This window comes from Ostrea edulis, chromosome 7 (genome assembly GCF_947568905.1).
Source record: "Ostrea edulis chromosome 7, xbOstEdul1.1, whole genome shotgun sequence".
In the NCBI taxonomy this organism is placed as follows: domain Eukaryota; kingdom Metazoa; phylum Mollusca; class Bivalvia; order Ostreida; family Ostreidae; genus Ostrea; species Ostrea edulis.
In genome coordinates this window covers 6,578,289-6,629,961 of record NC_079170.1, presented here as the reverse complement: position 1 = coordinate 6,629,961, position 51,673 = coordinate 6,578,289, and the positions used below count along the sequence as shown (strand labels likewise).

The 51,673-nt window shown below is 34.9% G+C and overlaps 1 protein-coding gene and 1 long non-coding RNA gene across 2 annotated transcripts; both read left to right on the top strand.

The window, feature by feature from the left end:
• The first annotated feature begins 9,554 nt into the window (after positions 1 to 9,554).
• On the top strand, positions 9,555 to 40,989 carry LOC125656766 (fibropellin-1-like). Its single transcript, XM_056143148.1, has 11 exons — positions 9,555 to 9,664; positions 15,400 to 15,545; positions 15,637 to 15,760; positions 15,883 to 16,058; positions 16,191 to 16,309; positions 29,356 to 29,660; positions 30,216 to 30,372; positions 30,820 to 31,068; positions 31,339 to 34,179; positions 38,483 to 38,636; positions 39,828 to 40,989. Exons 1-11 carry the CDS (start codon positions 9,611 to 9,613, stop codon positions 39,871 to 39,873), a joined length of 4,371 nt encoding a protein of 1,456 aa, XP_055999123.1. The 5' UTR covers positions 9,555 to 9,610; the 3' UTR covers positions 39,874 to 40,989.
• LOC130047760 (uncharacterized) lies at positions 24,431 to 26,529 on the top strand. The gene is made up of 2 exons (XR_008796569.1): positions 24,431 to 24,708; positions 26,312 to 26,529. It is a non-coding gene; the product is annotated as an uncharacterized LOC130047760 (long non-coding RNA).
• Positions 40,990 to 51,673: the final 10,684 nt, after the last annotated feature.

Below are 51,673 nucleotides of genomic sequence, written 5' to 3'. Positions count from 1 at the left end.
ACCAAATCCTGCCTATTCGCCTGACCGAGCTCCTAGCGACTTCTTCCTATACCCAAACTTGAAATAGGATATCCGTTGATGTAATTTCCGGCCTGACATAGAAGTCGTGATAGCAGTTTAGGAGTGGGTCAATGAAAATGACCCTGAGCTTTTCAGTTCTAGGCTGATGGCACCTAAACAGTTTTGATTTAAATACATCACACTAGAGGGCAATTACATCGAAATAGAAGAGGTGGATATCAACCAGAAATATGTTAGTCTGGTTACGTATTGACTCGCCCTCGTAGATAGAATCTGCGAAATGCTGAATTTAAACGAGACTATTAAAATCCCTCTAACATCAGCTTGTTTGTCAGTAGCGTGCTTCGATTTAAAAACCGATGATACGTAGAACAAGGTCTTGCGTATCGAATCTGTTGAGAGCCATAAACACCATCAGCAGGTGACAATGGAATATTACCACATACAGGTATATTAAATAAGGACTTGAAGTCCGATAGTTTGTGGTTTCCTATTGGATGCTATGGAAATGAAATCGAGGATTTCTACACGTACACCTTCAAGTATGAAGTAAATGTGAGGACCAAAATTTCATAATCAATATTCCTTTTCGAAGTCAATTGTGTTTTCATTCGAAAACATTCCGAGAACCTCATACATATCATAAACATTGTAATCAGATTTCAAGTGTACTTATTTGATCTTTGCTTTTCATTTTATGGAAACCCCATTTCTTTGCAACAGAATGCAGTTTTCTGTAAATACTCTGAGAGTTAGCTAATTTCTCAGAAATCATTTGTTTTGAGGTTGTCAAAATTTGATACACATTTGCAGATGTCGGCTGTGAAACGATATACTCTAGGATGTTTAATCTTTTTCATTCAAAACCTTCAATTTCAAGCGACAAGTTATTCATTTTATTTTATTCAGGTATAAAATATCACAGAATATCATGATTGTAAATTTAAAATAACAAATTGAAACCTGGCATAATCTATAGCACTATGCAGTTGTAACAGCTAAAGAATAAGTGACTGTATGAATAACATGACAAATGATGATATCTTAACCTAAGGATAAACCATAAAAGCTTAAATTAGCTTATTTCCAATGGGGTCCTTATACAATGGAGTTTCGGTAATCCGGACGCCATTAATCCGGACGCTTCACCTTCCGGACGATTTTTCTAGGGAACGGAATTTTTATACATTATTTTGCATCATTAATCCGGAAATTCGTGTTCCGGATCCGGACGGTCACTTTTTACTGCAAAACGTTATTGGCTTGGATAATTATAGAATAAGAAATATAAACTCTGGCAGATTGAATTTTGTATTTATACAATATATATGATCAACAGACAAAAAGAATAAACATTACATGATTAACAATTGGAATTTTGGCAGGTTGTGATTAATAGGGATAATGCATTGAAAAATGTCAAGCTTCAGACATATTTTATACTAGAATACTAAAGTGATAAAAAAAATACTAGTTATAAAAAACCCACTAGTAAGTATTGAACAAAATTGGACATGTTATCCGGTTATTCCCCTTGCCTTGTTGGCTAATAAGGACTTCACAGCTTATCGTTGCTAGTTACGACCAATTGTCCATTTTCACAATCGTGATTGACAGATAGCCTGTCGCTTATAACGAGACGAGATCCTAACTGACGTTGATTAGATAGTTTTCCGCGTCGAAATAATTTTATCTCTTTATTTTTCAGCGCTACATGTAATTCCGTCTTAGTTAAATTGTTCCTCGTCTGCCTAATATCAAGCCTCTTTCTTTTCTCAAGAATAAAGTAGGATGTTTGATGGAGAAAGAAAGGCCTGTTATACGGAGCATTTAGTTACAGGTTTGTTGGGCAGATCAAGTTTTGTTTAACGTAGAAAGGTGATAAGCAAGAATTGTTCAAAGAGAGAACAAGATTTGTCTAATGGACCAAAGTGAGAGATTTGGTAATCGAACGAGATTTGTTTAACGTAACAAAGTGAGATGTTTGATAGATAAATCAAGGATTTATCGGAGTATGGTGTTTCAAAAATGGAGTGTTTTATTTTCTTTATTTTACTCAGACTGCATCGTTTCTTGACAATGATCATAACGCAAACATTTGAATGTTACCATCATGGTGGTATTTTGATCACCAATTATAATTGTCAACATTCAATGGCAGTATTTTCATAGTTCATAGAATGTTAGATTTAATTTTATATGTTATGTCGATATGAAAAAGTGTTAAACAGAAAAACTCCTTACACGGTCCATGCTCTTTCAGAGAGAATAACTTTGTGTATTTACGTAGTTTGAAACAACACTGTAAAAAGAACAGCATAACAAGCATATCTTGTCATGGTTTCTGCAAAAATACAATAAAAAAGTGCATTGAAAACTTGTCAACATTAAGACTGACCAGAAATCGGTTTCCGGTAGTATCATTATGATGAACATATTTTCATGAATCATTTCTGTTACGCGTGTCGGTTTTCATAAGCTACAGAATGTACTACAAGCACCTGCCATATGGACCACATTCCATTTAATGAGTTGTCTGTAATATATGTACATGTATACACGGCATGATAGCGTCAATCGTATCAAACCTGAACCCGCAGTTACCTCTCTTTGTACGCCACTGTCCACAATGGAATGAACTCTGGTAAGCATGGTGACGTACAAGTCATATGCGGTGGAAGGGACGGCATCTACCGAAAACTAATAGCAATACACCATTAGTGCGGATCTAGGATTTCTTTTCAATCTTTCTTTTTTTAACAAATACAACATTTAATCACTGGATATAAAGTGAACCCATTCTAAAGGTAGTGTAATTACAGTGTTTGTAATAAAATTCCTTGCTTTAGTATACATTTTTAGACGCAATGGTAAAAGGGGCAGTCTTGTTGCTAGATCCCAATCGTTTTACTCTATGTATGGCAGAATGTCTCTATACAAGCATGTTTTGGCAGAATTTTCTGAAAACAAAATGTGGATGAAAGTGTGTCAAACTTCAAACTTGTGATTAGATTTGTGAAACTTACAATTGGAAATAAACTAACAGCGAGAATCATTGAACTTATCTAATATGAACAAAATGTAAAATAATATCAACAAAGCATACATTTTCGTTATTTGTGTGGACATCTAAGAATAAGCCAATGGGTCATGCTAAATCCTCCCATACATGATAAAGGAAATGAAGGTTTTTTTTATGTCTGTAGCAATATTTCGGATTACTATGGGATACCATTCTCTAAACCAGAAATAAAGTACTTGATAATCTACTCAGTATCTTAAAGTCGTGATATGTTTGTTCTCCATCATACTTATCTATAGAAAAAAGTTTATTTGAAATTCATTAAACATTGAGATGGTGTTCAATTGTTGGTGCAAACGTAGTACCACCTTTAACGTATATTTTAGATTTCCAAACAATTCCATTAATCCCATTTTCATTTCACAGCCACATACAGTAACATCAAAATGATCCCTTCATTGATCAAAGACGATGTATCAAAACAAATGAAAACATGGAACTTTGTGAGTGTAGCCTGGTAAACCGATACATAAGATTGAAGTAAATTATCTTTAAAAATAAATTCCAAATGCTGACGAATACATAAAAATCGCATTAAATTGAAATAATGCATTCATGGATGAAAACATGTACATTCAATAACAGGTATTGACTCCGGATAAATGAAGAAATGTAAATAAAGGACACCACAGAGTCGTCCACTTCTGCTTCATACTTAGATATTTTATTGAAAGTAGACATTAACGGCAAACTGACAACTCAACTGTATGACAAACGGGATGATTTCAGCTTCTCCATCGTCAACTTCCCATATTTGTGTAGCAATATTCCATTATCACCTGCATATGGTGTTTATATATCTCAACTGATTCGATATGCAAGAGCTTGTTCTGGGTATAGTCAGTTTTTAAATCGAGGTAAGCTACTGACAAACAAGTTGATGGTACAGGGATTTCAACAGTCTCGATTGAAGTCAGCATTTCGCAAATTCTATGGTCGTTATAACGATCTAGTTCGTCAATACAACCTCGCATTGGATCAAATGCTGTCTGACGTGTTTCATACCGATTGTTAAGCCGTTCTTGGCACACTGATTTCAACTGCGGATAACTCTGTTTACCTGATCAGGATATGGGGCTCACGGTGGGTGTGACCGGTCAGCAGGGGATGCTTGCTCCTCCTGGGCACCTGATCCCACCTCTGGTGTGTCCAGGAGTCCGTGTTTGCCCAGCTATCTATTTTGTATTGCTTGTAGGAGTTATGAGATTGATCACTGTTCGTTATCTTCACCTTGCATACAAAGTTGACATTCTTGCACGATTGTTAATCTGCAATATAAGTTTGATTTTGTGCATTGAAGAAATCAGCCTACAAGGTACAAATACCTTGCAAGCTCATGATAACATATATCACTGAATTTTAACGGAACCACAAAGGATATACGAAGGAAGAATTGTACAGTGTAAGAATGACTAAAACTAACTTCCTGTCATGAATTAAAGGACACAACGCATGTTTCTAAACTTTTTCATTTTTTCAGCAAAATTAACTCTTTGTATGCCTAAAACTACTTTAAATGTGTTTTAAATGAAATATTTTGCGTAGTTTTCGAGTTTGAAAGCGATGAAATTCAAATCTTGCGATATGCATATTTTCTTTCGCTAGTTTACGCGCCATTTCATGAGACGTCATATGCGCCCTCGGGTTTGAAAACATCTATTAGCCATTTCATAAACAGATTAGATTTAATCGACAAAAAAAAACCAATTGTCACGTTAACGGCTTGTAAATAATAATGCATTAAGATGTTTTGTGCCGTGCTCGGGTGTACTAGTTGTTGATAGAAAGGATTTAGACTGAGTATTTTTCAATTTTTCGAAGGAAGGTACGAGAAAAAAGACGTGGATAATTTTTTTGTTGGAGCAAGAACTTTACCTTAAAAAACACACCCAATCACCTTTTCAAAAACCGCTCGGACAGAGACCCTGATAAACTGCGAGAAAATGGATATATCGAAGCTATAAGCACTGGTAGGCCTATCACATACATTCTGTTTTGCTCTTCAAATTCAATACACACTCGGATCAACTGACCTTCACCTTGTAACAACATATATCGACGATACAATGTAACTTCTACCAACTGGTAGATTTACAACAACAAAAAATAAAGATACAAAATAATTGAACTTTTAATTATACAAATAATAGAATATTGTATTTCCTAACTTTAAATTGAATTATAAAATTATTTCTTTATTGAACTCGTAGCATCTTGAGTGCGTCAGTAGGCTATTGACGCCGTGCTCCCACTTCGTACTTCCTAATGACGTGCAGATCACAATTCAAAAATAGTAATAAGATTGCTTTATCAAAATAAAATAATGTTATTAACACTTTAAATTTGAATATTTTTATTGATTTGTGTGTGTGTTGTCTTTTTCTTTCTTTCCGAAATGCACGCGTGACAATAGCTTGGCATAGGGCCTAGTTGTCAACAATTTAACGTATCATAATTTGTCTAATCCAAAAATAAATAATGATTGCACCGTTTATTTTAGAAAAACAGCGCCAATTACAGATGTATAAAGGAATAACATCCCCAAACAGTTTGTAGACAGCGGCCCATATAAACATTATTTACTCACAATTTTGCCGATTTCATACACGCTTTACTCGCTATATTTGGGTATTTACATCGTTATATGTGTGCACTGCTGGCGAACACATATAAAACTCGGACAATTTATCAACATCGATTTAAATGTTGCCCATGGTAAATTAATTAGGCCCCTAAAAGTTGAGTTTTTAATAATATCTCGCAGTACTTTCACAATCCGAAGGGCGCATGTGACGTCACTGTACCACGTGACTACCTACCTAATTAACTTGACTTTTTGAAATCGGGGCTTAGATTTAAGTCTGTATTGTGGTTAAATATCGCAAAATTTCGGCGAACGAACTATTAGAATTAATTACTATAAGCATAAAGAAGACAAAATGCATGTAATATTGTATACTTTGAAAACATGAGATGTGTCCTTTAAGGGAAATATCAGTATCAGGGTTGACTTGAATGCTATCCCCATGGAAATACCATCATTCCAGCAATTTTCCGAAAAGTTTTACATAAGCAAATCCCACGCTCTTTTTTTTTTACATTTGAATATAAATCATGGGGGATGTTTATTCAGTTATACAATGTAGTATGGAAGAATTTGTGGTTTATCGATTCTTATTCAATCTTTACGCATATGTTTCTAATAAAGATAACAACCACGTGACACGTTTTTATCTCTTCATTTGAATCACAAATGTAATCATGACCTCCATATACTCTTATATTTTCGTGAAATGTACACATCAGGTATGACAAGACAGAACAAACGCATGTGATCCGTAAGAAGGGATTCAATGTTTATGTAATCATGCATGAAATACTTCGTTCCACTTTTGAGTTTCTGTCTCAAAAATATTCCGACAGATTAATATCTTCCTTTTCCTATAAAGATGGAACAAAGACATATTTATATTTTGTTATTAGTCATCCAAAAATTATTGTACGCACAAGTACTCTGAAGTTGATATCAAAAAGATTCTGGAGTTCCTCAATGACAGTTTTCATGAAGTCAGGTCTTCCAGCAGTTTTGGAATTCCTATGGTCACGAATCGTGCTTCATTGTTACCTGACCTGTTTTGATACTCTTACAAGGTAGACTTTATGCAAAAGTTTCTCTATGAGAAGAAAACATTTCTTGCTAATGTGGCTTTCAACTCAACATTTAGATATATCGACGACGATTTATCAATTTAAATACTAATTTTCATTCATACATTGATTTCATACTCGTATACTAGTGAACTCGAAATAAAATACACCACAGAGCATTCCACATTTCCTTCGTACTTAGATATTTCATTAAGATAGATTGTAATGGCAAATTAACAACTCAACTTTATGACAAATGAGATGACTTAAGCATCTCCATCGTCAACTTTCAATATCTGTGTAGCAATATTCCAGGGGTCCATGTTTTCCCAACTCTTTATTTTTCAATTCCTTATAGGAGTTATGAGGTGGGTCACTTTCCCTTATCTTAAATTTTCACTATCACCTGCAGGAACAAGTCAAGATAACGAATAATGATCAATCTTTCAATTCTTACAAAATATGGTCTTTATATCTCTCAACTGATTTGATACGCAAGATAATATTGCACCATATGAAGCTCATCTCGACATTAGTTTAGGGAAACCACTAGTACATGAAATACTATTTTACTCTGATACCAATACGTTCCTTAGTGATTTCGCCCATATTCGCTCAGACTCTGCAGCATGCATTGTACCTAATTCTCGTTTTAATTCAGAGGCTTCTCCTGGGTGGACAAAAGAGGGAAATGACATTCACGCAAACAAAAGTAACAATGCCATTTTTGGATATCAGAATCAGATCTTCCAACAGTCTGTTCACCGCCGCGATGGAGTAGAGGGTAGAGCGTTCACCCCGCATGGGGAAGGCCGGGGTTCGAATCACGGCTGCAACAGATCTAAGTCGTTAAAAAAGGTAGTGACAGTTCCATCGCCAAACGCTCGGCATCAGGTATGAATGTCACGGGTCCTCGGAGATGACCTTAAAAATGGACGTCCCGTGTCACAGTAGGTGTGGCACGCTAAAGAACCCTCACTGCTTAATAACCGTAAGCGTCGAACATAGGCCTAAATTTGAAACCCTTCGTCGGTCTTTGTGACGTCTCTATATGAGTGAAAAATTCTCGAGTGAGACGTTAAACAAAATACAATCAATCAATCAATCCAAAAGTCTATAGGAATTCCCATAGACACGAATCGTGTTTCTTTGCTAGCTGATCTGTTTTTATATTCATATGAAGCATAATTTATTCAGAAACTTCTGCGAGAGAAGAAAAAATCTCTTGCTGCGACCTTCAATATGACATTTAGATATATTGACAACATTTTATCCATTAACAATAATAACTTTCATTCATATGTTGATTTGATATATCCCTGTGAGCTCGAAATAAAAGACACCACAGAGTCATCCACGTTTGCTTCATACTTAGATATTTTATTGAAGGTAGATATTAAAGGTATATTACCAACTCAACTTTATGAGAAACGGAATGATGTCAGCTTTTCGATCGTCAACTTCCCAGATTTATATACACTATAGCTATATTCCATTATCAACTGCATATGGTGATTATATCTCTCAACTGATTCGATGCGCAAGATCTTGTTCTGCATATGGTCAGTTTTTAAATCGAGGCAAGCTACTGACACACATGTTGATGGTGCGGGAGTTTCAACAGTTTCGTTTAAAGTCAGCATTTCGCAAAATCAATACCCTTTATATCGATCTAGTTTGCCAATACAACATATCATTGGGTCAAATGCTCTCTGGGGTGTTTCAAACCGATTGGTAGACTGTTCTTGGCACACTGATTTTGACCACGGATAACTCCACATACCTGATCAAGACATAGGGGCTCACGGGGTGTGTGACCGGTCGACAGGGGATGCTTATTCCTCCTAGGCACTTAATCTCACCTCTAGTGTGTCTAGGGGTCCGTGTGTTCCCAAGTATCGATTTTGTTTTGCTTCTATGACTTATGAGATTGATAACTGTTCGTTATCCTCACCTTTCATAGGAACCTGTAAAAACAACTGTTTACATTGTTACAGTACTACAAATAAATTCAATTCTTAGAATATACGGTTTAAGTTTATTTTCAAAAACATCTAATGAACTTTCAAATCGAAGATTCAGAGGGAGGCAGCTGCATAAAATTGATTGCTGGGGACACATCGAATCGTGTTTCTTCATACCGTTCAGTACGAGTGTGTGGGTTTAGAAGGGATAACGGATCCACAGTGTTCGCTGAGGAGGTAGTCTTGAACCAGTTCCTGGATGTATGCTGGAGCTAATCCATGTAAAACCTTGACAGTATTTAACAGGATTTTATATTTCTACCAATATGTAACAGGTAACCAGTGATATATGCCCCTAAATATTATGTGTAATTGTTTAAATCGTCATTTATTTCCTAATAGATACCTTTTGTAGACCAAATGTGTAATTCGATATTTTGTCAGATTACCTTCTTACTGTACTAGGTATCCATAAATGCTTCCATCCTCATTTATCATGTGAAAGAGTAGTAATTAATAGTTATAACACTGATTGTACTTTAATTACAGCATGTTTGTAGTCTATATTGGACTATGTTGGTCTATGTTGGACTACAGTACACATGCACTTCTGCACATCGATCAATCCTTCAAGGAACATAAAACTAAGATACACAAGAGGCGGGACCATGTGCCCAGGATGAGCAAGCATAGCCCGTCGACCAGTCACACCCGCCGTGAGCTCTGTATAGTTATACATTAGACAGTATACTAGTGGTTATGTGCCCCTATATTTGCTGATTATATTGATACTGTGTTGGTCTAAGGCGTTATCAAAATAAACATATGATTTATCATTCACTTTGATAGCAATAGTTGACATTAAAACATCTGCTAGTATCAATGTGGCAAAATAATGGAGGAACCAAAATATTTACTGTTGTTGTTGCTATGGATATTCACTGTCCAGGTAGGCCAATCAGATAATCCATCTTTCTTCTAAAAATTTACTTCAATACATGTTGACATACAACATACTAGAAAAACCGATAAAGAAGGTTGAGAAGTTGCAAAGGTAATGATAGAAAGGGGATGAATTATTTTGCCTGATAATATTTCTACATTTTATATATTCATCAATTGGATGGATTTCAGATCGCCGTCTTAGAATCTTGGAATAAGAATTATTAAGCTTGCAAATTGTATACGTTAAACAAAGTAAGGTTCTCAACGTAATATAGACCTTTGTTAACCTCATGCTTCTTGGTAGCGTGTTTATGCATGACAGGGACTTTATTTTTGCCTTCACGGGGGTGCCTTAATTCTAATATTTCTCATTGGTTTCAATACCACTAGACCGTTTAATAACCCCTGTTAGCGCAATGATATCAACCAGAAATTCACCATTGGATATTATAGTTTATCTCATATATTTTAGTTATCATTGGAAATCTTATCCATTTTATAGATTTATGATTGATGTCATTTAGTGAAGCGAATATTTAGTAACTTCCTGGTATAATGCTCATATGTTTTATCCAAGCTATACGTACTGAAAAATATCAAGTGTAGAATTACTCTGATATTGATGTCATTGATGTCATTAATTTTCATGTTATAGATCAGATTTGATACCCAGGTGGGACAGTCAAAATTTAATCCTTTGTAATAGTGATAAAATATCCCCTTTCACTTCTTGATTTTCTCGGTCCCCATATGACCCAATATTATACATGTTATTATGTAACTACGTCAACAATAAACCAAACAACAACACCCCCCCCAAAAAAAAAAACCCCAACAGTAATACACGACTACGAAGGGTGGCGACATTAATCTTGGAGATATTGGAAACAAGTTTATGTTTCTACAGATTTTGGTTTGAACATGTTTTATTGGTATACAACCAAAGAGATCGGACACAAGTTCAGACAATTTATCGGTTCCTTTCCTTAGCTAAATCACATAACTGTTGAGTGAAATAATATTACCCAATTGTTGTCCAAGTGAAATCATTATATAAACTAAATCTGCAAGATTTAGCTTTTAACTTGTGTATAGCAGGAAAAATATCTAGAGTCAGCTTTAAAGACATTTCTTACTGCCTTAGAGTTAAAATAAAAGATTCATATATTGTATATTTGAATAAGTCTAAATAGACGGTTGAAAAGATTGTTTCGAACTATTTGAGTATTTTTCATATACATTAAAGCAATGATATGATTTTTACAAGAATAGAAAGAACACCAATGCCACATGTATTTTGTCCTAATCAATTATAACAAAGTACACAATGCTTTCCTTGAGTATATATGTTTATTATAATTATATTTATATAGCATTATTCCATTATCACCTGTGTATGGTGTTTATATATCTCAACTAACTTTCTTATGAATAATAAAAGCGTTAGAAAGTTTACACTGTAGGTATATGATACAAATGTCTGTTGAATGGTGTCAAGAAAAGTGCTGAGTCACACTTATGTTCACATACTTACTCCTCCTAGGCACCTGATCCCACCTCTGGTGTGTCCAGGGGTTCGTGTTTGCCCGACTATCTATTTTGTATTGCTTGTAGGAGTTATGAGATTGATCACTGTTCGTTATCTTCACCTTTCATGTATGTACGGATATTTTTCCTTCCATTGTTGATGCTAGAATAACAACTTTCAATAAAAGTCTGAAATATATTAAATGTTGTACTTCAAGTTTATGGTATGAATGACTAAAGGATTCAGTAAATGTAATGAAATTCCAATGCATAAGTAAAATCTGATAAAGACTGATTTGTGACACTGATAAAAAAAATCTAGTAAGCAAAAAGGGAAATCGAATAACTCGTATCAATAAATCCGTGTGTGACAGCTGATATCTTTGTGCCCAAAACTGTAACAGTGCAGATGTTGTCAGATTATATGTTATGTAAAGATGTTAAATACATACATATTTAAGGTTTTCTTCTGGGTATATTCCATTATATTCTCTGCTTCAACTAATTCTTTGTGTAGATGTAGTTTAGGGGAAGTCAACTTACCTACTTCCTTGCAAACTGAAATATATTTGTGTACTGTTTAACTTCATCCATCACTCAGTACATCTTAGTATGTGAAAGGATGAACTACAGATATTATATTTATATACACTTTATAAGCTTACGTATATGGTAATAATATTTGTCATACGACATAAAAGCTTCAATCATCACTAAAATAATTGCGATTACGAAACTGCAAACAATATAAGAGTTGCTTTATCAAAAATATAGAAGAAAGAGAGAGAGAGGGGGGGGGTGTATAATATATTAAATTGGTCACTATGTAATCTAATATAATACCAGTATATTTGCTTTAGGGTGTAAATATGCAAGAATGAAATATGATTTTTTTTAAACATTTGCTAAATCAAACAGAAAACCAAGACCTGATATGTTTCATCGGGTCGTGCTAAAATAAGAGATAGTTAGATACAAATGTTTTTGTTAGAGAAATGACATTTTTCCGCCACAGAATTTAATGTCGTTAACATTTAAGGGAAAGCATGGTCAAACACGAACCATAATTCAAATGGCATTGAACAGGAATCCTTTCATTTGAATGAAAATTGTCGATGGTATTAAAAGAATAAATTTCATTTAAATGGAATTTCAGTTTTAATATTAGTAAACAGTCCAATGATACATATGAACAAACTTGCAGTCTATAGAAATATATTTCCACACTTCCCGTCTCATTTGTACAAACTCCGCTAAAATCTTGGATTGGTGTTGTGAATTCGAAAACGATTTACTCAGATATCCCTGATATCATCGTGTCATTGTAATCAATTTCGTAACCCCTATAAGGATATATAAAATAGAGAGTTGGGCGAACTCAGACCCCTGGATATGCCAGAGGTGGGATCAAGTGCCTAGGAGGAATTAACACCCCCTGAGGACTGGTCACATCCGCCGTGAGCATTACATATTGATCAGGTAAACGGGATAATCCGTAATCATAATCAGTGTGCCAAGAACGGCCTAAGAATCAGTATGCAAGGTGAAGATAACGAACAGTGATCAATCTCATAACTCCTACAAGCAATACAAAATAGATAGTTGGGCAAACACGGACCCCTGGACACACCAGAGGTGGGATCAGGTGCCTAGGAGGAGTAAGCATCCCCTGTTGATCGGTCACATCCGCCGTGAGCCCCATATCCTGATCAGGTAAACGGAGTTATCCGCAGTCAAAATCAGTATGCCAAGAACGGCTTAACAATCGGTATAAAACACGTCAGACAGCTTTTGACCTCTTGAGATCTACTACGTATTATTGTATAAGAGTGAACAAGCAGTGGATATAATGTACCATATCGCAGCATTAACAGTCAATACTTACACTGACATGAATCCTCATGAGCTATATTTCATTTAATCCTGTCCGCCATACTTCTTTTTACATATCCCGTTTATCTTTACCGGGATTTATCTAACATATGTTTCACACCAAAGTGATTTTCCAGCATCTCGTATATTTATCAATTCAAATCAGCTTTAAAGCTGTACGATCCGATGTCCGTCTTTTATTTTTGTACATAATTACTTTACAGCAGATTAATTACTTTTCACAGTTATTAACTCTCCTTAGTTACATGCTTGAAAACATTTTCATATAAAAGAAAACATTGAGAAGATAGTAGCAGGTACACATAGATTATACATTGTTTGTTAGCCGTCTATAAATAGCCATTTACAAAACACGGACAAGTCACGGATGTACGGAAATAGAAAAAATAGTACGTGATTGATTGATTGAATATTGTTTAACGTAGTTCCACACTCCTGTGACGTCATAAGATTTTGCAAAGTCAATAATTTAATGACTGGAACATAAATTTTGTTGGAGTCTTTTCCAATAGTTATTGTAAAAAATCTTGTTAGCCATAAAAATATTTCTAAAGTCTTAGTTATATTTGAATAGTCAATGATGTGTTTCAAAATATTGAATCCAAGGACAATAACTCTGTTTTCATTAAATTATTTATCAAGTCCATTATGCAATAGATTTCCTATATTTTTCACAAACATTTTACCAAGGTGATAAAGAATTATTATCTGTGTCTTTTCATGAAATTACATAAAATTTTAATCCATGAGTGGTTTTCAATAGCTCAGTTGTATGGTGCCAGACTTAGGTTTTTTATGGGGGTATACATACTCTGGAAGCTATAGATTTGAAATTATTAAGGACAGGTATGGATTTTTTTCATAAATAACTATAACAGATGTACATCTACTAATATAAACAGAAAAAATGATATGTAAACCATGCTATAAGGAAATTGTGTCCATATTTGTTTTGTTTTTTTTTAACATTTTGGAGAATAAGGCTAATTCAATAATTTTGCACTTATTATACTAAAACTTGATGAACATATTGAAAATGACATGTGTTTTAGTTATTGACATGTTTCCTGATAAATAAATGTAATTTAAATTTTTTCTTTTGTTTTTATTTTAAAATAACAACAGATAACTGTTTCCAATGAATTTCATAAAAATCTACATAGGGGTACATTACTTCAGTAGTGTCTGTAATGAAAATGAATATGGAAATCCTTAACTAATTTGCCTTTTCTCATTACTCTGAATGTTAATCTACTGATTCCAAACAAAAAAAATACTACCTAAACCCCAAAAATCCAGGACTGAGGACCCACCTTAAATAGCCCCACGCGGGTCAGAGGAATCCCAACATGAGGCATGTAAATCAAACGCAACAGCCTGACTTTAAGACTGCGAGAGCGTAAAACAACGAGTTACTAAGAGGTGTTTGATATCTATATTTCTCTTAAACTTCTGACACGGTACTGTTGTAACAAAATATACAGCTTTACAGCCCAGTAGCTAAGTACTTCGTTATTAGCTTGAAAATACGGATGTATATTTAATTGCTGTGATAAAGTTTAGAAATTTATTTCAAAATTAAGGATTATCTCCCTCGTGCATAGCTCTTATCCTTAGATGAATTTAACTCCATTTTTTGGCACTCAATTTCCCCCTAAAATAGCTCTTATGGCCTACAAGTTTACTGTTATTTCGGATTTCAAACATTTCGGTTGAGCATCACTGAAGAGACATTATTTGTCGAAATGCGCATCTGGTGCATCAAAATTGATACCGTATAAGTTCTACAATAAGATCACTGAAAGTCTGAACTGAACACGTAACTGTTACTTGAAATTGCCGAGTGCCGATTGTTTGTAAACAACGATTTAAGGAGGTACTCTACATCGTCATAATGGCTAAGTTCAAACATGGATGGAAATATGAATATCAGTAATATTTGCCTATTCATTTAAACAATCATCGCCTAGCTGAGTAGCTTAGTAGGTTAGCACGTGGACTACTGAACTGTAAATTGCTGGATCTAGTCCAGCAGGGGTTTTAAATTTTTTCCAGATGAAATAATGTATCCCATGTCGTACAGCCTCATAAATACGAACGTCTATATACTTTTGTTTATGCTGAAAAAAAAAAAACCGGGAAAGTTTAATAATGATTTCATACTGAAATAGAATAAAATAGAAAGAAATGAGTCCGAACTGACCTCATGTTGTCAAATATTACTAATCAATATCAGTTCAAAGGGTGTTTACAAAATAATACATGCATACAGTAATTCAAACAATGAAAGAAAACTTCTTTATTTCATTTCATTGTAAGGTTGCACTTGGGAAGATTACTTTCTTCATACACGTAGACCTAGTGAAAAGTACAGGAAATAAACTCCATGGCGGTGGGTGTTGTCAGGGTGTAACAGACACTCACTGTACCAAGTTATGTAAGCCTGTCCTCACCGTGTGTCTCAAGTAAGTGTTTATTCTGAATCCATTGCTGTGGTTACCTTACAAACAATAACTTTATAGTAAGCATGGTGTTCTTATTCAACTTTTATCACAGAGACAAAACTCATACCTGTATCACTAGTTTTACCACCACGTTGGACATGCGTCAACAGACTGTCACATATGGTTCCAAAGTTGGCAATACCACAAATCCACAGTTTTTGGAAGTGGACAACTGGGTGAAACATTGTTTTGATATTAAAGATATTTATAACACGATTAAATAATTAAATAGCATTTTCACTTTTAATTCATGTCAAATACATTTTACCTTTATCTTTTTTCTATCATTTCTAATTAGGCAAAATACCTTGACAAGATATCAGTGAACGTGAATGATATGGGACCCTCTACACCACTCATCTACCAGACCGAGTTTTCTGATTACAGTCTTAAAATTGGGAACAACATTTTGTCCCAAAACTGGAGACAGAAGAAATTAACAACCAGTTATTTTTCGGATCACAATGCTTTCTCGTAATGAGTTTTCATAATCACATAATACAATATCAACTTTTCAGTTTAAACGTATCCAATGTTGATATAAATTTTTCCATATTAGTTTCTTTAAGTCTCTTAACAAATGATTGATAAAATTGCTACATTTAGATTACAGTTAACTTACAAAGCGTACTGTTCTGAGGGCTACTATGGATCAGACTGTACCGCTCACTGTCCTGGTAATCCAAGGAAGTGTGTAGTCAACGGGCATACCTACTGTAAAATGGGTGAGTTGGAATAAGGTATGGGGTGATCTAGAAATCATTTGCATATACCACGTAAACTTCGATATCTCGAACTTGTTAGGACAGAAGAAAAACTTCGAGATATCCGAGGGTTCGAGAAATCAAAGTTAATTATTTTGACACAAATACTGTGTAATGTTTTATGTTGCATGTTTTATTTGACAGGTAAATAAGCACACCTTTTAAAAGCGGTAAAATTTACCTCGGTATAGTTTGAAGTTTGAAATTTTTTAAATACGGTTGCATTTGCATATATATATATATATATATATATATATATATATATCCAAATTGTGTTTTTAAAAAAAATCACAGTGTCCGGTATAAAATATTAAAAGAAATAGAATAAACAGTACACAAAGTTAAAAATTTAACGCAAGCGCTTTCATTTTATAATCCTCAGGCGTTACATTTTAAAATAGTTTTGAAATGGTTTGACGTCATAAAGGCGTCCTAACATTTCACGTACATAACGACGTCATAAACGAATGAAGGGAAAAGGATTTTACGTTAAGCATATTATGACGTCGTAGATAATAACAGTAAACATATTTTACAGTAAGCTATTGAGAGCCGGTTTTAAAGTCTTAATAAAGTGTCTTTCTTTTTCTCGTCGGGAAATAGTATTTTCTGTATACAGTTTATAAAACGGAAATACATTGAATTGTCCGTGGCCACACACATCTATATGTTCACTAACTTTAATTTTTCTGTATTCGGGTGCTGAAATGTGTTGTTTATGAACTCGTATACGAGTTCGCAGAGTAGTTCCAGTTTCACCGATATAATGTTTTCCACAGCCAGCACATGTTATAACATAAATTAAATTTTTGGTGGAGCACGTCATATCTGAATTTACCGTAAATTCCTTGTTGTTAAATTCGAACGAACTTCCTTCCCTTAAGTATGGGCACGTTCCGCATCGCCGATCGTCACATTTGGTAACGGTGAAAATTTTTTTGTTGGACTTTTCCTGAAAATTAGATTTACATAACAGTCTCCTAAGATTTTTCGGTTGTCTCTTGCTGTTGATAAAAGTATATTTCTTCATAATTTTCCCCATTTTTTCATCTGTTTTTAGTAGGTCGTTGAGTTGCCGAACGATAGGTGTAACATTAGAGTTCCTTGGGTTGTATGTTGTAACAAACGGTAAAATGTGTGAATTTGTTGTGGGATTGATTTTGGATTTATTGATAAGATTTTCTCTATTGAGTTCTCTGGCTTTCTTGATTCCGTCGTTTATAAGTTTGATTGGATAATTCTGTTTTTGTAAATAACTATTTAATTCCCCTAAACGTTGTTCTCTGGTAGGTTCTTCGCTAACGATGGTACATATTCTTCTGGCGAGGTTGTAAGGTATTTTACTTTATTTTAGAGGCAACAGCACTTGTACTACAAAACAATGTTTTCACATTCAACAACAAACACTATCTTCAAGATAAAGGTACCGCAATGGGAACCAAAATGGCTCCAACATATGCCACACTTACACTCGGCTATTTAGAGGAATTATTATACCAAAAAGTTAAAAAATCATTTGATGAACAATTCGGTCTATATATAAGACAAAACTGGAAAAGATACTTGGATGATTGCTTCATTATTTGGAACAAAGACATTACGGATTTGAATAAATTTAAGAACATTCTAAACGAATTTAAAATTCACAATGGATTACAGTACATCTTGTATACCATTCCTGGATGTTTCTGTTATCAAAAAGGAGGATAAAATAATTACAGATATTTTTTACAAACACACGGACACTCACCAGTATTTACACTTTTCGTCCTCGCATCCAAGACACACAAAACGTGCCATACCTTACAACCTCGCCAGAAGAATATGTACCATCGTTAGCGAAGAACCTACCAGAGAACAACGTTTAGGGGAATTAAATAGTTATTTACAAAAACAGAATTATCCAATCAAACTTATAAACGACGGAATCAAGAAAGCCAGAGAACTCAATAGAGAAAATCTTATCAATAAATCCAAAATCAATCCCACAACAAATTCACACATTTTACCGTTTGTTACAACATACAACCCAAGGAACTCTAATGTTACACCTATCGTTCGGCAACTCAACGACCTACTAAAAACAGATGAAAAAATGGGGAAAATTATGAAGAAATATACTTTTATCAACAGCAAGAGACAACCGAAAAATCTTAGGAGACTGTTATGTAAATCTAATTTTCAGGAAAAGTCCAACAAAAAAATTTTCACCGTTACCAAATGTGACGATCGGCGATGCGGAACGTGCCCATACTTAAGGGAAGGAAGTTCGTTCGAATTTAACAACAAGGAATTTACGGTAAATTCAGATATGACGTGCTCCACCAAAAATTTAATTTATGTTATAACATGTGCTGGCTGTGGAAAACATTATATCGGTGAAACTGGAACTACTCTGCGAACTCGTATACGAGTTCATAAACAACACATTTCAGCACCCGAATACAGAAAAATTAAAGTTAGTGAACATATAGATGTGTGTGGCCACGGACAATTCAATGTATTTCCGTTTTATAAACTGTATACAGAAAATACTATTTCCCGACGAGAAAAAGAAAGACACTTTATTAAGACTTTAAAACCGGCTCTCAATAGCTTACTGTAAAATATGTTTACTGTTATTATCTACGACGTCATAATATGCTTAACGTAAAATCCTTTTCCCTTCATTCGTTTATGACGTCGTTATGTACGTGAAATGTTAGGACGCCTTTATGACGTCAAACCATTTCAAAACTATTTTAAAATGTAACGCCTGAGGATTATAAAATGAAAGCGCTTGCGTTAAATTTTTAACTTTGTGTACTGTTTATTCTATTTCTTTTAATATATATATATATATATATATATATATATATATATATATATATTACTTTATTTGATACTGCAACACTTACATTTTACGAATTTCGGTCGTTTACCATAGCGATAATCAGTTATCACGTTTGGTTCAGAATTTCTGATACCCGGATTTGTGTTACGCTTTATAAATGATAAACCGATCACTGTAATAATGACGAAGACGTGAAACGAGAAATATCGCCGCCTTGGATTCTGTGGGTTTTTTTTTTTTTTCGAATTCTGTTATAGCCTGGAACTTTGCTTCGATTGTATGAACTTTAGAATTCCTTTTTATACCACTGCCAAATAATCCAACTACCCCCGTTTAATATACCGGGTCTTTCGTTACATGTAGATCGCTTATCAGATTGAGCATCACTGAAGAGACATTATTTGTCGAAATGCGCATCTGGTGCATCAAAATTGGTACCGTATAAGTTTTACATACTGAAGATTTTGACTTTTGGTGCTGATATTTATGCTAAACAATAAACTCTTGTATTGTTTAATTCTTGATTTCTATATCACTTTGATTTGTTTAGTGTTACTTTGACTTGTAACAGCAAGTGTAAACGTTTATTATGACAAAATTAAATTCCTATTTCAGTACTCGTCCGCAAGCTGTTTGTTGAATTATCGTTTTATCTTATATATAAGTGTGCATTTTATGATCACCTCCAAACACCAAATCTCCATCAATAGATAAAGCTCCCAAATCAACAGCTTGGGACTAATAAGGAGTGATTATCGGCAATGGCTCCATGAAGTCCGTACTAGACCTAACAGAAACGTCCAACAGGCCGTAACATTAGAATAACGGGATGATTGTGTACTTCAGGTGTGAAGTCAACGGAGCGGGAAACTTATTAATATTGGACTTCGAGATAATGCATGTCTTTATAGCACTTGGGGACAATAAATCTACTTCGAGATAAGCCAGGTATTCCAGATTTCCGTGAGATACCGAGATATTTTAAAATCGTGAATAAAGTAAAACTGGCTGGGGCCGTAGACTCACTTCCAGACATCTGTGATATTCGACATATCGGTGTTCGAGATACCGACGTTTACATAGGTATATATATATGCAGTGTATAGTGATCATTTCGGGATCTGTAATTTAATATTTTTGTTGCGAACTGACTAGGAAATTTTCAATTGAAGATTTTGACGAATATGATACAACGTATTTCTTGTCCCTTCACAAAATGCAAGTTCAGTTTCACATAATGTCAATTTCATCCTTTTCCACCACGTACGTCCAAACAATGAATTTCGTAGGCGTGTTAACCGACCGACATCCAAACTCAAATTATTTATTTTAACATGAACAAATTAAAACCGGTTTGACTTTACGCTTACGTGATTTTACTCACTGAGGCATTTAGAATTATTTAGAATAAAATATGTAAAGAAGTAGAGAGTGAAGTGGGAAATTTTCTTGATTTTAAGAGCAGTTATGTCCTTTTATCTCTCTCTAATCCATCATTTTCTACACAGGTTCTCATGATTACATGTTCAGCATGTAGCACCACATATAAGGTCACTTTTACCATAAATACAATTTACTTGTAATATTATTTGTTAGGCACAGGGATCTTACTCGAACACTCTCATCACTCTAAAATGACAACATCATACACAGAAATGTAGGGTTTTTAAATAATTTTACTGCGTACACATTTAGGGCAGTCGATATGATGTATTGGTGTAGTTTCACTCAGAATAAGTCAGATTTGTCAAAAATGGGAGTTGACGTCAATGACATGAGATGTCAGAATTCTTAAAGGTACATGTAGCAGGGGACAGTTTCGCATTATAGGCCCGGTCAACTTTTTCAAAAAATGGAAATACCCCATATTTGAAGTGATATCAAATTTTTCAAAAAATGGAAATACCCCATATTTGAAGTGATATTACATGTGTAAAAATGCATACAATAATTTTAGGATGCATGTCAAATGTAGCTGAGTGCTTAATAAAAATGTTGATATACAACATGTAGGTGTCACCATGATTCCTAGCATATAGATGGGTGCAAATACGAAACTAAGACACGTGGTCAGTTGCTGAAGAAATTCCGGTGAAAACATGTAGGGTCTAGCAAAAGGTCTGTAGCTGTGAGGGAAGGTGGATGGCCCCATATGAGAGGTAGATTTTTGAGAGGGGCAGATAGGGTTCTTGATTGTGCACAGTGTCTAAATCCCCATGTTTGGTACTGTGATGGTGTGGGGGTGGTGCGGATTAGCCCAAATGAGGGAAAATCAAAGCAAAAAAGGGGAACCTTCTCAGAGCATGTTTTGTGCACCAGCACCAGTATTTATAGATGACATGTAATTTAGGGTCATAATTTATTAGCTACACTAATATGAAATACAAGCATTGACATAAAAGGGAAATGTGATTTTTCATTAGTCTGTCATAATCTGACTTTGGTGTATACCCCCTATCCACATGTTTCAAAACCAAAGAAACTGTCCCCTGCCAGCTAAGTTCAAAACAATATTTGGTAGTCCGAACTATTGATGATTCGGATATGGTAAACTCCTGACAATGAAAAATGATATGATTGCCAGAACACGATTAAACAACAAGCAATGTCAATCAAAAGACACAGATCTCGCATTAAAATCAACAATCGAAGAGGTGATAAGAAAATGATATGGAGTGATTAAGTTCAAAACAGTATTAGGTAGTCCGTACCATTGATGATTCGGATATGGTGAACAGCGAAAAATAATGATTGCCAGAAGAAACCGATTAAACAACAAACAAAGTCAATCAAAAGACACAGATCTCACATTAAAATCAACAATCCAAGAGGTGAATGGGAGAGAAGTCTAAGGAAAAAGATACTGTATTATATTTCAAGCTAATATATTTTTCAAGGTCAGACAAATTAAAGCCGCATTCTAGAAATTCTGATATCGCAAGATAAAGAGCTGTGCGAATCCGAACTTATGTTAATTTAGAATAATGTTTTACCATAGTTTAGAGGTCTCAAGATGATATATTAATGATATACTAGTCTTCAATGTCAATACATTTTTCTTATTATCAAGCCCCCCCCCCCTTTATTTTTAAAAAAAAGAGAATAAAAGCCGCAATGTCGAGACTAGAATATGAAAGGGAGAGATAGAGAGCTATATAAATTCATAATTGTAATGATTTCTTATCATGTTCTAACATAATTAGGACGTATTGAAGATCAAACAATAATCACAACTTTGGGAATCCTCGTTATGGCTAAATTAAGAAACTCAAGATCAGAGCCTTGAAACGAGGGAAACGAATTGTATTCATATTAATCATACAGAATAAAATATCCTATTGGGTGAATTTTGGCGATTAGGCTGTGAAAACTGATTTTAACTAAGGATTTATCCTGGATTCATGCGCGTGAAATCATTCAAATTATTCATTCCACCTGCACGGAATGATTTCAAACGATGCATCCAGGATTTTTCTGTGCTCTTTCTCTCTGCATCGGTTCATATTGGGTTATGATCAATAACAACATCTTGCATGTCTTGCCAAATGTGACCTTCTTTGTTGAAGTGTTCCCCTACGGGTTCGGTCACGCGGTTGGTTTTGATGGTTGATCGGTGGTTGTTGGTCCTAAGTCTGATGTTTGTAGTTTCCCCAACATATTGTTGTTCACATTGTTTACAATTGATGAGGTATATGCAGAAGTATATATATATATATATATATATATAAGGTGTTAAATAACTTTAAAATCCGGGAAAATATATTTAGAGTCAATGCGATCATGAACTTTAAAGATCTTTGTGTGCTGAACACCCCGTGTAGTGAACATTTTTGCGGAATGCGGGGGTGGTAAATTTAAAGTGTTCCCGTTTTTAAAAATGTGGACTGAAAATCAAATAACTTGCAAAGCCAAATAGAACTATTTTATCAAACTTTTTAATCCAAGACTTCATAGAAAATAATTATTTGAACAAATTGAACTACAATTCAGCATAATATTTTAAGAAATATGTAGGAATTATAGAGAATAACCAAACCCTACCGGTTAACGTTATTATGATGTCATAAAGGACTCGTTTAATCAACGTCATAACAAACCGGTCTTCTTCAGTCATATTTATCTCAAACTTCCGCCAGAGTTTCGTTTGCTCACAAACCAAACTCTTCCAGTTAGGCATTATGGGATAGCGATTTCTTAGGCCGCGTATGCTGTGTGACGTCAATGTACAATGACGAAACGGCATAACGTCAAACATAAACAACTTTCAAAACAAGGAGGTAAAGATCAAGTTCATTACTACTTGAACAGAGTATCCCTACTTTTTAATGATCTTTTGATCATTTTATATTTAAAATAAAATCCATATTCTTATATTAATGCTCTTAATGTTAATATCTTCAAACTTTTAACAGCGAACTACTTCTTTAGAGTTATTTGCCCACGTGATAATCGCGGACTCGCAATATACAAATCTGTATATTGTACTGCGTCACATACGAGAGGTCTATACGTAGGTGAGGCAATGAGCCTCGACGGGGAGTTTGGTATTTATCTGAGATAGCAACGTAACGCAAGAATACATACACAAAAGTACTATGACGTCACAGTAAGTATTCTACAATATTGAAAAGTAAGATATAAAAAAGATCCACAAAGACGTTTACTGAAGCTTTAGCGCTTTCATTTCAAATCTTCCGAAGCTTTATATTTAGTAATATAGCGACGTTACGTCACAAACAGCGGAACGTTAAAATTAAACAAATCTAGACGTCATTACATACTGACTGTTAAACGTATTGTTCATTGTGACGTCATAGTAAAGCAATATTTGTGACGTAACGTCACTATGTTATTAAGTATGGTTCCACGTAAAAATCAGGCAAAATCGCATTTTCGTGATAAGTCCATGTTTACGAAATGAACCCAAACTTAGCATACTAACTCACCGTAATATGTTTGGCAAATATACAAAGTAGTTTTGATTTATTTCGCCTTGTTCCAAAATTATGGACAGATAATTATGAACATGGAGAATTCACGCTTAGTGCAAATCTATACAAAACACTACCTGTAATCCCTTTGAAATCTAAAAACAGCAAAGCAGGTATGAAAATATATCATTATATAACATTAAACAAATAAAAAAGGCATGCTCTGAAATAAATATTTTTTTTGAAAGTTTCAATATAACATTTTAAAACCTCTCTGTATGTTTCGATTTTAATGGAATTTCGGTTATCGTTCTTGAATTTAACCTCGATGATCGCTAGGGGCGCTGCTTTGTCAACACACTAAGTGCGCGGAATATGGCGGATCCAAAACTGAATGCCGTGTAGGACAATATTCCGACAGAGTGTGAACTACCCTCAAGCCTCATCTAAAGGAAACGAATATATTTACCTTCGGAGAGTGTCAGAAATACATTGATGTATATGGCGTCACTGAAGATAGAACGTGTGTGGAGCAGCCGACAACGAAGACCGAGCAACATATCTTATATGACATGTCACCAAGTCGGCGCATTCTGGTAATTTCAAATGGTGTGATTTACATATTTAATAAGTCAAAATTCGCAATATTTATTATTCATGTTATTACTAGCATAAAAATCATAACGAATGTTGTATTATACAATGTAGCATTGTATGAGACGACTGTGTGCAGATGACACCCACTCCGGCACTCCCTTGTTTCAAAAAGTCATACTTTCAACAGTTACGCTATGATATGTTTTAGGCCTAAGCTAGTCGACGGCATGTTTCATTTGTAATGGTCTGCAATAATAGCAGACATCTACGTATCCTCCACACAAACGCCTCTTGTCTCAGATAGAAATGTAGATTATGCCTAATTGAGGATCAGTAGGAGTAGGTATCATCTCAAAAGAGTGGTTTTATGTACTACATGTAGATTTCAGTCGAATTTGCATATAAAAATTTGAGACATGATATAACTTTGTGAGATGCAATGTTCAGTATATAATGTGATCATATCCTTTACAAGTCACAGATAGCTAAGTGGTTAGGTATCCGGATTAGCATGCCGGAGGTACCGGGTTCAAATCTCAGAATGGATGGGATTTTTTTCTTCAATTTATTTTATATACACATCATTGTTTTTTACTTCAAGGTGTTCTATATAAACACATACAATTTTTTTAAATATTATTTCATATGCACGAAATCATTTCTTTTAGTGGTCACCATTCAGCTCTTGACAAATCGGAATTCATATTTTAAAAACATATGCATACTATTAGACATATCAAAGAAAATATTTAGGGTCTGTAGTCTTTTAAAGAATTCCATTTTATTGTAAAACAATTCATAATGTTAATTATATCTTGACATTTTTATTAGATATCTATTATATTACTATTTAAAGTCTGCCTCAATCTGATATGGTCATGGGGACTGGTTAATGTATGGGTTCTTGAATTTATATTTCTAATAATATATAAATATAACAAAGATCAAGTCATTTAGCTAATGTATATTTCTTTAAAGTTTTCATACCAGCATCATGGAGTGTCATTACCATCACTACATGCATTGGAAACCTCTGTGGTAAATACATGTAGCACATATGTACCAATGAATCTAAAGTGTAAATGTTTTATAAACCTCAAACTTGGTAGAGCAGTATAATATTATATAATAACCCTGATATACAAGCACTATATGACCCCTTCTGATAATGAGGTCAAAGTCAACCAACCCCCAACCCACCATTATAGGAAAATATTGGTCACTCAGAAACCAGACTCAAAACCTGATACAGCTGTTGCCCTGACTAGTACCCGAACCTATTTGTCACTGATTTAGAATATTTGGAACACCTTCTCAATGTCATATACAAGTTTCTTTAAGCATTTCTTGTTTTCAAAAGTTTTATATGCTGTTTTAGTATTTCATTCTTTCTAACTACATGTATAATTTAAAAATCAATGTGTACTATGACTACTAGGCTCTGAGTCATGTACTTTATTGAAAGTTTTATGATATAAAATGTTCAAACATTCTCAAAAACTAGAGAAATATATATTATATACATGTACATGTATATTGAGGAGAGAAAAATAAGTAAATTCTTGTGTCCTGAAAATCAGTGTCTATCTTATTGTATTGTAGGTCTCTGCAAAACCCAAGGATATACTTAAAGTGGTAACAGGAGGAAAATCAATCAAACCAAGTGAAAGTACAAGACACTATTACAAAAGGAAAGCAAAGGAGTCCATAAATTCAATGTTGAACATCAAGACAGTCTAAAATATTGAATCCAAACAAAATATCAAAACTCTATGAAGAAATAAATGACAAATTGTCAAATAAACATGAAAGCATTCTTATATATGGTGTTTTATTCAAATTATTTCAACTGAAATTCCTAATGTACCTAAATTCGAAAGGGAAACAACTTATGAAAAAATTAAACACCAATGGGTTGAATTGTGTAATGAAGTTGTGTTGACATGCAAAAATACATGTATAATGTGATGCATCATAGAATAGCTCAAATGGTCTATTTTATGCAATTATTGGGCTCTTCACCCACCCCTTTCTGGATGGAGAAGGTAAATACACGAGTCACAAAACCTCCATTCCCACCCTTATATTGTTTTCTGGATCTGCCTCCGTTTTGTAAATATGTTCGTAACAAATATATTTCTGTGCTCATTTGTTCCTTTATCATGTTTATGCCTTGTTTGGGGTTACACTTTTAAAACAGTATGATTTTAAAATAAAATTTTTAAGCTTCAAAGAAGTCTTCCGCGTACATCTTTCAGTATACAGTTTATAAAGGATCTAAACTTACAAGTTGCAACTGTTAAAAAATCTTATAGATAATGGAATGTATTGATGAAATAATTAAGAATTCATTTTCAATTCACTTTACAGACACTAATATCTACATGGATTATGTAAAACAGTTGTTTTGTCATCTGAAAGCAACCTGTAATCATACTTGGTAAAATATAGTGCCATAGACATGATAAATGAGTCAACTTACATTTTTTAAACTACATTATTGAATTTTAAAACAATCCCATTTCTACATTACATGTATTTTCATAAAATTATATAAAGTCAATATAAACTGTCCAAATTTTACAATATTAATGACACAAATGTCTGCAGTTTCTGTTCTGATTTTTATTTTTTCCTGAACAAACATATATATTATACGACTGTAAAAACGTACATTTCACTAAAAGTTTTTGTTCCACTCTTACAAAGGATTCATAAGGAAATCAAGTGCTAACAAGTTTTATTTTAAAATTTGAGCCATATCATGTTTCTAGAATTGTTAGCCAAAGTTTAAAATGTCCAGATGCTTTGTAATAAATGTATTAAATTTCATATTACACTGAGCAAAAATGAATTCAAAATGATTTTTCAAATAAAAGATATTTTCAATGAATTATTTAGGGTAAAACACAAAAGTTGATAAATTATGTCTTAATGTTTTATCATAGGATTCCCTCGAACATGTTCAATGTATTTTCAGTTTTGTTTTTCTAAAGATATACGTTTTTAAAGAACATGGGCATTCATTCTCTTTATACTTGGGACTAAAATGCCAATCTCTTGTTATTCGAGCAACCTACAACGTACGTCGTTGACCAGCCTCACAAGAGTTGTTGATAGGTGAATTTCAAAATGAAAAACAATTGCCAACCAAGCATTTTTTCTTTAATCTGTTAATTACCCACAAACTCACAACTATCCAGCCAAAAATACTTGCAAGTTAAACTCTCCATTCAGTGCAAAATATCCTATAAAGACCGGTCTAATAAGTTGTTTACAAAAACCTGAGGAAATCTGAAAGAAATGGGTTAATAATAAACGGACTTTCGATCCCGACCCAAAATGCTATGCATCGTTTCTTGCATTTACATCTATAGACATATCATTATGGTATGTAAACACATAAAGAAGATCATTTTAGATATTTATAAATATGATAATTACTAGAACATGACAAAAAAGTGTGCTTGTTGAATAGTTTGTAAGTAGAAGAAAATTTAAAAACATGAAAATATATTATTTTCCCGCCATTTTTCACAATCTTCATATATTTTTTTCCGAGTACAGTAAAAACTTTCAAAAAAAATATTGAGTAAAACTTATTCAATAGCATGCACTTCATCCGTCTAATTATAAAACTTTTTTGAAAGTGTTTGCTGTTTCGAGAAAAATGGTCTTAAAGTTGGAATGTTTTTCCGTTAGAAAATCGTTTCGTTAACTACAGGAACGGTTACCATGGTAACACATAACAAATACTCACTATGACAACAGAAATTCGTAAACAGTAGCCTTCTTCTTCATTTTATATAAGCCATTTGAAAATGTATTATCTTTTCATTTAAGAAAACCTTTAAGAATATATAGCATTTTTATGAGTCAATTTTGGTCAAAACATGGGTATTCTATTTTTAGTAACACAGCTCTGTGAAGGTGCGTCATATGAAAAAAATATTATCACAGAATGATTTCCTATAAACAATGTTACTATATATATAAGTATCGGCTCGATCCCTGACGGTCGACTTATCACCCTCTGCCTGATTTTTACATGGAACCATGCTTAAATGTAAAGCAAAAACAGGATTTTGAGGAAGAAGAAAGTGTTACTGACGGATAGACAGACGAACGGACATATCAGGGTAAAAATAATAAATAATATACCCGAACGTTCGTTACAAAAAGCGGGTATAATAAAATAATCCAAACAGTAATAAACTAAAGGTATTTGGAGACATTACTGCAAGTTGTATGTCTGACAGATCGGATATGTTTTATGAAAGGCGAATATAACGAACAGTGATCAATCTCATAACTCCTATAACAGCATCCCCTGTCGACCGGTCACAGTGAGCCCTATATCCTGATCAGGTAAACGGAGTTATCCGTAGTCAAAATCAGTGTGCCATTGAACAGCCTAACAATCGGTATGAAAAACGAGAGACAGCATTTGACACAAATGACAGGGTGTATTGACGAACTAGATCGTTATAACGGCCATAGAATTTAACGGGGCATAAGTGCTCAAGTACCACCTGTAATAGGCATGGAACGTGTAGTGTCCAAAATCAAATGTCTGTGTGTAATTATACATTTTCTCCTTTGACCATGTAGCCACCGGTAATTTTGGATGTTATATATTGTTGTAGGTTGGCGTGGTAACAACTGTGACCAAGACATTAACGAATGTTCTACACAAGCTTTCTGTAGTCATGGTCACTGTACAAACACTGTTGGTAGTTTTCATTGTACCTGTCCTCCCTCCGTGTATGGTCTGAAATGTCAACTTGATGAGGATGAATGTTTACTGGAGCCTTGTAATGGCGGAGAGTGTATCAACAAAATAGGGAGTTACCAGTGTCAGTGTAAGAACGGAACCACTGGTACAAACTGTGAAGCTTTAACGGCAACAACGTGTTCCGGCATCACGTGTAATAACCATGGAACGTGTAGTGTCCGACACCATAAGACAGTGTGTACGTGTGATACAGGCTACTCTGGGACTGACTGTTCCGTCAGAGACTTCTGTGGAAACAACAAATGTCAACATAGTTCTACGTGTGTTACTAGTGAAACAAACTATACCTGTCACTGTCAGAAAGGTTATACGGGTCAATATTGTGAAACTCAGGATTACTGCGCCAGTCAACCTTGTCTTAACTTGGGAGTCTGTACGAACACACCGGCAGGATATCAGTGTAAATGTATTGATTATTTTACTGGGAAAACATGTAGCGAGTATAACTATTGCCGGGGAATTGATTGCAGTGGTATCGGTACTTGTCACGTGGTTGGGGAGAGTCATAACTGTTCTTGTAACCCAGGGTATACAGGCAACAACTGTGAAATCCGTGACTACTGCTATAACAAGAACTGCTCAAACCATGGAAACTGTAACAACGGAAACAATGGGTACACGTGTACCTGTAATGGCGGATACACCGGTAAAGACTGTGACGCGCGGGATTATTGCTACAACAAACACTGTTCTCACCGCGGTACTTGTCAGAATGGAAATAACGGTTATACGTGTAGTTGTAACTCCGGATATATCGGTAAAGATTGCGAAACACGGAATTATTGTAAGAATGAGAACTGTTCTCACCACGGTATATGTCATAACGGAAATACCAAATATACATGTAACTGTACCGCTGGATACACGGGTACCAGCTGTGAAAAAATAGATTACTGTAACAATCAGCGCTGTTCTAACCGCGGTACTTGTCATAACGGAAATAGCGCATATACATGTACATGTAACGCTGGATACACAGGTCAAACCTGTCAAACAATCGATCATTGTAACAATCAGCACTGTTCTAACCACGGTAAATGTGTGAATGGACACAGTTCATACACATGTAGTTGTAGCACAGGATACTCGGGTAAAAACTGTCAGACACAGAATTATTGTTACAATAACCATCAATGTCAGAATGGCGCCACATGTGTGAATGAGAATTCTAATTATACCTGTAAATGCGCCCATGGTTATAAAGGTATCCACTGTGAAGTGCGTGATTTCTGTTACAACAAGAGCTGTAGTGGGCATGGAACGTGTCAGAATGGTCACAGTGGTTACTCCTGTAAGTGCAATTCTGGTTTCCAAGGTAATGATTGTGAACATGATTATTGCTTCAATAACGCGTGTAAAAATAGAGCTACTTGTCATAGTGGAAAGTCAAACTATACGTGTTCTTGTACGTCGGAATACGTGGGGTCAAGCTGTGAAACTCGGAATTATTGTCACGGTCAGACATGTAGCAGGAGGGGAATATGTCAAAATGGCCGCAGTGGGTACACGTGTCATTGTCCGCCACAGTATCGGGGAAGAAACTGTGAATTAAACAATTACTGTCATAGTAACCCATGTAAACAAGGAACGTGTACAAATACTAACAGTGGATATAACTGTTCTTGTACTGCGGGATATACCGGAACAGATTGTGATAGCCCAGATCATTGTTACGATATTTTATGCCAGAATGGTGGAATATGCACATATAATATGTCCGAAAATAAAACATGTTGTGTTTGTCCCTCAGAATTTCATGGTGCGGAGTGTGAAAAGTGTTTAGGACTCTCATGCACATTTCATTCAAATGCAATAGCATCACAATCATCAATACTGTATACAGTTCCAATATTAATACAAAAGACAACAAGAAAAAGAGCATGTGTTTCGTCCTTGTGTAACAATCATGGTACATGCTATCCAGAAAATAATTTGAGGGGTTATCTTTGTGAATGTGAAGAAGCCTGGTCTGGTCTGAACTGTGAACGCTTTGATTATTGTCACAACATCAGCTGTTCTCAGCACGGAACCTGTTTTGTCGGGCAGACGGATTTCTTTTGTCTCTGTGACGAAGGACATTTTGGAAAATTATGTAATGCCACTCGCTATTGTAAAATTGACTCTTGTATTCCTCCTCTCTATTGTAAGGAAAACACGAATGGGTATCTGTGCGAATGTCCAGATGGATTCACCGGGGCAGACTGTAACATAGTCAATCATTGTTATGATGACCCATGCGGAAAGCAAGGTTTCTGCACTAATACGGATTCAGGTTTCAAATGCATATGTGAAAGTGGTTGGAAAGGACAAAATTGTTCCGACATCGATTATTGCTACGATAACCCATGTGGAGAACACGGACAATGTCAAAGTTCATCTCATAACTTCAATTGCATGTGTAAACCAAGCTACACGGGAAATAAATGTAATGTCATAGATTCCTGCCATTCGACGCCTTGCCAAAATAATGGAACGTGCATGTCAGGATTAAATGACTATTTATGTAATTGTCCAACAATGTGGTCAGGGAAAAACTGTTCACACAGGAACATCTGCTTCCTGGACGATCCTTGTAATATGCATGGGAATTGTTCTCAATTTGAGTCGAATTTTCACTGTTCTTGCTTTCCAGGTTGGACGGGTCGTTTCTGCAATATTTCTGATCATTGTTACGGTTCACCTTGTGGAGATCACGGGACTTGCCAATCTCATTCTGACTCATTTCAATGTCTATGTGATCCGCAATGGATGGGTAGTACGTGTCAAATAAATGCGTGTGAAAATCAAACTTGTAGCTACAATGGAAAGTGCAGCGCTCGAGATTCTAGTTATCACTGCCATTGTGATGATGGCTGGGTAGGGAAAGAATGCAGCATATCAGATCCTTGTCAGAATGCATCATGTGAACATGGCGGTGTATGTCATCATGTACTCGTGCACAATTCAGATGTCATTAACCCACTGTCTTTCTTCAAACAGGAAAATTCAACACATTATGCTTTTACTACAGCTATTGCAGAATGCAAGTGTCCAAAAGAGTGGAAAGGTCATGTATGTGACATAGATGTTAACGAGTGTTTAAACAAAACCGCTTGTAACGGGCACGGGTATTGTATTAACAATGTAGGGAATCACACCTGTATATGCGAACATGGTTGGAGAGGGTTGAACTGCGAAGAAAACATTAACGAATGTATATCAATCCCTTGTGAAAATAGTGGAACCTGCATAGATGGCATAAACAGTTTTTCCTGCATTTGCTCTGACTTCTGGGAAGGTGATTCTTGTCAGCGAGATGTGAACGAATGCAAGTATTTTCCTTGTGGAGTTCATGGAAAGTGTATAAATTCTGAAGGAAACTACACCTGTATTTGTGAAGATTCCTGGACAGGCAGACATTGTGGAAGTCACATAAAATCGTGCACTTTAGAACCATGTAAAAATAACGCTACATGCATTGATGTGGATAATACCTTCTTCTGTATGTGTGACAATGCATTCAACGGGCGGCATTGTGACAGCGATGTTAATGAATGTTCGTCATCTCCATGTAAAAATGGTGGAACCTGTGTCAATTTATATGGTTCTTTTTACTGTGTATGTTCAAAGCATTGGACTGGATCATTCTGCGAGAAAGATGTGGATGAATGTTCAAGTGAACCATGCTCTCAGAACACTACCTGCATCAATAAAGTGAACGGTTATCAATGTGCAGATTGTTCGACTTTCATTTGTTCAAACGGAGGAAATTGTTTTAACACCAATACCGGTCCTGTATGTAATTGTTCAATGCACTGGACAGGATCTACATGTCAGCAGAAAAACTACTGTTACAATAATCCTTGTGGACCTTTGGAAGTTTGTATAAACACGAACACGGCATATTCGTGTGAGTTCCATCCCTGTATAAGTTCACCATGTCAAAATAATGGATCTTGTACAGAAACTGGTGTTGGGGTGGTCTGCAATTGTTCTTATGGATGGACGGGTCATACATGCGCGGAGAGAGATTACTGTGCTTTCACATCCTGTTTTAATAATGGCACTTGTATGAATACTGACGTATCTTCTCAGTGTCAATGCACTGAAGATTGGTATGGTGATAAATGTGAAAACTTCAATTTCTGTCATTCCTCTCCGTGCCTTCATGGTGGGGTGTGTAGAAATATACAAGGAAATTTTACGTGTGAATGTCCGCGAGGCTGGATAGGAACACAATGCGAAACACGTGATTATTGTTATAATTTGCCATGCTTGAACAATGGCCTCTGTATCAACCACAATACATCATATTCATGTTCTTGTCCAGTACAATGGACAGGTTCGAACTGCGAGTCGTATAATTATTGTCATATCAATCCTTGTAACAACAAAGGATTCTGTTTTAATAATGATACAAATTATGTGTGTTCATGCAATCGTGGTTTCATGAGTAGAAACTGTGACGACACCGATTATTGTACATCCAGTCCTTGTTTGAATAATGGAACTTGCGCCTCGGAGCCGTATGGATACCTTTGTCACTGCCATGCAGGCTACGTAGGAAGAAATTGTGAGCGGGATATGAATGAATGTGCTTTTGATTTGTGTCCAGCGGGATCAACGTGCTTCGATGCTAAAGGTGGCTACACGTGCCTTTGGAATAACAGGCAACGAAGAGCTTACGTCTTCAATGGTAAATATACTCAGATTTGTTTCAGAATTTCTCTTGGTTGAAACCTAGATGTAGCATTATCAGTCCCTGACAGACCTTAAATAATACTAAAACTTTTGTCCATGATATCTACAAATACAAACTCCGGAAGAATATACACATTAGATCATTGCATATTTCATCTTAATGGTATTATATAAACCTATCACGTCAGCCAAGTTTTCTACGTCAAACCTAAGACAGATAGCATTACCAGTGTTTCTTCGCCTGTCGTGTACATTTCTCACTGACGCGGATGATGGTTGTGACGTGTTTGGATAATTTTGAAAATGTCGTGAAATGTACAACATCCCATGGCTATGTTTCTCTTTACGGTAAATATAATGTTAAACATCAATTAATTCAATAGGTATTTTAATTAAAACGGCGCATGTTGAAAATGTATATAAATCATTCGTTGCCCAATTGTTAGACTCCTCGTGGGACACTGATTTTGCGAATAGTCAGTTTTTAAATCGAGGTAAGCTACTGACAAACAAGTTGATGGCACAGGTGTTTCAACAGTCTTGATTGAAGTCAGCATTTCGCAAATTCTCTGGTCATTATAACGATCTAGTTCGTCAATACAACCTATCATTGGGTGAAATGCTGTCTGACGTGTTTCATACCGATTGTTAAGCCGTTCTTGGCACACCAATCTTGACTGCGGATAACTCCGTTTACCTTATCAAGATATAGGGCTCACGGGGGGTGTGAGCGCTCGACAGGGGATAGTTACTCCTCCTAGGCACCTGATCCCAGTCCAGGGGTCCGTGTTTGCCCAACAATTCATTTTGTATTGCTTATGGAATTTATCAGATTGATCACTGTTCGTTATCTTCACCTTTCATGTATCTTCCATGATGTTATAGCACATTCTATCAAAATTAACACCAACGGAGTTTTGAAGGTCCGGTCGATAGACTCCCTCATGCATAACTCTTACCCTTGGACGAATTTGGCTCCACTTTTTTGGCACGCTGTTTTTGGCTATATTTAGCTCTAAAACGTCATAGTTATTTCGGATTTCAAAGATTTCGGTTGAGCATCACTGAAGAGACATTATTTGTCGAAATGCGCATCTGGTGCATCAAAATTGGTACCGTATAAGTTTTACATTATGACCCCTGCGTCGAGGCCTCTGCTGGTGGACTGTTAGTCCCCGAGGGTCTCTACAGCCCAGTAACTAAGTACTTCGTTCCTAGCTTGAAAATACGGATGTATATTTAATTGCTGTTATAAAATTTAGAAATTCATTTCAAAATTAAGGATTATTTCCCTCATGCATAGCTTTTATCCTTGGACGAATTTGGCTCCACTTTTTTGGCACGCTGTTTTTGGCTATATTTAGCTCTAAAACTTCATAGTTATTTCGGATTTCAAAGATTTCGGTTGAGCATCACTGAAGAGACATTATTTGTCGAAATGCGCATCTGGTGCATCAAAATTGGTACTGTATAAGTTTTACACTTGAATATATCCAACGAAAAAATGGGTTTTCGAATCACGAATTCTGCAACACATGATAAGTCCTCTGATCAATTAAAAGTCTCACTTATAATGTACATGTATTCAGAAAGACTGGAAAAGATATAGGGCTCACGACGGGTATGACCGGTCGACAGGGGATAGTTACTCCTCCTAGGCACATATCCCATCCCTGGTATGTCCAGGGGTCCGTGTTTGCCCAACTATCTATTTTGAATTGCTTACAGGGGCTATGAGATTGGTCACTGTTCGTTATCTTCACCTTTCTTGTAATTGATTATATTTATCGTTAACACGGCTGCTGACGACGACTGGTACTACATTTGAACTATATTCTAAGTGATTTTGTTTTTTTAATTTGCTACACAAAAGACTACATATGTTTTATTTTAAAAAGGAGAGACATACATCTGCTGATAAAACTTTTCGTTCTTCGGGATCGGAGTTATCTTTTTCCACAATACATATACAGATACCAAATAGGATTAAATCTATAACGAAAGAAATAATATAATATCGTGTAACGCTACATATAGAGCTCACGGCGGGTGTGACCGGTCGTCAGGGGATGCTTACTCCTCATAGGTACCTGATCCCACCTCTGGTGTGTCCAGGGGTCCGTGTTTGCCCAACTATCTATTTTGTATTGCTTTTAGGAGTTATGAGATTGATCACTGTTCGTTATCTTCACCTTTCATGCGTTATATGATTATTCTAGTAATATCGCAAAAAGGACCACATACCTCAGTTCACAAGGTAGAAGTGGTAAGAATATCTGCAACAAACTATTTCTCGATATAATACCAGCGGACGAACAAAAAAGAGGGCCAAAATGTCGTGAATATATCTAGTCTACACGTTGCAAAAATTATTATCAGCTGTACCAAAAACACGAATATTTCAAAAGTGCGAGAAAATGAATATTGTGCCTCATGGTTTAATTCGACTTTGATAAGAGATTACCGATAACTCGAGCAATGGGAGCTTTTCAGCGCAGCAAAATCAACAAACCTAGCCCACGTCTGCGTTGGGAATGAAATAAAAACTTAAATGGCTGCCATATAACCATACATATCAGAGACTTACCGCTTCAGAATGCATATAACATTAGGCAGGGTTGGGATGAGGAAAAAGGGTGTCGGGTATATTTAAATTTCGTTCAGCATCTTAGTAATATAATTTTTCTTTGTGCATTAACCTGACGTCACAATGTGAAATAAAACAAGGTTTAACTTGTAGGTTTTAATTTACTTTTCATCTCACTGTAGATATAGTAAAATATCACAGATTACATTGACACATTTGATAATTTGGTAGATTCTCAGTTCAAACATGGATGCACTACTGTAGCTCTTCAAAGCATCCGAAATTAAATTTCTTGTTACACGATTCAGCATCGAATGTTATAAATTACCTGTCCCGCACCATAACACCGACACCCCATACGGCCTTTTCTCTCTTCATTTTTTGTTTGCAAATATTACTGTCAATGAAATACATGTGTTCTCATGTGCTTGTACACAATATGTGCGCCCCAGAAAGTCGTCTTATCAACCTAAAATAAATAGTTCCATTGTAAAGACGCTGAATATGGATTTATTTCTGCAAATCACATGAAATGTCTTAATCCGGAATACAGAGTTTAAGAGAAAAAAATGAGAGGAAACAAAAACTCGCGCACGGAAAAATATTTCTTTAAAATGTACTGCACTACAATTGACTAAGTTTGATCTTAGTTTAATAGGTCAATTACTGGTGTCTAATGTTCATTGATCAATTAGGGATGTGATGCCTCTATCTTCTGCACAGGGTTAACAACAATCGTAACGTTTCGAGTCTTCCCGGAGAACTTGCTACTTCGAAATCACGTGACTGTTGTGTGTACATTCAGTATACAGTGTTCCGACTGTAACCGTAAACTCTCCTATTAATTGATGCTAACTACATTATAGGATGGATCCTTACATTGTTTTTTTACGCAGAATCTGTTTAATTTGTGAAAACCGTTCTCTTCTTAACCATGACACAAAGCTCACGATAGAAACAGTTCTAAACTGATTAAAGATAAAAATACCTTTTAATTGCAAAATGACACATCTGATGTCTATTCATTTACTTAAAAGATCGCTGAACCAAAGTTGATCATTTCTTTAGTCTTTGACGCTTTGACCAAAACACAGTAAAACTCGAATATAACGAACACTGATATAGCGAAATCACGGCTATAGCGAATTGAAATCAATTTCCACGACAAATTCTTTATATATTCTATGTAAAAATATGCGTCTATAACGAACACGGATATAACCAATTTACGGAAATAACAAAGTAAATTTCTTTTCCCCTTCAATTAAGAATGAACGTAAAAATCACCTTTTATAACGAATTTTTTTTTATCTCATTTTAAACTCGTTTTCATTTTTTAAAAACTGCTTTCCATTGCCATACAAGATCCACAATTATTACAAAATTTATGTTTGTATTTTTTCAAAAGAGGTTGTAAACGCAAAACAATACTTACACATACGTTTAGCAAATATATTGTCGGGATTGTTTACTATTCTCGTTAATTAAATTTGAATTTTGATTTCATTTATTTTATCGTACACTCCTTTATTTGTGTAAAGCAATAAATAAATGACAACTGCAATAGACTATTTGTAAGTATTGCACATAATTTTGTTGACATTTTTCTTTTGACATTTTCTTGCGTGACTTAATCCATCAAGATAAATTATCATATATAAATCATTTTTTGTTTGCATCACTTGGATCAGGTCTAATTTTCATTTCCTAGGAAGACGAATGCACACCATCAAACTTCCATATTCAACCAATTCACTAAAGTTAATGAGAAATATGTCATTACTCCGGTCATTGGTCGGCAGGGATGTTTGCAAATATCCCCAAAATTTCACATTTCATCCACGAAGTCTAAAAATACTTTCAAGGTAAGTGTTTTTTACCTGTTTATCTTAAAATGTTAAAATAATGTAAACAAAATGATTTGTGGAATATGCCGTCATCTTTGCAATCATCGTATACATTATCAAATTTGATATCTTTGTCCAACAAAATCTAAAACATATGTAAAAAAAAAAAAAAAAAATGCACAGAACATTCAAGAATCCAAATTGATAAGATTCAATGGTGTTATATCAAGTTAGTCGAAAAAGTGATAGGTTTGGATAAACTTGGGACAAAGATCAAACACAACACATACGTGTTTTATAGTGTACATGTGTTGATATTCCTAAATTGCAGAGCTGTCTATTGGTCAACAGTGTCTGTAGTCAAGACAGATAACTCTATTGCAATGAAGTTCTCTTCTGCAATCCTTTCATTCATAGTAGAAAATACATACAAAATATGTTGCTGTAGAGCTTCAAAGTAATATGATTTGGTGATATATTTCTGATCTATTTGATCATGTTTAGAATTTTATCAAAATGGGACCAGAAATTGTTAAATCACAATGCATATATACGACATAAACATAAAATTGATTAAAAGTAGGGTCAAAATACATGTAACTGCGGATTAAGAATTCCCCGTCCAGTAGAGACTTTCCTGTTTCTTAGCCGAAGTTCTGTACGCAGTGGTCTAGAGGTAGAGCGTTCACCTGGCAAGCGGAAGGTCGGGGTTCGAATCATGACTGCAACAGACGTAAGTCATTAAAATAGTTGGCACGTGACAGTTCCATCGTCAAACACTCGGCATTAGGTCTGAATGTCACGGGTCCTCAAAGATTACCTTAAAAACGGATGTCCCGTGTCACAGTAGGTGTGGTACGGTAAAGAACCGTCACTGCCCAATGGCCGTAAGCGTCCAGCCTAGGCCTAAATTTGAAGCCCTTCACCAGTCTTGGTGACGTCTCCATATTCATGAGTAAAGAATGATCAAGAGGGACGTTACACAAGATACAATCAATCAATCTGTATTATATGTCAGTGGCGGATCTAGAGGGGGATGAGTGGGTACTAGAAAAACACTTTTAGTTGAATTCTTTTTAAAATTCTTTCGAGGTCTTCAATGTCTTTTTTGGGGAACAGATACAAACTTGTGGACCCCCCCCCCCCTACTGATTTATGTCTAGTATTATATTTAATTCAAGTGTGTCTTCATTTTCCTTTTTCTTCCAGTGAACGTATCATGCGGTTGACTTTCCAGGCATCCTGCCAGCCTTAACAGCTACCTAAAGTTATAGAGAGTACTGAAACGCTTACAACTGAAAAATACCTGTACCTCTAGGTCTGGTGACCTTCATCATGATAAAATATCTAGTAAAACGTTTAGCACATGTGACCAAAACCACAGGCGCCTGAAGTGTGGATAACTTGTATATATCTCATCTACATACGCCCCTTCAATAATGAAACCTTTTTTTTTTTTATACAGAACCAATAATTTATCCAAAATATGTTATTTCCCCCACCGATCACCCTCAGAAGTCGTTCTGAATAGTGGGTTTCTACATTCTGTAAGCTTTTGAGATGACCACTTGTGAGATACTAATAGCTATGTAAATATAAACAAACAGCGTGCTACCTGCTTCGAGATCGATTCACGGGGTATAATCCAACTTTATCGAAGGAATTTCTGCGAATATTTCATCAGGCTTATGTAGTTCTACTTATGTTTTTCAGCTGAATCCTATTCCATCTGTTTATGTATCGTATTCTGTCATTTATTTTATCGTACCCAAGCTTATCATCCATTGGCAGCCCTTAAGGAGGTCGTGACATCATTTCGCGTGTCACGTTATCTGATTGGCTTGCACTTGCGTCATCTTTCTAAATATACTTCAGATAAGCATTTCACCTTAATCAATTTCGATTGATGTCACGACCTCTCATAAGGCTGTCAATGAACGTACATATAGTGGAGATGTACATGCACGTACACGCATTGTTTGTTGTCTCGTGAAATGCTATTTCATTGATATGATTAGTGATTTTATTTTCATCAGTTGTTCTTTAATGTACTAATTTCTTCATCAAATGATACCGTGCTACTTTTTGGATACTGTAAACAACATTTTTACAAACACTCATAATGTGAAATTGATAACCAAGAGAAAAGTCACGATAATATCAAGTACTGATAGATCAACATATAATTTAAAAACCACATGAAGCTTGGTTCAATATCATTCAGTGTTGTAATCTGCAGTAAGTCAACAAAGCGGTAGACCAAGTCACGTGATTGAATATGTATATCGAAAATCAAATAAAACTTCACATATTGATGGCTGCTTTTTAGCTAAACACAATATATATATCATACAATTAAAGAAAATTTGATTATTATTTTTCTTTCTCGCAAAACAACTCATCTTACGGCTGGTGGTTAAAGTCTTGATTGGACAAATGTCTCAGTGGCACATATAACTTTAAGCACATGTCAACCTTTCTGTAAGTGTCATTGCCTTTACTACATGAGCTTGCAAATGGGTCAAGTATGAAAGGTGAAGATAACGAACAGTGATCAATCTCATAACTCATACAAGCAATACAAAATAGATAGTTGGGCAAACACGGACCCCTGGACACACCAGAGGTGGGATCAGGTGCCTAGGAGGAGTAAGCATCCCCTGTCGACCGGTCACATGAGTATATGAGGGCATACACAGATTAAAACGTTCAACCCTCATTAGCAATGACCTAGCTGTAGATATGTAGCTCTCTGTGAAAATACCTTACAGCTACAGATCTACCCTTTCTAAAAGTCTTCAATTTACGGCGCAAAAAAAATCTTAACCTATTGTGTTAAAACATACATCCAAACAGTCATCAAAGCCCCATGTGACCCGAGAACCCACAGCTTCATGTCTTTTGTTGACATATCCATGTTAGATAGCAGCCAAATTGAACCCCGTTCATTTACATACCCGTACTATTCACAAAATTGATAATGTCTATGGAAAAAAATCCACAAATATTTTTAGTAAATATTTTGGATGAAATCATTCCACTTCGTTTTAAAAATAATTTCATTCATCTTTGTTATTAATGGTGGGTGTGATGACCAAACTAGGCTTTTATAGCATACCAGGATTACTTCTCAATACTCAAGAGCTACTTTTACATCTAGAGAAATTATACAATTTTCATTTTACATTAATTATTCGTGTTGATGATACATGAAGACAGAATACACACCTTGAATCGGATATTATCAATCGAAGGTTTTTTTAAACGTGTAGATCTGTACCCCTCTGCTATGTCCGAATATCTTCCCAGGGAGCTAAAGATCTGCAACTAGCAATGATCCTGAACTTGACCAAATAGCAGTAGTTCAGTTACATGATTCATTATGTGTTTTATATTATTCAGCTTTTTTCTTGCTGAAACTCACTGCCTATTCAAAAAAAAAAAATTACAAATGTGACCTAGGCCTAATGTCCACGATTCAGGTTCTCGTAACAGGGAACATTCGCATGAAGTATGAGCATACCTACCGTAGACATACATGTACATACGAACAGACGGATATCTATAGACCCGCTAACCTAGCTTAGTGGTTAAGGCGTTTCCTTTGTAGATGAGAAGCACGTGCTCGATCCAGCGTCTCGTCATGTCTACGACGTGTAATGCAGCTACTGCCCCCCCCCCCCCCCCCAAGCACCCGGAATTAGAAGTAAAGTCACGGGTCTTTCAGATATGACATTTTAAAAATCAGAGATCTTGTGTCAAGGTAGGCGTTAGCGCGATTAAGAATCCTTGCTGCAACGGTAGTGAACATTTGTTTTGTTGTTTGTTTGTCCCGTCGAGAATATTGATACGTTATCAGTTGTAGGTGAAGTACCACTTTAGGCCTATGATTAGATCTTACGGCCGTGGCAGTGAGAGTTCTTAAACGTGCCAGCGCCCTCCAATACACGGAACCTCCGTTTTCAAAGTTATAACTGAGAGACTCATAATTCTCAAGTCTAAATATATCGAGCGTTTTGCAAAGGAGCAATTACTACCTATATTTACGTCTTAGGTTTGCCACGAGCGTCAGGCATAAGTGAAATTCTGTGGCATTTCATTTAATGACCGTGATGTTCCTACATGGGCGAAACATTTTCGAATGGGATGCAAACCAATTTAAAAACATACTCGCCAACTATGATTGCTGAGTATCATTATAAACTTTTATTAGGTCACCTGAGTCTACTCAGGTGACCTGTTGCAATTGGTTGTCGTCCGTCGTGCGTCGTCCATCGTGTGTTAACAATTGAACATTTTTAACTTCTTCTTAATAACTACCATTCCAATTCTTTTCAAATTTAGTATGAATCATCATTGAGACAAGGGGGACTCCAGCAACCCTAGGGCGTTAAGGACGGGGCAAAAACTGCCAAACATTGACCCATTTTTAAATATATTCTTCTCCCAAACCACCCATGTGTAAGAAAAACTAAATGCATAGCGATGTAGAGCAGGAAATCGTCTACCAAAATTGCAATTTCATGATCCCCGAGGTAAAGGTTCTGACCCCAGAGTAGGGCCAAACTTGGTATATTATGTTTATGTGTAAACACTTAGATAACATCTTATTTAGTGCTATCGATACTAAATACTAAATTGAAAGTAAATAGATATATAGAAAGAACAGGTAGTCTTTTATCAAAATTGTAAATTTTATGATCGCAGGGGTAGGGGTTTGGTATCAAGGGGAGGGGGCCAAAATGGTCAGTTATTAAATGTGTGAACAATAGACATTTTTAACTTCTTTTTGATAACTATCATTCCAATTCTAATTTTTTCAAATTTGTATAAAACAAGGGGGACATAAATTGTTAATTTCAGGATTCCTGCACCCCTGGGGCGTTAAAGGTGGGACAAAACCTAACAAAAATTAACCAATTTTCACAAATCTCCCTCTCTAAAACTGCATATGTTTAAGAAAAACTTAATGCATAGTTATGTAGAGCAGGAAGACTTCTACCAGTATTGTAAATTTCATGCTCCTGAGGTAGGGGTTCTGACCCCAGGGAGGGGCCAAACTTATTATATAGTGTCTATGTGTAGAACACTTAAATAACATCTTCTTTATTGTTATTGATACTAAATTGAAACTATATGGATATTTAGAAAGTGCAGGTAGTCTTTTACCAAAAAATGTAAATTTTATGATTCTGACCCCAGGGTGGGGTGAAACTTAGTATATTATATTTATGTGTAAGTTTGCTGTTAATGTATACTTAGGAATAGCAGAAAAGGATGTACAAAAAATGGTGAATTTCACAACCCAGGGATTTGACTTTAGGATAGGTCCAAATTAGTCATATCTTTTGATGTTTTAATGTTAATACACCTATTATATTATGTAAAGCCTTTCATTTGCGGGCAGTGAAGTTTTAAGAACACATCTTGTTTTATATTGTTGCTGAACTTTAAAATTTAGCTTAGCTCTTCAGAACAGGATTTCTTTTTCTAGATTCCATGGCCTTTGGGAGTAGTTAGACTTTTCCCCTAGTATTCCGATAGGGCCTGTGGGCCTCTTACCCGATCACGTTGTCGGATTTGTAACTAAAACTATCCGTTTTCAGTGACTTAAGTGTACTAATGTGATCTGTTATCGCGACACTAGTCTGAATGGGTTCATTTCCATATGAGCATGTATTATTCCAAACATGTAGCTGCCAGACAAACTTTATTTGAAGCTATGATATTTTTAATTTTGGGAATAAAAGATAAAAAATAATCTAATTTACTAACAGGTCATAAGAAATGTACATGTATGCATTTGCTAATTTATACTGTGTATGTTATGGTGTAATGCCGAAACATCAGATGGAATCAAATCAAGTTCATTGATTTCATCTTTATCAATAAATAGTAAGGGAAATTTTCATTCAAATCATTCGTGAATTTCAAAGCTTTAAGGAAACTAGCATTTGAGCTGTTGGGCACAATTGTGCAGGATGATTCAACTAAGTATTTAGTGGTTTAATACTGACTCCATTGGTGCAGACATATTACACATCTATCACTGAACCCTATCCAGTTGAAAATAATTGTGTTAATTCAAATATTGAAAGGGTTTGACAGGGTCTATATTTTGTAGCGGAAGGATTGATTAATCAAAAAGTTTTAAATCTGCACGATATTACATTTTCTGTTTCATCCAATATATCTTCTATTTTTATACATTTATACATTTATGTCATTTATATACTATATGTTACCAGTAGTTGAGACTTGGAACTAGTTCAAATGTTGCAACTTATGAAATTTAGTTGATATATTTCTCCAAACACAACACTGGTTCTTTAAAACAATTCAACTAATTTATTGGAAATTTTGTATAAAAATTCAATATTTTTGCCAATAGTTTAAAAAATTGCTTTTCAAACACCGCGTTTTTAGTTCCATTTTAAATTTTAAGACAAGACTTGAAAATTATGTCAAATTTTAGAAATTGACATTACTCCTAATATGTCCTTTTAAGTTTTCAAATTTGATATCATAAATTTTTTTTGCATATCAAGTTTTGAACATATTTTATTGATGAAATCAAAAGGATTGGAAACATGTTCTAAAAACTTACATTTGTCCCTCTCCTAATTTCAAAGAGGTCATCATTTACTTCTATTACTTGTATTAAACGTCTTTTTTATCTTTAATGTTATAGGGCATGATTATGTATCTACATTTTATGTAATCATTGATTTGTGTTGCATATGTTGTGTTGACACCAACTGACAAATCAAATGTTATTGAATAAATTTGGAGCCAATTTCAAGTGCAAAAAAGTCATGTTTAGAACATTGTAGCTAAATAACAAGCATTGCAATCCCAGTTTTTCTTTTTAATGTCCTTAATCTCCTTCAATGTAGAAATCAAAAATTCATTTTCCAAAAAATTGACATTATTCCAAATTTCAGGTGCGAACCCTTTTAACTGAGAATTCATGTGGCATTCCTATATATACAATGTATGCTTCACAAACTACAGATTCGAACAACCAATATGAGAGAAAGATGAGATCAAGGTATATAGAGAGGTGGTATTTATAGAGTTAAAATTGTTAGTTATCTATGAAATCATGTATCATAGGACATTCGGTGGGTGTGACCGGTCGACAGATGATGTTTACTCTTCCTCGGCACCTTATTCCACCTCCTGTTCGGCCAGCATTAGTGTTTACCTAACTCTTTATTTTGTATTGCTTATAGGAGTTATGAAATTAGATAGAATTAGATAGGTTACAGGAGGAATATGTTTTGGTTCCAGCTGACAAAGCTTGTAACAACATCGCCTTTGTTTGTTAGGCTCATTAGTACAACTGTATTTTAAACAAACTTGGTATTCATTTCCCTTTTGGTAATCGTACGTATACTTCAACCGCCCTTTCAAAAGACGAAATTCTTCAAAACCATGCTTCAGTTTTAGACACATTTAATATCCCAGTCAATGGGTCGGATGAATATGAGTTACCGTAACTATACTGGATTCCTAAACTTCATAAAAACCCTTACAAACAAATATACAAAAACTTCTACGTGAGAAGAAAACATCTCTCGCTGTGAACTACAATTCGACATTTCGATATATCGATGACGTTTTGTCTATCAACAATAATAACTTTCATTCATATGTCGATTTTATATATCACCAAAGACCACGAAGATATTGTCAATGAGGAACTCCAGCATATTTTTTTTTTATTTCAACTTCAGAGTACTTATGCGTGGAATCAGAGTGGCGTTTAACAAAGTAATTTTTTGGATGACTGATCACTAGATGGGAATATTTGCGTTTTCCATTTTTGTTGAAAAAGCAACTGTATATGATGTCAAAAAGTCTAGTCTTTAATTTATCGTGAGGAATGGTCGTCTACAGAGTTGAAAAGTCATACGAATTGATGTTGTTGATTTGAGAAAAGTTTAGTGATTTCAAGTTTACTAAAAGTTCTTTACAATGTTTTAGAATCCACATTTGATTTACACCACTTCTGGCATATGTAGTTACACAGTACGTTTGAAACGTGATAATGAAAGGTGAAGATATTGAGCAGTGATCAATCTAAAAACTCCTATAAGCAATACAAGATAAAAAGTTGAGCAAAGACGGACCCCTGATCATGGAATATTGCTACACAAATATTGAAAGCTAACGATGGAAAGGCTTAAGTCATTTCATTTGCCATAAAGATGAATTGGTAGTTTGTCGTTACCATATACGTTCAATTAGATACATGTATCTAAGTACGAAGCAAATGTGGGAAAACTCTGGTGTTTTTATTTCGAGTTCATTGGGAGATATGAAATCAATATATGGATGAAAATAAGTATTTTAATAACATCGTCTATATATCTAAATGTTGAGTTGAAGAGATGTGTTCTTCTCATAGAGAAAGGTTTTAATAAATTCTGCTTTGTAAGAGTAAAAAAAGGTCAGCTAACAAAGAAGCACAATTTGTGACCATAGGAAATCCAAAAGAACATTGGAACACCTTACTACGTAAACAGTGTAATTGAGGAACTCCAGAATCATTTTGATATCAACTTTAGAGTACTTGTAAGGTGACGATAACGAACAGTGATCAATCTCATAACTCCTATAAGCAATACAAAACAGAGAGTTGGGCAAACACGGACCCCTGGACACACCAGAGGTGGGATCAGATGCCTAGGAGGAGTAAGCATCCCCTGTTGACCGGTCACACCCGCCGTGAGAACTTGTGTGTACAATCAGAGTGGTGATTAACAAAATACTTTTTGGATGGCTAATCACAAAATATGAATATGTTTGTGTTTCATTTTTATTGACGAAGAAAGCTATTAATCTGTTAGAATATTCTTGAGACAGAAACTTAAAAGTGGACCTTGATATTTCACACATGGAATAAAATATTGGTTGCATAAACAGTGTATCCCATCTTACGGATCACATGCGTTTGTTCTGTCTTGTCATACCTGATGTGTACATTTCACGAAAATATAAGAGTATAGAGGTCATGATTAGATTTCTGATTCAAATGAAGAGATAAAAATGTGTCACATGGTTGTTATCATTATTGGAAACATATACGTAAAGATTGAATAAGTATAAATAAATCACAAAGTATAAATCAGAAGATATTTCTACATTGTAGGTTGATTTCAATTATATCAAATATTTCAAATTAACCATCGTGCAAGGATGTCAATTTTGTGTACATTTCTACATATGTAATCAATACCTGTTATTAAATTAATGTACATGTTTTAGTCCGTGAATGCATTATTTTAATTTAATGCGATTTTTTTCTATTCGTCAGCATTTGGAATCTATTTCTAAAGATAATTTACTTCAATGTTATGAATCTGTTTACCAGGCTACACTCACAAAGTTCCATGAATTCATTAGTTTTGATACATCGTTTATAATAAATGAAGGGGTCATTTTGATGCTACTGTATGCTGCTTGAAAATCACAATGGAATTAATGGGATTGTTTGGAAATCTAAAATTTGCATTTACAGTAGTACTATATTTGCACTGATAACTGACCACTATCTTCATTCTGAATGAATTTCAAATAAACGTTTTCTATAAAAAAAAAAAAGTATGAAGATAAAACAAATATCATGACTTCAAGACACTGTGAAGATTATCGAGTATTATATTCTTGTTTTGATATCAGTATCCCATACCAATACGAGATATCACTACAGACACGAAATATAGCACGAAAACTCCATCTCCTTAAATTTTACTACCATGTTAACCCAAATAATATAGGAGGATCTATTGGTTTATTTCTAGATGTCCAGACAAAAATCATCAAAATGTATGTTTGGTTGATTTTATTAGATAAACTGTTATGAGATTGATCACTGTTCGTTATCTTCACCTTGCATTCAATGTAAGGTGAAGATAACGAACTGTGATCAATCTCATAACTCCTATAATGATTCTCGCTGTTGGTTTATTTTCTAATTGTACGTTTCAGAAATCTAATCAAAAGTTTGCAGTTTGAAAGTGAGAAGCAAGATTTGTTTAACGGATCAATGTGAGAGTTTTGGTAAGCAGAACAAAATTTCTCTAATTTACCCTAGTGAGAGGTTTGATAATCGGAGCAACATCTATTTAACAGAACAAAGGGAGATATTTAATAATCGCAGCAAGATATGTTTTACGAAACAAATTGAAAAGTTTGAGAAATAGGTCAACGTTTTATCGGAGTTTGGTGTATCAAAACAGAATGTTTTATATTCTTTATTTTACTCAAACTGCATCGTTTATTGACAATGATCATAACGTAAACATTTGAATGTTACCATCATGGGGGTATTCGTATCACCAATTATAAGTAGTAGTTACCCCATATAATATTGTTGGTTATGTGCAGATACCCGATGGGTGTGGTCATAATGACACGATGGAGCGTAATCAACAATATTATATGGGGTAAGTGACTGGTACCATAGTTTACTATTATTCATTATATTTTATTATAGCTTTCGGAAAGCGCGGTTGCCTGTTTACAATATGATACCATTTTTTTTTTGTCTTTACATTGCACTTTGTACACCATATATTTCTATTAGAATGACTTTCTATCACCAAAAATTGTATGATCATAATTTTTTTTTTATATATAAAAAACTTTTTTTGAAATGCATATAAATGTTAGGATTGTTGGTTTTGATATTTTTATTTCCCATTTACTCATTTTACGACTTCTAGTACCCGTCTTTGCTTTACAGAATTGAAATTAGATACAATTAAAATTCTAAGAACCCATATTTGTGCATTTTTCTGCTTAAAAATTTAGCAACATATTCAGTTGATAATGGTAGTTACTCTTTTAAAAATCCTATTTGATATTCTTCATTGCAATACATATTTTGACTAAATTGCCTGAAAAACATTTACATATATATGTAAAACTTATACGGTACCAATTTTGATACACCAGATGCGCATTTCGACAAATAATGTCTCTTCAGTGATGCTCAACCGAAATGTTTGAAATCCGACATAACTATGACGTTTTAGATCTAAATATAGCCAAAAACAGCGTGCCAAACAAGTGGAGCCAAATTCGTCCACGGATAAGAGCTATGCATGAGGGACATAATCCTTAATTTTGAAATGAATTTCTAAATTTTATAACAGCAATTAAATATACAATGAATTAAAAAAATCGGTGAAACATAAAAATTGTATAGTACGGAACCATAAAAGAAACACGACAAGTCTGATTGGCTGCCGCCGTTCACCCCGTCCACAAAACAAGTTTATCTCTCAAACGCGTTCTTATCACGTGACTGGGTCTTTTAGAAAAATCTTTATAAATGATACCTGTATTTCTACTTAGACGTGTTTCTCAATTGTTCGCACACATGGAGGAGAATATGGAAATAGGAAGTCTTTGGGACGAAACTACTGACGATATTATCTTGTCTTAAGCTTCAAATGAGATTGAGTGCGAATATTTATTTGGAAAACTTAGTCAGAGTTAGTTATCCATGTTTGATATGGGCAATTTTGATCAGGAAGACCTTCATAGAGTGGATAGTGATGTTGTTGTTTCGAGTTTGTGGGCGGGGTTTGAAGAAAAGTGTGGGTTATGTACAGATAACCCACATTTTCAACAAAAAGAAAACATGCCAAACTATGGTACAATTGTGAACATTCAATAGCAGTATTTTAATAGTTCATAAAATGTTAGCTTTGATTTAATATGTTATGTTGATATACAAAAGTAAAGATAACGAACAGTAATCAGTCTCACAAATAGAGCACAAAATTAAGAGTTAAACAGAAGAACTCCTTACACTGTCCTTGCTCTTCCAGAGAGAATAACTTTGTGTATTTACGTAGTTTAAAACAACATTGTAAAAAGAAAAGCATAACAAGCATATCTTGTCATGGTTTCTACAAATATACCATCAAACAGTACATTCAAAACTTGTCAGCATTAACGCTGACTAGAAATCGCTTTCCGGTACTATCGTTATGATGAACATATTTTCATGAATCATTTCTGGTACGCGTATCGGTTTTCATAAGGTACAGAATGTACTACAAGCACCTGCCGTATGAGCGACACTCCATTTAATCAGTTGTCTGTAATATATGTATACACGGCATGATAGCGTCATTCATAACAAAACTGAACCCGCAGTTAGCTCTCTTTGTACGCCACAATGAAATGAACTCTGGTAAGCATGGTGACGTACAAGTCATATGTAGTGGAAGGGACGGCATCTACCGAAACCTAATTTCAATACACCATTAGTGCGGATCTAGGATTTCTTTTCAATCTTTCTTTTTTTAACAAATACAACCTTTAATCACTGAATATAAAGTGAACCCATTCTAAAGGTAGTATATATTACATTATTTGTAATAAAATTCCTTGCTTTAGTATATATTTTTAGACGGAATGGTAAAAGGGGCAGTGTTGATGTTAGATCCCAATCGTTTTACTCTATGTATGACAGAATGTCTCTATACAAGCATGTTTTGGCAGAATGTTTTAAAAACAAAATGTGGATGAAAGTGTGTCAAACTTCAAACTTGTGATTAGATTTGTGAAACTTATAATTGGAAATAAACTAACAGCGAGAATCATTGAACTAATCTAATATGAACAAAATGTAAAATGATACCAACAAAACATATTGTTAATCTGCAATATAAGTTTGATTTTGTGCATTAAAGAAATCAGCCTACAAGGTGCAAATACCTTGCAAGCTCATGATAACATATATCACTGAATTTTAAAGGAACCACAAAGGATATACAAAGGAAGAATTGTACAGTGTAAGAATGACTAAAACTAACTTCCTGTCATGAATTAAGGGAAATATCAGTATTAGGGTTGACTTAAATGCTATCTCCATGGAAATACCATCATTCCAGCAATTTTCCGAAAGGTTTTACATAAGCAAAACCCACGCTCGTTTTTTACATTTGAATATAAATCATGGGGGATGTTTATTCAGTTATACAATGTAGTATGGAAGAATTTGTGGTTTATCGATTTTTATTCAATCTTTA

Bases quoted from the DNA above. Each gene is read 5' to 3' on its own strand.
- LOC125656766 (XM_056143148.1), top strand. From the start codon at position 9,611: ATGGAGGAACCAAAATATTTACTGTTGTTGTTGCTATGGATATTCACT. The intron at 16,059-16,190 runs GTAATGAGTTTT...TGCTACATTTAG, and splicing joins TCGGATCACAATGCTTTCTC to ATTACAGTTAACTTACAAAG. The intron at 38,637-39,827 runs GTAAGTGTTTTT...TTTTTCTTCCAG, and splicing joins AGTCTAAAAATACTTTCAAG to TGAACGTATCATGCGGTTGA.